Raw genomic sequence first — 68474 nt, 5'->3', positions numbered from 1 at the left:
ATTTGAATCTTTTTTCAAAATAAAGAGGGAAAAAAGGTAACACATGCTTATCACAGAACAATCGAGAAAAAATAGAAATGTGGAAAGAAGAAAAAAATACTCATGATTCCACCAACTAAAGATAGTCAATGTCGGGGTTGGCCCGGCCCGAGTGGTTAGGTTTGTGTTCTCCTCTTTGGTGGCCTGGGGTTTGCCGGTTCGGATCCTGGCCACGGACCTAGCACTGTTCATCAGGCCATGTTGAGGCGGTGTCCCACATAGCAGAACTAGAAGGACCTACAACTAGAATACACAACTATGTACTGGGGGGCATTGGGGAGAAGAAGAAAAAAACAAAAGATTGGCAACAGATCTTAGCTCAGGGCCAATCTTTAAGAAGATAGTCAATGTTGACATTTGAGTGTATTTCCTTTCAGCCTTTCATAGGCATTTTAAAGCCATATTTGATATTATTATATGTATGCACAGATACACATACAATTTAAGTTTAAATGACGTTTGAGTAACACATTGTTTCAATTTAGATGAGTAGTCAGGAAATAGAAATAATTTTAAACATTCAGAAGCTTTTCAAAGAACCTAAAAGCAGGTATTCTGGTGCATCGTCTAGCCATGGAGAGCCATTTTTCTATCACAGCACCTGAGGCATATGGCGCAGTGCTCAGAGCACAGGTAGCATGGTTAATCGCCTGAATTTGATTCTGGCTCAGACATTTACTAGCTCTGTCACCTCAGGAAAGTTTCTTAGTTTTCTGATTCTGCTTCTGCACCTGTAAAGTGGTGGTAATAATGGTTGTTGGGGGGATAAAATGAGTCATATATGTAAAGCCCTTAAAAAAATGACAGGCATGTAGTAAGTACTTAGTGCAAGTTGGCTATCACCATCATCTTCATCATCGCCATCATCATCGCTATTATTAGATCGAGGAACGAGATGGTAAGGATGACTCAGTGGGTAATTTTTGTTTCGTTTTGTTTTGGTTTTGATTCTTAAACCAAGGAGACCACCGTCTTCAAGCAATCACAACTCTTAGAAGTCATCTACGAATGGTGGATAATCTGAATCTCAAAGGCACAGGACCAGTTTATTTCTCCCTCTGCTGGTGCCATCACCCCAAAGGCAGCAATGACAAGAGAACACATCTTTTCTTTTTCTTTTCCACCTCTCTTCCCGCTCTCCTTACCAAGTCTTCCAAATCACTTGTCACTTGCCAGCTTTAAATTCTCCCTGAAACTCTCTCAGCCTCAGATGTCATCAGCTGACACTACCTCACAGAACCTTGGGTGTTATTTTCTATTCTGCCTGGAGTACAGATATTTCACCCCAGCACTTGTGGGCAGCATTTTCTCAAGGTAGCCTAAAAGAGCTGTCTCGCTGTAGAAAGAGGTCTTCTGTCTTTATCTCTGTTTTGTTTTGAAATTTGTAACTCCCTTCCCCATTGAAGATTATGGAAGAATAAGAGAAGACGAAAATTAATCTTACTGTATATCGTGGGAAATCTGCTTAAACATTTAAACTTTTCAAACCTTTGACCCAGGAATACCAATTTTGGGACTATACCCCAAGGAAATAACCCAAAAGGGAAAAAATGTAATTTGTACAAAGATGTTTATGCGTAGCTATTTATAAGAGTGAAGAATTGGAAATAATCCAAATGCCAAATAAGGGAATGGCTCAGCAAATCGTGGTATAGTGATGTAAGGAAACACCAGTGAACGATTTTAAAAGACAGGAAAGTAGCCTGTGCTGGCCCTAGGGAATATGTAGATTAAATGATTTTGAGTGAGAAGAAACACCAAATGGAAAGTTTACAACTATGTAAAACGTATGTTGCACAAAGAAGTTTGGAAGTGAATTTTGAGGAAAGGAAAATGTAGCTTCGAGTTGAGTTTGATACCTGTTCTGGAAAGTTGCCTGTGGATTATAGTATCTACTGCAGTACATTCAAAGGTCTGGCCATTTGGAGCCTAAAACAGCTATTTGAGCATACAAAGTAGACAGTTGTAAATCAACCAGTGGGTTTTTGTGTTAAAAAGTCTTCACAGTTATGTGCCAAGGCACGGGAAAATGGGATCTCTAGCATCAAAATTCTTTGCTCTAGAATCTAGAGACACCAAGGAGGGACCCGACAGCTGCAGAAAAGATATGCTGGGAAAAACCTGTTTGGAATCAGTCCGCTGTCTCCTGGCAGATCAACCATGGGCTCACCAAGAACCAGCGGAGTGCCAGGGACCTACTTTTTAAATGGGGAAAGAGGAGGAAATTCGATTTTAGAAGCCAGAATAAATCGAAGATGCCAAAGGAACATTTACAAAAAAGTAATGCTGACACTTCAATTACTATTACAGAGTCGGGCCTGCAGTAGACTTGCATTTCTTTTTTAAAAAACTAGGAACAAAAGAGTTCAGAACAGGAAACTGGACAGTCAGATCAAGAAACTTAAGGGGACGTTAAATCAAGGAATTATAAAAAACAGGAAGGAGGGGCTGGCCCCATGGCCGAGTGGTTAAGTTCGCGCGCTCCGCTGCAGGCGGCCCAGTGTTTCGTTGGTTCGAATCCTGGGCGTGGACATGGCACTGCTCATCGGACCACGCTGAGGCAGCGTCTCACATGCTGCAACTGGAGGGACCCACAACGAAGAATATACAACTATGTACCGGGGGGCTTTGGGGAGAAAAAGGAAAAAATTAAAAAAAAAAAAATTCTTAAAAAAAAAATAAAAAAAAAACAGGAAGGAGATGGATAGATATTTGTGTCAAGGTCAGGGGTATATGGGGGTATTTTTAAAATAATAATTCTTGGTTATCAGTTAATATTTAGCAACTAGAAAGTAAGGAAACATGTTCCCTGGAATGAACTATTATTAAAGTTTACACATCATTTAAAGTCAAATTTTCTAGTGAATTCTGACCCTACCATCATCGTCAGAGGCTGTTTGGCCTGGCACTGTTTTTTTTCCTTTCTCAGTCTTAATTTGGGCAGAAAGACACAATCAAATTAGGATTTTTCCCATAGGAAACAGAAATTAAAGCAGGAGTTTGTACCAATGGTACTGGACACTGAGTTTTGTAGCAATGAGACACCAAAGAAGTATGTCATCTCTTCTGCCTTCTTGGAAGAAGTCAAGTCCAAACTCAGTGGGATTCGGCACCAGTGTTATGTAGTGTGTCTTGACTACGTTCTTTATTTGTTCATCTAAGAGTGTGTTTTGTTTTACTCATTCCTCTCCCTGGTGATTTAACAACAATGTTAAGTACAGCCAGAGCCTTTTCGTGGAGGGCGGTTTGTCTACCAAGCTCTTACAATAGGTGGCTCCCTGCCAGACCCTGCCTCTCTTACCCTAACTCTTTGGCTAAAACTTTCCTTCTGTCTACACATTTTGTCCTGTGTTTAATGATGTCCACGCCTGTGGACACCTAGTAACACATTCAGCTTTTTGGGGTCTCTACAAAAGGCCTGGAGCCAAGAGTGGTTTTACTTACATACACCCGGAGGCAATGACTCCAGTTAACAAGCTGACCTCATTGGAGGGAAAGATTTTAGAATTTAGAGCATAAATCTCCCACTTTAGACAGAACTGAGGGGGGACTGCTGGCATACCTGAATGACCTGTTTCCACAGCAGTGCACTGATGCTGAGTTCAAAACATCTACTGGAGGAAAGTTCTTTCAGGGAAAGTGTGATTGAGTCTCTTCTTCTCCTTAGTTTATTACAGGGCTTCTCAATCCTGGCACTGTTAACATTTTGGGTAGGAGAATTCTTTGCTGTGGGGCTGTGCATTGTAAGATGGTTAGCAGCCTGCCTGGGCCCTACCCACTAGATACCAGCAGCATCCCCCCAGTATGACAACTAAAAATGTCTTCAGACATCACCAAATGTCACCTGGGAGGCAAAATTGTCCCCAGTTGAGAACCATTGGTTTATTAGATATTTTGTGTGGAAATAATGGTATTTGGGCAATAACGTGAGATTCTCCCCTATCTGTGAAGAGAATGGAACATCACAACTTCATCTTCTCTCCCCTCAGCTTCCTAGCAGGCTGAGCCTGAAATAAAACTTGAGGGAGAAACTGTTTCCATTCCCAACTCTTCCCAACCCCCGCCAAGCTCTTGTCTAACACTTCCTTATTCTTCCTCAAATTCAGTTCCCCCAATGACTCTTCCTCAAGGATTGAGCATTGTAGGGTTCCCGAAAGAAAACTTGTAAGTAATTGGAAATCTTGAACTCTTTCAGATGAAAGAGCCCAAAGTGAGCAAAATCCCCCCAGGTCTTTTATTTTTCTTCAAATGCGTTGAGTTCAGCCACCTCTCAACTTGAGGAATGAACTCACCAGTCTGACAGTTATTATGTTTGAGGTCATTTGTCCTTTGGAAGTTCTTAAAGCATATTGTGTAGTTGTGCAGAGCATCATAGGTAGAGAATGAGAAAGGGCGTGGGTCAGGAGATAACAGTTTGGCAGCCACTGTAACTAGTGAGCCTGCTGACGAAGCTGGGAGAGCCAGATCAGTGACTGGGGCTGCTGCATCAGCTTGTCCTCAATCAACTCTGATACCGGTCCGGGGCGAGGGCCTCACCCAACGCTCCTGAAGCAAAGGAGGAGGCTGTGGTGCAGAGTGTCCATGGTGGTTTCGTTGCAGTCTTTAGGGAGAGATGATGCCATTGTCATTCCATTGAAGTCATTGTATGGGGGGAAAATGGACTGTTAAGGAGGGCATTGACAGTCTAAAGACATGACCAAAATAAAGAAAACTGATTTATGCTACTTGGGCTATCAAATCAATTAAGCCAAATTTCATCTCTAAAAGGCTCACTTGAGCTCATCTCTAGGGTGGATCAAGTAGAGATCAGTGGCAGCATTGCCGATGGGCTGGGGTTGAAGAAGGAAATTAGAGTGAAAGATGGAGATAAAAAGATGGATTCTGATGACATGCCTCAGCCAAGGGGTCCAAAACGGTCCCCCATAGAGGAGAAGGAGTCAGATTTTCATTTTTTTGCCTCTGGAGAGAAAGAAATGCAGCTAATGAAGACTTGGAATCCCCAGCTCTGAGATGGAGTGGAATGAGAGGAGTCCTACCAGCTTTCAGCTGTTGGAATTGAGTTGAGTTGATCTGAAGGCGAAGACTGTGGAACGCACAGAGCAAAAGAAGAAAGCAAGAAGACGGCATAAAGGAAAGCATTGAAAATTTGCTGACTGGAAAACTACCCTCATGCTAAAAAAACCAAAAAAACCCATAAAATCACCAGGTTGTTTCTTGTTGTAGTTACACTTCTGCCCTGGAAAAATTTATGAAAGCCAAAGAAGAGAGGACCGCATAAAGTAATTGGGAACAGGCTACCTTGAACACAGTTGGTCTAGCTGTGGTTTTAATTTAGTTAACAAAACGTGGTTCTGGTTCAAATAAGTTGGCTCTACTGTTTACTTATGTCTTTCACTTCTGTTTCAACAGCTGCATGTTAACACAGCAGCCCGGGTGAATGCAGGAGGCAGGCTAAGGAGAGACTGCTCTCTGCTAAGACTCAGGCGGCCTGGGGCAGGTTATTGCCATGACTTAGAGGAGACATTTTACCTCTCTATGCCTTAATTTCTGTATCTGTGAAATGAAAACCTTTTTTGAATGGAATTAATAGTGAGCAACTTTTTTTTTAATAAAGGCAATTCAGGAAAAATAAACACATTTATAGACTTTTTTTCTTTTTTTCTAAGAAGCAGCAACCCAGAGGCCGCTTTTTAATCTTCCACTCTGAAATTAGTTTTTGGGCTTTGGGTTGCCCAGCACTGGATTAGACAATTGCTAGTTTCTCTTCCAGACTAATTAGGTTCTTGGTTTTCTAATCGAAATGACTTTTGTTGACTGCCTCTTCATACCATTTCTAGTCAATTCTTACCTTCACAACATCATTAGAAGGCTATTCGGCCAGCGTGTTTTCCATTCTCAAGAGGCTCTTGAAAAATTCTTGGATACTAATGATATTGTCCTATTTTATTTATACATATGGGCCTTAAAGTTATCTGTTCTAGTTCAGCAATTACTACAGAGAGAAATCAATAAATATCAATAATTCAGCAGATAAGGTAATGGTTTCCAGAAAACAAGTCATCAAATTTTGACAGGTTACAAACAGCCAGCCAATCGATTAGGGCTGGATCTTCAAGTATCCAGACATGTCTTCAAATGAAATGCTCTTGGAACACATACCGGAACAATAAAGCCATTGCCAACAAAAGTAGGAGGAGTCCACTGACATTTCATCAAATGATCCCCGTAAAATCTGATCGTCTGATCAGTCTTGCTTTAAACGCTTCCAAAGAAAGTTATGACACAGGGTATAATTCTAGGAAATCAAATGAGGTGGCAAAACCAAGACGCTATAAAATTTTTCCTTACTAAGCCTTTGGAGAAACAGTCTGGCAGTTCCTTAAAAGGTTAAACATAGAGTTATCATATGACCCAGCAATTCCACCCAAGAGAAATGAAATCATACATTCACACAAAAACTTGACACAAATGTTCATAGCAGTATTATTCATAATAGCCAAAAAGTAGAAACAGCCCAAATATCCATCAACTAATGAAGGGATAAACAGAATTTAGTATGTCCATACAATGGAATATTGTTTGGCCATAAAAAGAAATGAAGTGCTAACTAATACATGTTACAACACGGATGAGCCTCAAAACATCATAATAAGTGAAAGAAGCCAGACACAAAAGGTCACATATTGTATGATATCATTCATAGGAAATGTCTAGAACAGACAAATCTATGAGACAGAAAGTAGGTGAGTGTTTGCCTAGGGTTGGGTGGGTTGGGATGAACAGGAGGCGACTTATTTTTTTTTTTTTTCTCCCCAAAGCCACAGTACATAGCTGTTTATCCTAGTTGTAGGTCATTCTAGTTCTTCTATGTGGGACGCCACCACAGCATGGCCTGATGAGTGGTGTGTAGGTCTGCACTCAGGATCTGAATCAGCAAATCTGGGGCCACCAAAGTGGAGCACATGAACCCAACCACTTGGCCAGGGGTCTGGCCCCTATAGGTGACTTCTAATGGGTGTGGGATTTCTTTATGGAATGACAAAAAATGTTCTAAAATTGGTTTATGGTGATGGTTGTACAATTCTCTGAAAGTGCTAAAAACCATTACATTTATACTTTAAATGGGCGAATTGTATGCTATGTAAATTATATCTTAATAAAGCGGTTATAAAAAATTTTAAAAGCTATTATGAATTTTGCTAAAAAATGAAAACCCTGGGTCTTTAGTCTATCTCTGGTGCAGCAGCATGGGCCCAGGAGGCAGAAGTTGCACTTTCTTAACAGGTCTGTTTTCCTAGGACAATAATACAATTGTATAGTGTGTGTGTGTGTGTGTGTGTGTGTATCATCCTCAAGCCTACCTCCCCAAAACTCACAGACTGCTAGAACAATCTATCAAATTATGCTACAATATGACATGGACTTGGGTTTAAAAGTGTCATTGGTCATTAGAGTTACTTCTATCCTGAGGATTCACAAGTCATTTCCAAAGCAAACATACCACTGTAACTTGGGGGAGCAGATCAGTGATCAAAATGTTCTAATACATTGGCTATATGATGAAGTGAGCATGGGCTGACACTCTATCTGCTCAGCTTTACTCATCACAAATTCTAAGCCTTTAGGGCTGTCCATTTCTAGACTTTGCCCGTCCCAATGAAAGGTAGCACTCCTGTATTTGTGGAGTCTCTGATCTAAACAATCTTCCACGATGTCTCTTGATTTTCTACCCCTGTATATGGGTCTATACCAAAAGTTCTTTGTGGTAATTCTATCTTCTTGCTCTTTCTTGATTGTAGAAATAGTAAGTTACTTACTGTCTGACCCATATAGTCTGAACATGACTCAAAACTATGTCTGAAAGAAGGAAAAGAAAGAGCTAAAGTTGTAGACACTGCTGTCAAACTAACATGGTTATGCCTGTTCTAATAGTTATTTTCCAGAATTACCTTTGAAATATGGTATCTTCATATTTAGAAACTAATACTAGTTTACTGAGAGGATCAGCCTAAGGATTATAATGCCCACAAGAAATCAAATTCTTCTGGTCTGAATTAAGAGTCACATCTCGTATCTGAAGGACGGTTTGAAGTAGCCACCAGTCTTACTGGTTTCCCTGGGGTATGGGTGTGAGGGGGGTATGGGGTTGAGCATGGACTCTGGAGTTAGACTGCCTGGTTCTTAAACTGGCTTCACCATTCTAAGCAAGATACCTAACCCCTCTGTGCCTATTCATATGTAATGTGAGGAAAAATTATAGCACCCACCTCACAGAGATGGTGGGAGAATTAAGTTAGTTAATTGTGTAAATAAATAAAATACATAGTACAAAGCCTGGCATATAGTAAGCACTCAATAAATTTTGTCTGTTATTATGTGCCCTTATGAACCTCACCAACTGCCCGGGGCAGGGATACCATTTACCTTCTGCCAGAATCCTATTGCAAGGAACCTGGACTTGGTCCCTGAGAGCAAATAAATCATCAAGAGTGGGAGCAATGCCTAAGCAGTGGGGCACAAGTCAGACAGAACAAGGCCATTTCCATTCTCCCTCGGTGAGACCATTAGAGTCTCTGAGGGGCCTGACGGCCCCATGAAGAAATTAACTTCCCCTAAATATACACATTCCAAGGTTCTGAAGTGAGTAGATCTTACCCTCAGCAGACCAGGGTTATGCTGATGAGTCAAGGCCTTTAGAGGAGGGACTCCGCATCCGGGATGGAATAAATCATTCAGTGGAGAAACCTGCAATAGCTCCCTGGAGCACTCCTTGGTGCTGTGACTTGCCCTGTTCAGACTTTCTTTAACTATAACACAAAACCTTGCTGACACTGGGTTGCTGAATTCCACAGGCTGCCCAGTCTTGTTCTGCTGCTACTTCTTTCATTCCCTGATTGCTTAGTTTGGTAATGACCCTGCCTGTCTGCCCTCAAGTTGCAGTTTGATCCCATAGGGCAACGCATGCTGACCTGTGGTCTGGTAACTAATGCTCAGTCTTGGCCAACTCTGGATCTTTCTGGTTCTGTGCTGATATTGTGCCTGTGTTGATGTGCTCAGCTCTTCCTGTGGACACTTTATAAGATTCCCCGCCCCTGCTGAGACTCCTGGCCAACCCAAGATAAAGCACTTTCCTTCTCCAAGGGGAAATCATAGATACACAGAAACTAAATTATTTGTTTAGGGAAATAGAGAAAGAGCTAGAAATTTAGCTGAGCTAGAATTAGAAGCTTCACATCACATTGTGTCTAAAATATAGTAATCAACAAGACAATTCTTAAATAAGATGTTGTTTTAATAAAATAATGCATACATATATTTTTCTTTTCAAAGATGTTATGACCAGGATGGTTGGCGTGAATGACAATATGTGGTGAACTATATAATTAGTAACAAAAACAAGGACTCTCAAATAAATAGGCTTCAATATATTTCTTTTTTTTAGGATATATTCTGCAAATCAGCTGAGACTGAGGCAAGGAGGCGCTGGCTTTTCCTCCAAGAATGTGCTCTTGGTTGGCTTGGGATAGAGAAAGGAGTCATATTTACCCTCCGGGAATCAAAAGTAACATTGGAGTGACCGTCTGGAGAGAGGAATCCTTGCCTCTCCTTACCCTCTCCTTGCCTTTTTGCCCAAGATTTCAGAGCTTAACTGAAACATACAAAAGCACCACCACAGAGTCACCTTTAGGCATCTGAGGCTCCAGCAGGGTGGGTGTGGAGCCAGTGGAAAATTCTGGGGAAAGCCGAGCTGGGCTAATAAGGAGTAAGGTCTAATGCGATAAAGGGGAAGCAGACCGTGCCTGAATGTTCTGACCCAGCACAAATCTATGTCACTGGAGCCGTACAATGGCCATGGACATGTAATAGAAAAATACAAGAAGCAGAATTACCCGACTAACCACCCATTAGTTGTACTTTAAGTTGGTCCCCCACGATGGAGGGTCCCTTACCTAAAGATTCAAGTATAATCAAAGCCATTTAGATATTCTTTGACATAATTTGCTTGATATGCAAGATGCTAAAAAAATCCTCTTTAATCCATCCTTCTTTCCATATCAAATCCACAGCTCTTTTCTCCTTTTCTGGTTAAGGATGAGCAGGAGTAGAAAATTCTCAGTTGGGATCCCCAGCCTGGGCTTGTGAGCTGGCCCTGCCTGGACGTCTTGCTTTTGTATATCTGAAAGAACAACAAGTAAGTCTTCAGGAAAAATCCAGAACAACCCAACTTCTAACAGATGAGGCTTCCTCAAATAACCATGTTAGCTTTTCAAAAAATATCACCCAATATAATTAGACTTGCAAAGGAGGAAGGAGGTGGCCTGAGCTGACTCTAACACCTCTGGCCTCAAAATGGGCTTGCAGAAGACCCTAGCCGCCCTCAATCCTTGGCACAGTCGTTGACTTTAAGTACTGAAGACTCCATATCCCTCACGAAGACTTCTTGTCCGGCTGGCCCAGTACCCAGGTGAGGCAGTAGGGGATGAGACTGACAGATGCCAGGGGCACTGCCGCACTCTTGCAGAAGGACAGGACGTAGAAGATCAACTCGATTTGGGATGGGGGTTTCAAAGAGTCAAAGAGATGCAGGAGGACGAGGGAGGCCACCATGCAGCTGAGGCGGAACGGGAAGCACTTGCTAAGCTTGCCCTTGCAGCTCTCCCTGTACATGCTGGAGTTGAGAGCCAACCCCAGGCCAAAGAGGGTCCCCAGGTTCTTGAAGAGACTGGCGAAAGGCGTGGTGTCAATGTGAACCCATTCTGGCTGCTCACACCATCTCTTGGCTTTCTCTAGAGTCCACAGGAGGTCTACACCCAGCCCCTTTAGCAGCAGGTAAAATCCAATGGCAAAACTGAACAGGAAGAAGGTAATGAGAAAATATTTCTTGAGACTGGCATTGTAGATGCTCTGAATACGGCAGAAAGTTTCAGCAACAGCAATACCTAAGCGGAAGAAAGAACGACTGTGAGAAACAGGGAAGACTCTGGACCTTCAGCTAGAGGTGGGTTTGGAGCAATGGGTGACATGTTATCTGTCCTGCCATTGTAGCATTAAATCACAGACTCTAGATTAGAGGGTCACCTCGTTCATTCCCATATGGGACTCCAGCCTGTCCTCAACCATAGACTCTTTCAGATGGAAGAGTAATGTCATACACATGCTCCCACCATATGCCTGTCTCCTGTCAGGGGGTCCTCATGTCTCTAAGTGAATACCCTCAGCAGTGGAGAGCTCACCCCCACTCGTGCAGCCCATTTCATCTTTGAATGGATTGATTCTTCCTGTGCTAAGCTGACATCTGTCCCCTTCTAATGTCGTCTGTTGGTCTCAGTTCTTTCCACAGGAGTTAAGTTGTAAATCTAGAGCCTCTTTAACACATTTGAAGATAGTTATTTTCCTCTCGAACCTAAACATTCCCAGCTCTTTCATGCATCTTGGTTTCCAGGCTCTTCCTCAAGCATGGAACCCAGTACTAAATGCTGTTAGTTTGTGGTTGCCATGAAACCGTTATCTCCCTTGTTCTCAACACTCTTCTTGGAACGCTCCTGTGAGTATTCTGCTCTTACAGATCTCCAGGCGAAAAAATTCTACAATTTCTCTAAGGTCTTATATTTCAGTGCCTCCCACAAAGCCAAGAAATTCTTTCTTACCCTTAACCTGTCTTTCCTGCCCCTTATTAACTGGATCTAAGAAAACACAAGTATTCAAAACTCGGAACATGTGAAAAAGACCAACTGTGGTATCTATTAGGTTTGCAAATAAATTTAGTTAAAGAGTTTACCTAGGACATTGTTCATTTGTTATAAACTTGCTAGATTCCCTTAAAGCCAAACTAGGGGCTGCTTCCAATTGAAGATGAGTAAGAAATAAAGAATACAAAAAGCTCAGAGATTTCAAGCTAATTCAGTTGTATAGTGTTAATTTTGCAGCTTTCCTGGAACACATCTAATGGTGTAGACCTGGGCACTCCTATAGAAATTAACCATTGCAAATCACCTCCTCTTGACTTTCAACCCACTGAAATGCTAACAGCATTGACTGCACATAGAACATGGCTTGAATGCTGGGATTTTGTCCTGATGAGGGAGAAATGGGATAGGCGGGGGAGGGAGGGGCAGAGGGAGCCAGAGCAGCTGATACCTGACAAGACTCCAGCAACAACCTGATGGGGGAAATGAGCAGCAAGGTAGATTCGTGACAGACAGACGTTCAGCTGTACGGCCCAGAATCCCAACCACAAAATGATGTTCAAGCACCTGCAACGGAAGAGGTAGCCATAACAGAATACAGACACAGATCCTTCAGCAAAGAGAATAGCCCTGGCAGGAATGCTGGAGCCTGGCAAACTTAGGTGCCGTCAGTGGAATTTTTGTAAGTTGAAATCCCTACTCAGAAGCTCAAAGATGCCTGTGGCACGTGGAAAACCCTAGCATATGTGAATTTTAACCTCCTTATTTTATATGTTTGATAATTAAGGAGTTACACAGTGGCTGCCTACCCAGAATTTCCTGTAGTAGGAATGTCTTACGTTTCTCTGTTTATTTTAACCTGGACGGGGGGACTCTGTGGTCAGTACAGAAATGGGTTTTTATTTAAACCTTACCATGACCTCACTACCTGATCTCAAGAAGCCCCTTTACTGTGTTAGACCTTGTTTCCTTATCTGTAAAATTAGGCATTGAACTCATGGGTCCTTTTCAACTCTGACATTCTGTGACTCTAACGTTCACCCTCAGCAGAAATGCCACAACTCTTATCTGTACCAACCCAAGGTATGGGACGGGCTGGGGGAATGCAAGGAAGAGCAAGCGGTATGTCAGCTACAGAGAGACCACCTCCTGCCCACACCCCAGTGCTGAGTTCTTACCAAAATCTGTAGGTTGCCTTTTTCTTTCCCCGAAAGATAGAGAGGGCGGACGTGACCATCACATAGTATACACCTGCTGTACCCATGGCATGGCCAGAGGGACTCCCTAAAAGGCAGAAAAGAGATGAATGAATGGACTAAAGGTGAAAAGTCTTCAACTGGGAGACTGCTAGGGGGTGTCATTTATCCATCCATTCATCTATCCATCCATCCATCCATCTTATCATCCATCCATCTATCTTGCCATCCATCCATCCTGCCATCCATTCATTTATTCATTTAGTCATTTATTTAACAAATATCTACAGAGCTCCTACTAAATGCCTGGCACTGTGCTGGGCTCTGGGAGTACAGTGGTGAGCACAAAAACAGACAAGTGTGGTTCTTATGGTTATAGACAGTCTAGAGATTACACGAAAGATCAGCATGCTGGATGTATAACCGCAAACTGATCTGCTCTCCATTACCTGTCTTCCACTCTCTCCTTGCTCACTCTGCTTGGCCATGCTGGTCTCATTGCTCTCCTTTAAACATGCTCCCACCTCAGGGTCTTTGCATTGTTAATCTTTCTGGCCAGAAATCTCTTCCTCCAGAAATTTACTGGCTAATTCCTTGCCTCCTTCAAGTTTTTGCTCAAATCTCACCTTCTCAGTGAGTCCTACACTGACCACCAGATTTAACACTGCAACTAGTTCTCATTCCTGATCCCTCTACCTCTCAAGGTAGAGGGTCCTGAGATGCACCCCCCAGATCCCCTTCTGGACTGAAGGACTTATTTTCCTAGCTGTTGAGCGTGTGGTCACAGATGGCCCTCAGCTCTCCAGCATTGCCCTAAGTGGAAGAGAGCCACCTTGATGAGGGTTACCCTCTCCCTGGGGATGGCCTGCACCCAGTCACTGGTCTGTATTGGGGTGTAAGGGTCTGGTCCCCTTTGACCCAACTCAGGGCAAATCTATAGGGCCATCTCCACCTTCAGAGCTCCCCGTGGGGTCGGCTGAGACTGAATCACAGCCAGACTTCTCCTTCTGCCCAGTCAGCTTCTGTCCCTTCCCTCCACAAGCGTTGCTCCTGAGTGTAGCCACGTTGCATGCTAATCTCCATCTGAGTCTGCTTTCCAGGGAGCGCCATAGGTAAAGCCTTTTTTCTTCTCTTCTCTGTTCTTCTCCTCCTCTTCTTTCTTCTTGTGAATTATCATCTTCTAATATCCTGTATATTTTACTTTTGTATTATGATTTTTGTATATTGGACACACACACACCATTCAAATTTCAGCTCTGCAAGGGCAGGGATCTTCGTTCATTTTATTCACTGAGGTATTGCAAGTACCTAGAACAGTGTCTGGCACAGAGTAAGTGCTCAATAAATAACATCCGAATGAATGACTATGCTCTGAAGTGAACAAAGGGTTTGTGAGAACATATAACTATGGGCTGTGCTGAGTTTGGGAGTCAGGATAAGGTCCCTGAGGAAGGGATGCGAGCACCAAGACCTAAGGGTGAACCAAGGGATTGGATATCCCTATTACCTCCTGAAAACGGAATCTGTCATTCGATTGAGCCATACTTGTCTGGCTGTAACTAGTAAAATACAGGCTGGGGGTGGGAGTGGACGGTTAGCTCAGGAGGACACTTCTATTGGGCCAGGCCTTTGGGAAGGTGCTCAGGCCTCTACTGCTTTCCCTGCCCTGGACAAAGGGCCATAGCACAGTTGCTCTCAGGAGCCCTTTGCCCGTGAGGGTGTCTTTGCTTCTCTGGACTAGCAATCTCGGTTCTGGAAACATATGGCAGATTTCCAAAGTAGTAGTAATATGCTATTCAGAAAGGCCTTCTTGAAGCGAATTAAAATGCAGTTGTACCAAATTGAAGACCATGACAAAAACTCAGAGTGGCTCTCCTCATGTCCCCTCAAGGACAGCTTCATCCACAACGAATGTAGATAGGTGTCCACAATGTGCAAGGTCCACCCCGTTTCTGTCTCTGCAGGGGCTGGGACTCTCACCTGGGCCAGTCTCACAGGTGATCGGGAACTGCTTGATCAGTGGCACGGAGGTGTTTCTGTAGTAGTCAGTGTCCAGGACCCACCAGTACGGGCGCTGTCCGAAGAGAATCCTGTAGAAAAGTAGAACCGGTATCTGGAGTTACTGAGGGAACCCTTTTGCCAGAAGCTCATACCTTCAAGAAGAGAGAGTAGCTCGAGGAGAATATCCATGTGATGCTAAACAGAAAGCTGGTAGCACCAGTTGCCTCCAAGAAGGGGATCTGGGTGGCTGGGGGGAGGGGGGGCAGACTTTTTACGATAGAGCCTTTATAAAACTTTAGAATTTTTAATTATTTGAATTTCTTATTTACTCGAGGATGAATAACTAACCCAAGACCATATTGATGGCAGCTATGTGACTTTTTTTAAACCCCAAGACAAATTTGTCCCGGAAGGATGCGTGTGGAGCTACAGTTTGCAGCCTGGACTCACAGAGCTTCCCAGGTCCCTCTTCTCTTTCTTCAGGCCTCAGTGAGTCTTGCGTTTCCTCTGACACCGGAGAATGTGCCCCAGCCCCAAGGACAAGCGCCCCAGGAGACGTGGCCACTGTGTTGCCATCAGAATTGCTCTCTGTAAGGACATACATAACCTTAGGTGTTTGCTTTGTATCCTCTCTGCTTTGAAACAGGCTATCTCAGGCAAACCACTTCCTCTTTAAAAGTACTAGATAAGTTTTTCATTGTGGAAACAGGTGTCGAGGTCAAAGATCAGTCAGGATGCCTCCTTTTCCCTGTGGTGGTGGAATGGTGATTTCTCACCAAAATCTGGGACAGCCACTAGCTCTGTCCTCTGCCAACTCAGAAAATCCATGATGCTTTAATTGAGATCAGCTGTTTGGAATAACTTTTTATTTATTAATTTTTTTTTGAAGATTGGCCCTGAGGTAATGTCTGTTGCCAATCTTCTTCTTTTTTTTTCCCCCCAAAGCCCCAGCACACAGTCGTATATCCTAGTTACAGGTCATTCTGGTTCCTCTGTGTGGGACGCTGCTAGCACGGCTTGATGAACAGTGTGTAGGTCCATGCCCAGGATCCGAACAGGCAAACCCCAGGCCACCAAAATGGGGCACGTGAACTTCACCACTTGGCCACAGGGATGGCCCCTATTTTTTAATTTTTTTAGGGTCGTGCTGTTGAATAGGGACATTACAGACAAAACTCAGATTTTTCAACAGAAGTTTCAGAATGCCATCAATATGCCTTGGGCTTCTGAGCCCAATAACAACTTTTTTCCTACTCTAAAGAACTTTTATTGTCTACGGCCAAAGAATATTAGAACTGGAAAAGATCTTAAGAATCGCTTCTGTGTGAGAAGATGGATGTTAGATGAACCTATTCTAGTAATCATTTCATAATATATATTGTGCTATATGCCTTAAACTTATACAGTGATGTATGTCAATTATTTATAAATAAAGCTGGAAAAAAAAGAGTCACCTGACAGTAGACACAGATAGTTTTAGGGATGATAAAGGTCTTAGAGGGCAACTGGTCCAACTTCTTCATTTTCTAGATAGGAAATAGAAGCCAAACCAGTAATGTGCTAGAGTCAGCTGGTACTGGCTAATAACTGTAAAATATTCAGGATTTTTGCAAGCTGGACCCACTGGTGGCTTGAAAGTGGCCATAAGGGGAATATATACACAGTAGAAATGGGCAAACACTAACGCTGGATATAACATAGTTCTTAAGAGCCTTGCCTCTGAAGCCAGCCTGCCTGGGCTGAAATCCTGTCTCTGACATTTACTACCCGTGTTGGTCTAGTCACTTAACCCAGTGCCTCCGTCTCTTCACCTGTAATATAGTGGTAACCACCCCACAGAAAAGCACTTAGCACATGGCCTGGCACATATTAAATGTTCAATAAGTGTTAACTACGATTATTATTAAGGTCCCAGAGATAACCTAAGTTTACAGATTATAAAACAGAAACTCAGAGAGTTGCTGTGACTTGCCCAGGACACAGAGCTGGTAGGTAGCTGAATAAGGCTGGATCCCAGTTCTCTGGGTTATTCCTCACTACTCCACACAGCTGGTTTTTAAATTATCATTGTGTTTCCTTTTTTCATAAATCATCTTTCTTTCATACGTCTATCTTCATGTTGCCTATCCTGCTTCAGTCATAAAACTATGTTTATTTCCTTATAGTCTGTAATTCAGAGTTTTCAGTGTCCAGCTGGCCTTCCATCCATATGAAATAGCCTTTCCTGTATTTTCAACTCACTGACAGGGTTTCCTCTGTCTTCCCTCTTTCTTTAGATGATCCAAAGTCAGGAGGAGAGTAAACTGTGGCTTCCTGAATAGTATGGAGAAGGCAACTTCTGATGGACAGATAATTCCAGAGAGAATGCCAGCCTCTTCCCTTGCCGACCTCCTCTGTCTGGCTCCTACTCACCACTTAAAGACAAGGTTGAGCCAGTCTCCAATCACAGCTACCCAGAGGAGCTTGATGCCCACAGCTTCTCGAAGATGGAACCAGATGGGGAAGAGGACGTAGAAGGCATTCCTGAGGTCAGCAATCACGGACACCAAGATGAACCAATCCTGGCAGTCCTGGTAATTCACCTGGAGGTAGCGAGTTGACTGGATCCCAAAGTCATGGAGAATGTTCATTCCTTCCTCCATCCTCACTCTCTGGCCCTTCGGGAAGGCTTCAGCTGAGCTCTTGTAGTTATATCAGACGTGGTGGTGATTGCTCTGCTATCAGCCTGTGCCTTGCCTCTGTTTTATACACCCTGGATCAAGTCTGCAGGTCAACCCAACCCTGATCTTTGGACTCAAAAACCACTTTTGTCTAAAATTTATTGATCAAAGGTGCATCATCAGTAGGTTGATGCAAACATGTTCAGGGTGATTTACGTAAAATAGAAAAACAGGCACACAGGAACGGCCTGATCGGCAATGTGCTCGGCAGGGCCAATTATTAACCTTGGCATGCGGCTTGACAGGGCAAGGGGCTGCCCTCTGGCTCCGAAACTGGGCCAGAGACCCAGGACAGAGTCTAGATCCAGCGTGGTTCTTGCAAAGATGCCTGGTTTCCCAAGTCTGCACTGCGCTTTATTTTAGTACAAAGAAAAGCCCCGATGCTCTAGCTATTCAAGTTTGAAGTCACTAATTTTAAAATACAGTGAGTTCCATTGTACTGGGAACTGCCACCTTGCCGGGCCTTTCTTAACTGCCTTAGGGTCTAGGAAATGCTTCTGGTTTGGGAGATCAAACCCTCTTCCCAATATTGGCTCCATATCTCTTAGGGCCAGAAAATAATCATCTCTGAATGCACTGATTAAATTCATTTAATGCTCTTAAAGTTAGGACATGTGGGGTTTTAACACATAAGTTTAAGCGTTAGAATGAATGTATGTTCATGCAAAAACAATATGATGAATATGTGGTTCTAATAAAAACACCAGCAAACTGGTGACTAGGGACTCTGGAAAGGGCTTCTGTATTTGGAGCTTTCTTTCATTTGTACACACACACACACACACACACACACACACACAAATAATCACCAGGAAGTCAATATAATTTTACTATAGCCATGGATGTAGACAAGGAATAAGTAAAAGTAACCAATGCCAGGTTATGAGAAACGATGCTGCCTGCTCACCTGCACGAGCAGAAATCATCCTGCAGCAGTGCAGAGACCAAACCCACACACACTTGGGTTACGTGGAACTCTGAGGGGATCAGGGGGTGAATCAGGTGACGAACTGATACATTTTCAAGGATAAGAGCTAGTGGCAATAAAGCTTTTGAAAACCCGCTTGCATTTCCCATCAGCAAGTCCATATTGCCTTGTGAGGGGTAGATTGAGGACAGGGAAAAGAAACCCAGAGCTGAGTCTGTAGCAAAGGTTGACAACATTCCATGCTGGGAATGATTAAAACATCTTCCAGGAGGTATGGTCTGGAGTCTCACCCCCACCCCCCAGGGCTCTCACCCAGCTCAAGTGGACTCCAACTGCCCTTGACCACATTGTCTCTGCTGGTCCAAGCAACTCTGTCTTGCCACCTCCAGACTGAGGAGCAGGTAATGGTGGTGGTGGTGGCTGCGGGTGGGCTGCAAATGAAGCATGTACTTGGCAGTGTTGTCATGGTGGGGGGGGGGGGGGGGTGTTCCGCAATGCTAGGACTGCTAGGCCATGGGTTGTGGACCCCACCAGAAGAGATGGCTCTTTTTTTCCCTCTACCCTCTTCCTTGAAAGTATTGAGTAACTATTGCCGTGATCCTGGGGGCTGGAATTTCTATGCGTCTCCACAGGGCTGCTAGGAGCCAGAGTCTCTGGGTCGAGCGGGGTTCCATCATGTGTGCAGCGTATGGAGAGCCCCATCTTCTCAGCGAGAATGCTTGTGTTGATAAGGAGTCGTGATGGAGCTGATATTCAATTCTGGGCACACAGGGCAGTGGGAGAGGCCCTCTGGCAGGCTGCCTGCCAGGCAGGGGGATCCTCTTGGTCAGAGCAATTTTGTATGTCATGAGACTTCTTGCTAGTCTCCACCTTTCTACCTTCCAGCCCTTTCCTGCTGCCTCCAGCAAATTTTTATTATGTGCGGAAAGAGGAAGGCCCCAAAGGACCTGAGCCTGCTAGAAAGCTGACTAAAGAGAGAAATTGTGGTGTTCTCAAATCCTCAGAGGACTTGTGCGTATTTGAAGTGAATATTGTGGACGAAGCATTTGAGCGCCTGGAGATTTTGGAGAGAATTCCCTCATTTACAGAACTATCTCCAGAGAGGGGATTCCCTCACCTCCCTCCAACTGCTGTCTTTTTCCCTGTCAAGAAGTTCTCCAGTTTAATTTGACAAACATTTCCTGAGCAGGACACCACGCCCAGTTCTCTGAGGAATTCAAAGTTAAACCTAGCTGTCCTCCTGAACCTTGACACTCTAGTGGCAGGGAGGCCAGACATTTACTAACTAACTATGTCAACTGGGGGATCCTTTGAGCAAAATTGAACCCATTTGTACAAATATAAGTGAGCTCCCTATTATTTTGCCCTCAGTGGAGGTGACTCAAGCCTTCTTAATGCTCTCTGGGGAAACGATCAGCTGAGGCTGGGAAGCAACAAAGATGGAAAATTATACGGGCCCCTCTTCGACAGGTACACTAGCCAGGCACTCCTAAGGCACTTTCTCCACAAACAGAAATTCAGAGCTTTGAGGATCTTGGTCTGGGAAGTACAGGAAGGAAAGGTGCCAGAAAGTAGGCTGGTCTGCCGTTAAATGAGGGCAGCTGGTTCCAGTGTCCTGGCACCTTCGTCTCCCAGAGCACATTTGACTCATTCACTCAAACAAGTTCATTTGCTGACAGGAAAGCAAAGAGCAAGGAGCCATAATTCACCACATACCTCATCCAAAAATTCCATTTATTACCAAAAAGAAATTCTGACTTTCCCTGCGGCCAACTCCTCTATTCTGGCTCGGGCTCTGGGTTCTGTTGAGAGAGGAGCTGCCTTTACTTTGCCCAGCTGTTATCACTAGGATGGGTCTTTTCTGCACATGGTAGTCAGGATGCGAACCCCAGCTTCGATCCGATGCTTTGTCTAAGCAGCAGGGTAGATTTCTCTGGAGGATTACAGCTCAAACTGAAAGATATACGGTTTTTAATTTTTTTCTTTATTTCTTTTCAGGTGCTTTTTTTCCTACCAAGTGATCAGTAGAGGAGGCATTTAGGGGTAGACAGTAGAAACTGGCTGGATCAACTGCTGTCACATTTTAAGTGAGTGATCCAGTTGATTTTTTTACAAAAACATGTTAAGACAAACAGGTGGAGGGAGGATTAATCATTGATAGCCAGTGAAAATGGCTGACTTATCTCCAGGGTGGTGAGAAAGTTCAGCTTCAGGACCTTGAACTGTGCATCCACTGACCAGGTGAGGGGAGCGTGCTGCACGTCTCAGGATGGGCTGGACATTTTGTTCACAGAAAAATATCAGAGGGCATTTGCTTCTCTGTAAACGGTTAAGAACTCCCCGCTCATTACCTTCTTCCTGCCACGCCAGGAGGCAAATCAATCAAATGAATCCGGGAGCCTTTGTGGGCAGCACAGACTGACCATCCTCTTCCTCTTCTTTTTCTGCCTTAACCCCTGTCCCCAAAGAAGCTGTTGTCCCCTCCAGAGACGCCTGTTTCTGCAAATGGTTAACGAGCTCTCTCTTGACCAGATGGTAAACGCTTCTCCCACCCTCCCATCAACGCTTTGGCAGGGCCAAACCGCTCTAGTAGCTAGGAAACATTCTTGCTGTCAGATTTGATCCATCCTGCCAGGAGTTAAATTTTGTTAACGGTGCACAGGAGAGGCAGAGGCACCACCAAATAGTGGGGGGGACTATTGGGAAAAAGCTCATTTCCCCTTCATCCTGGTCTGTACTCCAGAGGCAAAAAGGGGCTGTCTGAGGAGAGGTGGAAAGTGTGAGTCGAGCTAAGGATTCAGCCCCAACTGCCATCCCTCCCAGCTTCAACTCATGGACTCTTTGGAAGAATTGGGACCAACTGAAGAAGGAGGGGAGGGAACTAAGTCATCAACGGCTCAGCCATAGCTCAACCTGGTGGGGAGTGGAGTGAGGTGGGGACACGGGTGGGGGGGCGGGTAGGAAGTGGGTGTGGAGGAGGAAAGAGCATCTTGGTTTTCCTCAGAAGCCTCTCCAAAACACCCTCAAGCCTCCAGCAGGCAGCCCAGGAGACTCCCCCCTCCCCACTGCCATGGCTAGGATTTAAAAGGAAAAACAAAAGATTAAATAGGAAGATCAAAGAGCTGTGTGACCTTGGCCAAGTCACTGGAGTGCTCTGGGTTTTACTTTTGTTAATGGCAAAATAAGACTTGGTGACCCTCATCCTCCTTTCAGTTTTAGCATTCTCTGAGTCTTTGGTGCTCCTTTGAAAGTAGCTCCAAGGAGGTGGGGTCTGACTGTTGATTCCCTGACAGAAGTACAGTAAATGATTCATCATTGCCAGAAGGAAAAGATAAATGTGCTCGTATTTTTTTAATCAAAACATTTTCAAAAGTAATATATTCACCTAGTTAAAAAAATTCAAAGAATTTGGAAGAGTATTCCGTGAAGCCAATTCTTCCTGCCATCTGAGGGTACCTTCCAAACACCGGTGCTGCCAGAACCCAGCGCAACCTGAGGTGCCCTGGGAGTCAGAGAGGCCCCCACAGTCCTCGAGTGGAAGTCAGCTCCCTAGGTTGAGCCTGGCACCCAGGCAAGACCCAGATTGGGGGAGGGGGTCATCTCTTACACCCTCTTCTCTTCCTCCTTGTTTTTTTCTCCCTCAGCTCTGCCCTGTAATTCTTTAATCAACTCTTTCTTAAATAGCTGCGGAATTTTCATCCCAACCAAAACACCCATGCTGTGCAGTCGGTTATTAGTCCTTCCCTCTTCTGGAGCCCAGCTAGGGGACATAACTAGGAAATTAGTAGTCTTGGACCCTCTTAACCCAAACCTTACCCCCTCTGAGAGTTCCCAAATGAGGACTGTGATGCAGAGAAAGAGGATGAAGTGAGGCCTGGAATTATGAAAACAAACAGTGGGATTTGCACTCCCCCACCGCCTCACTGGCCTGGAGAGGGCAAAGGAACTATTCTGAGCTATGAAAACACAACAGACCTCTGCTAGGAAGTAAACAGCCGTCTGTCCCGCCAACGCCTGTCTCCCTGGACATGAGTCGTGACAATGTCTGATCACCAGCCAGGGGGTGGGAGAGAGAGGGAGAAGGCAAGGAGAGTCTAGCATGCCTCTCTCTTTTAGCATGGAAAGGAAAGGCGGTGTTTGCTTTATTTTTAAGATTTTAAACATTTTCTTCACTTTAGTAGGTTTGAAATGGAAGGAAGGCAGCACTAGGGTCACGTAAGTCCAGGAGATCTCTCCAACTCTGAATTCCAGAAAGCAGGATACCTGTCGCCCCCTCCTCCATCCTCTGCAACTTCAGCCTCCTCTGCTTTACTGGGAAGTCGTGGTGACCTTCTCACTGTCAAATCTGCTGGTTGGCCTTTTCTCATCCTTCTTCTTCCTTGATCTTTGGCCACATCTGACACTTTTGACAGACAACTGCTTTGAAACACCCCCCCTTGCTGTGTTCAATGTCGCTAACTGTCTTCTCCTTTCTCCTCTTCCTCCTCCCGCAGTGATGGGTCCGTGATGGCGGACCCCGCTTGAACACCACCTGGACGTCCCGTATGTTTCTCAAATTCCTTCCACACCTGTTCTTCCTCTAGATTTCCCTGCTTTGTAAATGCATCTCCTCCCTCTCTGCCATCCTAGAGGCACTGAGCCTGGCAACCTTCGCGTCATCCTTGACGCCTCCTCACGCGCCATTTGCAGTCATTCATCAGGTTCTGAGCATGTATTTTCTACTCTTGTGGCCTCTCCTCAATCCCTCTGCCTAGGCCTGCTAGTCCTTTCATTATTTAGTGACCTCCTACTCCCCTTTTGGCTCCCCTGCCCAAACCAGCCTACAGACTACTGTCAAAGGAGGCTTCTTACAACACAGTTCTTTTCACTTGTCATCTGAAAAATACCCAGGCTCCCCATTGCCTACAGAATGAAGTTCAAATTCAAGCTCATCCACAATTGGACCCCAGGTTATCTTTCCAGCCTTATGTCTTGCAGTCCCCTTCGTGGACCTCTTACTCCAGATATATATTAGATGGGTTTGCATTTCCCAGACATGACTTGTTTTTTCTAAATTTGCTTTTCTCTCCACTTGGAATATCATTTTCTCCATCTCCACATGTCCAGATTCTAACCATATTCAAGGCCAAGCTAATATAGTCTTCCCCACCCACTGAAGCCCAGCCCTTGTCAGCTGTAAAGAATCACTTTAACCTGAACTCTTCTAGAACTTAACTGTTCCTTTCTTGGAGCACTTGGCATGTTCCAGCGTTGCATTACAGTTGTTTTACACGTATGTCTTAACCTTTTTTCTGCTATCCTGAGCCTGAGGGCCAAGAAAACATCCCTTCCTGCCTCCAGAAATGAGCTCTGCTTGCATGTCTGGTGCCCAGTGTGGTTTGTATAGCTGTGATGGTCCCTCCCATCCCTGACACACATCCCTTTGCATTGTTTGCCTCTCTTCCCATCAAGATGTGAAATTTATGTCTCCATCCTTCGAATCTGAGCTTGATCTTGTGCCTTGGCCAATGGGACATTAGCAAATATGATGCAAGAAGAGGCTTGAAAAGCATTTGTTCTCTAGGGCTCGTCCTCTTTAGGCTACAGTCAGAACCCTGGACCACAAAGGGGAGAAGTCCAGACCAACCTGCTGGAGACACGTTGCTGTAACACGTGACCTGACAGCCAGACCCACCTGCTGGACACGTGAGTGAGGCCATCTTAGACCATCCAGCCCCAGTCCATCTGCCAGATACCTGCAGCCATGTGAGTGACCCAGGTGACTCCAGCAGAAGAACTGCCCAACTGAGCCCAGCCCAGATGGCCATCCTACAGAATAAGGAGTAAATAAAATGGTTTTAGGCCACCAAGCTATAGGGTGATTTACTATGTAGTAACTGAAACACCTGGTAGATGCTGGTTAATAAAATATTAAATACTGGCTATCATTCTTTGAGCATTTACAAAGTGCCAAGAACTAGTTTTGGAAAATTACATGGATTAACTCATTTAATCCTCATAAAAGTCCTGAGGTAGATTTTATTACTGTCCCCATTTTACAGGAGAAGAAAGTGAGGCACAGAGAAGTTAAATAACTTTCCCAAGGTTATACTTGCCAAACCTCAGCAACTTGGCTCGAGAAGCCACACTATAAACCATTTTACCACGTTGCAGAATGACGAAAACATTCATTCATTGATTTGCTGCCTCAGAAACACCCTTGCCCACATACATGCCCAACTGTATAGCATTTTGGGGTCCAACACCCAGCCTATGCTTCTAACCCCCCACACCATGCCCCCTAGGTCTACCCCAGGCTCTGGGCCCCTCCTGTGTGTTTCAGGGCAAGCCCAGTGTGGGGAACTGACTTACAGACCTGCCAATGTCCACCTCCTCAGAAACCTCACTGTCCCTTCTCCTCTTTCCTGCAAGCTTTGCTGAGGGGCTGGTTCCAGTGGTGCAGGTCTCGCCTGGAAAGCAAGTGCTTGGCTCAGCATATCATTGTTGCCCTTTGACCTCGTGTCTTGTTTTGACCTGTGCTTCCAGGGTGATTTTTCACTCAGGATCTTTGGGCTTCCTTAGATCTTCCTTTTTGAGGTAGTCAAAGGAGAAACTGGGTATGAAATGGCTTTTTACAAGACAAGGAACTCCTTGAATGTAACAAGCACTATTGTTTGTTCAGATTTCAATGAAAATATATCTAAGCAGCCAAAAGGGCATGACATCATACTGGGCCCCAGGCTACCAAGGCCAACAGGACATGGTTCTTGCCCTAGGGAGCTCAGGCTCTCTGATGAGGAGTGAAGGGAGGACACATGTAGATAAGAACTGAGTTCAGCTCATGAACCTCCCTTGTGGAGTTCTGTCCAAAGTGCTAAGGGAGTGGGGAGAACAATGCAACTAGTTTTGCTTGGGGTGGGGCGATATCTGAGTCGGGTTTTAGAGGATGAATAAAGTGTCACCAGATGAAGAAGGGAGGAAGGAACCAGGGGAAGGAAGAAGGAGAGCTCATGGGCAGAGGCATGGGTCGGTGGGAACAGCCTGTTTGGGGAAGGGCACATTGTCTGGGCATCTGGAGTGCAGGACAGCACAGTGGGGGTGGGGGGTGCTGAAACCAGTTTGTGAACCACCTAATACGGCCTGCAGAGAGTGGGTAGCTTTGAAGATTTTAGGGGGCAGTTAGACAAGGAAAAACTATAGAGTGGGTAGGGAAGGAAGGTGGGCATTCACTTACAGACAGTCTCTGCTCAGAAAGTTAGACATGAAGTCTAGGGCAAGGCTGGTGCGCGTTGTGTCTGGAGTCTGATGACGCCTCCCAGGATACCGCACAATGGTTTCTTGGTGAATTCACCACAGTCCAAGGGAGGGGCCTAAATCAGAATTCATTAACTCACCAAGGGGGATGGGATCATATTTCAGGGAAGATTGAAATTTATGAGAGTAACCCCTGCAGGCTAATCTTCATTTACAGTAACTGTCAAAGCAAAAGCAATTATTGTCAGGACACCAATTAGTTCATTTACACAAGAGCTGTAACAGACTTGCCCATTTTCTTCCCATGACCAATGTGCGGACTGATGAATCAGAATCAGCAGTTGCTCATGAGATAGGTTTGCTGGGCCTGGCGCCTCCATCCACATGCCTAATGTGCCTCCAGGGCTGATGTGTCCTGGCCTTGGGCCTGGTCCTCTGCTCCAGACATGGTCGGATTGTCACTGCCAGGGCAGGCTCTGCAATGCTTCTTTGCTGTGCCTTCTGACGGACACGTTCTTTGCGTATGTTACACTCTGGTCAGGGTCCTCTGGCAAGCTTGGAACCAAACTACTGCTCCAGGGTTTTCTCAACCTTGGCTACATATTAGAATCAGCTGGGGGAAATTTAGAAACTGCTAATGTCTGAGCCTCGCTATCATAGATTGTGATTTTACTGGTCTGAGGTGCAGCCCGGGTATGTGGAGTTTTACCAGCTCCTCAGGGATTTCTTTTTTCTTTAATTTATTTAACTTGTTTTAAAGATTGGCATCTGAGCTAAGAACTGTTGCCTATCTTTTTTTTTTTTTCTGCTTTTTCTCCCCAAATCCCCCCAGTACATAGTTGTATATTTTTATTTTAGTTGTGGGTGCTTCTAGTTGCGGCATGTGGGACGCCGCCTCAGCATAGCCTGACGAGGGGTGCCGAGTCTGCACCCAGGATCCGAACCAATGGAACCAATGGGCCGCCAAAGCGGAGTGCACGAACTTAACCACTCGGCCACGGGGCCGGCCCCTCCTCAGGGCTATCAACGTACAGCCAAGGTTGAGGGCCTTTGCTTTGAGGCAACTGTGCATATTTCAGCTCTGGTCCACTGAGTGTCGATTGTGCTCTTAGAGGGTCACTTACCATGGATCAGGTGCCAAGTGCTTTTCAAGCATTACCTTGTTTAATTATTTAACCAGGCCTGTCAGGCAGTGAAGAGCAGCGGTACAGGGGAAGGCAGTCATGTAGAAGAAGCCATGAACGCATCAAGACTTGGGTTCGATCCAGCCCCACTGCTTACCAGCCAACTTGGGGCAAGTTACCCAATCCCTCTGAATCTTAGTTTCCTCACTTGTGAAATGGGAATAATAACATCTGCTTCTCAAGGTTGTTGTGAGGAATATATGAGGCAATAGACGGGAATCAGCTAGCCCAGAGTAGTCTCCACCATACTGGCTCCATTTCAATGGGAGACGTGGGAGAGACTGAGGCATCACGTTCCTTGAGGGTCCTCAAGAAAGGAGGAGTCCCCCGTCAGCCTGGCCCAGAGACATAAGGTCAATGAGTATGAGAAACATGCGGTGGGAAGATGTCTGAGATCCAAGCCCCACCGAGAAGGCTACAGTCTTTTATTTCCCTTCACAGGCTCCAGATGTGGGGAGGAGCAATGTTACAGAAGCTGCAGACATCCACCCGGAGCCTGCATGGAGCAAACACAGCCAACCATCGACCATAGGCCAAGTGTCAGACTGGGGACACCAGGCAGGTGCCACTAAGAGGCCAGGCCAGAGAGCTCACACCGATACTGTGTATATGTGCATGTGGTGTTTGAGGTCCTTTCAGTGGGGTGTATAGGTCCAAGGGTCCCCTAGGGCCCACAGTCCCAAAGTTCCCTGCCCCTTCCAGAACTTTGCTACTCTGACCCTTTGGATCTCTCTGGGCTGCAGTCCTCAGGGTCTGGTTGCTTCTTTCCTGTGGCTGGAAGGATATATTCCCAGGATAGCCTTCTGACAGGGCTGCCTTAACTCTTTTCCTGAGAGTTCCCTGTGCACCATTCCCTTGGGTGGCTCGAGCTGTGCCCTCTGACACCAGTGGGGAGCCCCATCACATGCTCATTGCTCAGCAGGTGAGCCGCAACAGCAGAGCCCCCAACACAGACTTCAGCCCGGGAGACAGGTCCCCTCTCCCCATCCCTGCAAGTGGAGAAGCAGAGGTGGAACAGCCCAGAGAAGCATCCTTGGCTCTCCCACAGTGTTTGTTTTGGGGGCAAGATGACAGCATTTACACCCATCGTGGTCCAAATTTCTTTGAACAAGAAAACACAAGGAAATCAAAACATGATATTTATCTGGGCTGAGAGGGTAAAGAGACACAAATTCACTGAGCCTTAAAACAAAATGGAAAGAAATCAGCTCTGCCTTAACCCCTTCCCCATCTGGGCACTTTCCACCATATCCTGCTGATATTCTGGAATCAAGAATTTGGCTCCCACGGCCTTTAGTCTTGGTATGAAGGTCCCTTTGCCAGAACTTAGTTCCTTTCCAGCTCACCTGGTTGAGACTGGGGGTAAGAGCAGTTCACAAGGGAACCACAGGACTTACGCAGTGTCTGAGCCCCGGGTCTGCCATTTCTCTCTGGTCAAGCTAAGCTGGACCCAAATCTCTGTGCCCTGAACTCCTCTCCTGCCAGGCCTGCCCAGTCAGGGCCCTCCCCTAGGCCTCTGTTGGTGGCCTGGGCTTCCCACTGAGGACAAATCCCCCTCTCTTTCTGACTTTGGAGCCCCCTCTTCCAGAAAAGACGCTGACAGAAGTGGGAAAGCCACAGAAGCAGAAGTGTAGACCCTGCCTATCAGATGGGTTTCCCTGGCCTGGAGGCTCCTGAGGCAGCTTGGTCTTTAAGCCCTACCTCCTCCCCACCTTATGCTGGCCCCGCACTCCTTTCTGGAAAATATGCCAGTTCTTCTTTATGCCCGTCCAAAGTCCACACCTCAGGAAGGGCAGCAAGGATTTGAAGCCTTGGAGGCCAATGCCCACCAGGAGGCCCTTGGCTCATACACGTGCCCACCCCTGATGGAGCAGCTCCTGACGTGGTTCCCGTAGCTCCTAAGGCTTTTTGGTCCCTACCCTTGATGACATTCTGATCACCCATGCTGGCTGCTGCAGAGTAATGGAGGCCACTGTCACCCATGGCCGTGAGAACAGATGACTCTTCAACGTTTCCCCTACAAACTCCCCTGACCTGCTGCTGTCACTTGACCATCCCACCCCCTCTCAAAAGCGTACTCCACACGGTCTATTCTATGTAAATGGCGAGAACTCGGAGGGAGATTATTTGGCAGTGCACACAGATGACAAGATGTCAGCAGGAACGTTTTTGTTCTCATAGTGAAAGGTAGAGAGACAAGATGAAGAAATCTGTCCAGAGACATATGTCTCCCATAAGGACACAACCAGGGATTGTCCCTCTCGCCAACAAGACAGCCCCCTGCATGTCCAAGGCTTCCCCAGCCCGGGGACAGAGGAGGACACCAGAATTGAGCGATGTGGGGGCATGGATTACAGGACCTGAGGTAGAAGGGACATCCCCCCAGGACCTCAGAGGGAAATGCCAGGGAGTAGAAGCTGAAGTAGCAAGAGGAGGGGAAGGAGGAGGAGGAAGGAGAAGGAATGTGCCAGGGTGAGAAATGAGAAATGAAGACAGAGAAGCAGCTTCCCAAGATCGGGGCACAGGCCTGGTGGGGACCTGCCTGGGGCTTGAGAGAACAGCTGGTCTTTAGAGGCCTCATCTTCGTATTCAAGACCCGGGGCAGAGGAGGAGCGGGGACCCTAAGAAAGCTTCTGAATGGACTTAATACGACTGAACTGTACACTTAAAAAATGGTCAAATTGTAAATTTTGTTATGTGTGTTTTATCACAATAAACAAGAGCAAGAAAAGAAATGGTGCAGTCACTTTGGAAAACAGTCTGGCGGTTCCTCAAAAGGTTAAACATAGAGTTACCGTATGACCCAGCAATTCCACTCATGGGTATACTCCCAAGAGAAATGAAAACCTGCGTCCATACAAAAACTTGTACGCGAATGTTCAGAGCAGCATAATCCTTAATAACCAAAAAGTGGAAACAACCTAAATGTCCATCAGCTGATGAATGGATAAACAAGTGTGGTCCATCCGTGCTGTGGAATGTTGTTTGTCCATAAAGGAATGAAGTACTGATTCATGCTACAACATGGGTGTCCCTCAAAAACATTATGCCTGGGCTAGCCCCAGTGGCCCAGTGGTTAAATTTGGCATGCTCCACTTCAGTGGCCCAGGTTTGGTTCCTGGGCGCAGACGTACACCTCTTGTTGGTGGCCATTCTGTGTCAGCGACTCACATACAGAAAGAGGAAGATTGGCACCAGATGTTAGTTCAGGGAAAATCTTCTTCAGCAAAACAACAACAAAGAAAACATTATGCCAAATGAAAGAAGACAATCACAAAAGACCACATATTGCATGAATCTATTTATATGAAAAGTCCAGAATATAAGCAAAGTGTACAGAGCAAGATTAGTGATTGCCTAGAGCTGGGAAGGGGTTGGAAGGAAATAGGGAGTGACTGCTAACAGGCACAGGGTTTCTCTTTGGGGTGATGAAAATGTTCTGGACTTAGTGGTGATGGTTGTGCAACTTTGTGAAATACTAAAAATGACTGAATTGTTCATGTTAAAAGGGTAAATGTAATGATATATGAATTATGCCTTATTCAAAGAATAAGATGAAAAAAACAGGAGTTTTCTGAGAAAAGCTTGGCCATCACTCCAGAGCCCTGGCTGGCCGATCCTCTCCTCTCTGGGATGGGAACGCAGCAGGTCTGGGGCCAACAAAGCTCAGTCCTCCCTGTATCAGGCATCGCAGCTCAGGATCCTTCCTCCAGGGAGGTGGATGCAAGGAAGGGCAATGGGAGGGGAGAGAGAGGACCTTGGGGGAGGGAGTGGAGAGGACCTCAAGGATGTGAGGAAGAAGAGGGCACCAGGCTGCCCAACCCAGTGCCCACTGCCCCCTCTCCTCACACACCCTGGCCCTGGGGCCCCTGGCCACATTCCCCATCCCGGGGACCACCTAGTTGCGAGAGAAGCCCCCATGGGAGAAGGCAGGGAGGTTGGGGACACAGGCAGCAGCCTCGGGGAGGCAAGCTAGGGGGTTGACCTCACAGGCTCCAGCATCCTGGTCCCCCCGGAAGTAGACGGCATCAGCAGAATCGAACGAGGGGTCCTGGTCAAAGAAGTTATAGGGTCGAAGGAAGAAGCCCACACCGTTCCCCACGGTCACCGTGTTGGGAACGTCCTCTGCATGTGGGATGTGCAGGAAACCAGCCGTCACCCAGGCCACCAAGTCCTAGCAGGGGAGAAGAAAGAGGATCATGAGGCCTGGCTTTGCTAAGGACACGCCTGCCTCCCATGGTAGCCTTGTGTGTAAGGATTTAGATCATTAGCCCAGGAAAAATGTGAAATCATAAAGCTTTCTTTCTCAGTGGATTCTAAAGACTCTCAAGGAATCCGGCTTGGGAGAGAGTGAAGTGGCTCACCCTTGTTCCCCCTGCTTCTCTCTCTCACCCCCACCTCCTCCCTCTCAACTGACCCGCCCTGCCACGGTCTCATTGTTGATGAAGTCAGTGAAGTCCACAGTGGGTGTCCAAGGGTCATTCAAATTGTAGATGCTGGTGCTGCTGGGCTCCCCCTCCTTCCGCTGGGTCACAGCCAGCTGGTACCTAAAGGAGATTTGGATTAGACCCACAGGTCATCAACCTGTCCTGCTGCCTGAAGCTGCACTGAAGAGGGAACACAATAAGCACAAAGGTCTCAGAGAATCAAGCCTCTTTAATTATTCTCTGTCCGCTTCCCATTCTCGCTCTCTGTTTCAGAGTTCCCACATTTGTTCAATATCCTGTATCTCAAACATCAACTGGCCCATTGTTCAGATTTCAAGTGGGAAGGTTGTTCATGCATTCATCCAGATCGGAGCCTGGGCCCTGGGTGCACATGCACGGACATGGCCCGATTGCCATCTTAAGTCAATTTCAGTATCTTATACGCCTGAAGTTTAGGGAATACTCCTCAGATCTGCGTTCCTCTCTTACTCTTTGTTTTTTCCTCCAACGTTTATTGTGAACATTTTAAACAGAGAAACGTTGAAGGAATCTTATAGTGAACACCCATACACTCACAATGTACATACTACTTTTAACATTTTATTATATTTGATTAGCACATATCTCTCCATTCATCCATCCATCCAATAGGCTTCGTTTGGAGCGGCCTAAGATTGTGGCTGCAGGAATATATGTGTGTATATGAGAGTGTGTGCATGAGTTTGTGTGCATGCAGCCTCCCTGGAGGGTGGAGCTTGGGTTCCCAGCAACACGGGGCCCTTCTTAGTCTACCTCCCCCACCTCTCTGTGACATCCCACCACTCACCTGCCCCAGCTGAAGGCTCTCTCCGTGGAGCTGTTCCGGGGCAGTGGCTCCCCAGCAAAGCTGAGCATCTGGATACGATAGCCCCTTGGGTGACCCCACTTGTTGCTATGGTTGCTGGCCAGGTACAGGTAGCGAGGGTGGGTGCCTCCCAGGGGGAAGGCGGCCTGCTCCTCTGTCTCCAGCAGCTTCCGGGTCACTCGCAGTCTCTGTATCTGGTGCTCAGGGCTCCAGGGTACTGAGGTTAGGTCAAAGGCCATGTCCTCAGCCCAGACCCAGTTCTCCAGTCCTGCCAGGGTGAGGTAGACATGGGTGGGGAGAAAGGTTGGAGGTCAGGCATTCATGCAGCTGCCCTGGCCCCTCTGGACTCTGCCCCCATCTGGCTTCAGACTGGGGGCCAAAGAGGAACCCAGAACTGAATGTGTCCCCTGCGTCCCTCCCCTCTCCCCAAGATATTCCCAACCCAGAGGTTTGGAGAAGGTCTTTCTCCCTGACGTGATCTCTGATAATAATCCCAGAGGACTTGTGACTAGGCCTCCACTGACCTCCTTCTGAGGGGCTGCAAGGGAGTGTGGTCCACCTGAGGTCGGAGCAGCCTAGCAGGCCAGGTACAGAGTTGGGTTCTTTCTGACCTGAGGAGGGATCCGCACCTCATATCTAAGCCCTGTGGCATCACCAGAACTGCCTTATCATGAAAATAATAACAGCCATAGCCCACGTTTACTGAACCTGAAGGAGCTCTGTCAGGCAGCGTGCTGAGAGCCTTGCCTACATCGATGCTTTACTTGTGCAATAACCTTAAGAGGGAGGGACTACAGTTGTCCCAACTTTACAGATGGGACAACTGAGGCTTAGAGAATTTAAATAACATGGCCTGGTTTGTCGCCAGGGGCACATGGTCAGTATCATGGCAGTGCTGGGGACCCAGGTTTTAGTTCGGCTCTGCACTGTCCACACATCAGCACACAGAAGAGACTAACATAGAGTGACCCCACACAGGGACAGCGGACATGCAGGCCAGAGGGAAGGAAATGTTCTGTATCTGCATTGTCCAATACGTTAGCCGCTAGCCCCAGGCCCAGTGCTGCTGGAACTTGGAGGTGTTTCCTGTAATTTGGGACTTGGCAAGGAATTAAGAGCAGGGCCAAAGGCACAGTCTGTTCCCTGAAGCTTTGGGGTTTCGAACGATTTTATTAGCATCTAACTAGGTCCTGTAATAGGAGTCAACTTAAGTGATCTGAGACCAAAGAGCAATAAATCAAAACATGCCAGAAGCTCCCTTCATACCTTCAAGGACGAGAGGAGAGCAGAGACTAAGGAAACCCTCAGTTTTGTTTTGTGGATTCACTGCACCTAGTCCGTATCCCAGGGTTTCTACCCATAGGTGATAATTAACGAGAGTTCTTTCTGGTCCATCCACACAATGAGCTCCTTAGATAACAACAACAATAGCTGTTGCTTCTCACTATGTGTCAGACACCGTTCCAAGTGCTTTAAGAGTTGTCACCACTTAGATACAGAGATACAGAGCGATGTGTGCATCAGTTAGAATACATAGATGTATTTTCTAGCTAAGTCCAGTGAGAGAACCTAGAAGCAATGACATCCCAGTAATAATGAGCACACTTGGTACCTAGATCTTGGCTTCTAAATGCTATTCTCCAGTAAAAGGTACCAGAGCTCCTCGGAGTAGTGATTGATTCTAGAGCTGGAGCAGGGAAAATACAAGATGAAATTGGAACATCTTGTGGTGCCAGAAAGCAAAGTGTCCAAAAAAGGATGGAGTCATGTCAAGGACACAAGAACCAACCTGAAGGATCTCCCAATAGTCAAAACTGGAGCAATTTAAGGAACAAAATAAATGACAATATTGGTTATAACCTTTAGAATAAAATAAATATCCACAAATTCATACAGTTGTCAATAAATAATCACATGTACAAATAAATGATAAAAGAGGGATAACTCTTCCTTATGGAGAATTCCAACTAATAAATGTATAAAGAATAAGGAAAAAAATTTAATGACCAGTAGGGAAACACTGCAGTAATAAACGTTGCAGGAAAAATCCAATAGATGCTAAAATTAGTGGACAAGAATTGAGAAGAAAAGAAAAAGGATATTTGCATAGCATCAGAGTAATTTCCCCAAGACATTTATTAATTGCAGTGGAAAAATATTAACTTTTGCCATGGAGAAAGCCAGAAGACACTACCTTAACCAAGTGCTTGAGGTCAGCTTCACTGGTAATAAGACATATTGATACCATATACCATTTGATACGATGCACTAAGAAGGATATAAAGTCATTTCTGTGGTTTTCTTGCTCCCCCTCCCCCAAAAAAGCACAGTCTCAATCTAATCATGAGAAAATATCAGAGAAACTCAAACTGAGAGACATTCTTCAAAATGATTGACCAATATCTTCTAAAGTGTCAGGTCATAAAAGACAAGGAAAGCTGAAGGAACTGTCACAGATTGGAGGAGACTAAGGAGATAGAACATCTAAATGCAATGTGGGATCCTGAATCAGATCCCGGAGCAGGAAAAGAAAAGTGGTGTAAGACCTAATGAAATTCTAAATGAGGCCTGTACTTTAGTTAATAATATTAATTTCCTGGTTTTGATCGTCGTCTACATAAGATGTTAACATTGGGGTAGCTGGGTGAAGGGTATATGGGAATTCCGTACAATGTTTGCAACTTTTCTGTAAGTCTAAAGCTACTTCAAAAGAAAAAGTGTTTTAAAGTAATCGTCATTGGTCCTCACAACAGTCGTATGAGGAGTGCACTGTTACGCCATTTTTACACTTGGATAAACTGAGGTGCAGGCAGGTTAAGCATAAAAATGTTTCTATCACAATATTTTTCCAGGAGCTCTCCATGTGCTCTCCACTTCTCTATCAGAATGAAAGCCTCTTGAGAGCAGGGATGTTGGGTTTTTTTGATAAATTACATTAGTGCAGTGCTTGGCACAAATATGCATTCCATAAATATTTGTTGCTTGTATGAGTGATGTGTTGTTATGTGAAAAAACAGAAGCGGCAAAACATATGTACATTACAACTGAATTTGGAAATTAAAAAATCTAAATACGTATATCAGTATATCATATTTATACATAGTATACAATATAATAAATTCTGTACCTGCAGATGCAATATTTTAAAATACAGAAGAATTTTTTTTTTTTTTAGGGAGAGAAGAATAACCAATCACGAAGGGTGAAAATCTCTGAGAAATCCTATGACTTTCATATTTACTTCATATACTTTTACATTTTTAGTATTTCAGTGACAATCTTTAAACCTAGGCATGGAGACTTCAGCGCCCTCTTCTGGAATCCCTGCCCCCCCCCCCCCAGGATAGCTTACCTCCTGCATCCAGATCCACCTTGAAATGGGCGCTGTGGGTGTGGATGGTGCCCAGCGTGTGCTCTCCAACCTGGTTCCCGTACCTTCGGGCAGCACCAAAGAGGAATGCTGAGCTGATGTAGCCCGTGGCGTGGAATTTGACTTCTATGGCCCCATTGGGGTGGAAAACCATATCCCACACATAATCGTAGTTGAGCATGGTAGACACAGATCTGACAACCAGCACTGTCTCTGCAAGTCCCCCAAAATAGTGGGAGTGGATATCTGAGTGGTGTCGCCTCAGGGGGAGGCCCTGATTCTGTTCAAACACACAAAAGGCGTCATGTATTGTCTTGGGGTCTTGGGACTCCAAAAGGAAGTGCCAATCCATGTAGGTGGCCAGGTAGGGGCAGTCCACCCCACGGGTCAGGGGTGAAGAGAAGCGCCCCAAGCCAAAGCCACCATCTATGTACCGGCTTCGCAGAGAAGAAGGAGAATTGCCACCATAGACAGCCAAGGCCTCCTGGAGGCTAAGTTCATAGGCTATTCTCTCCCCTTGGAAGCGGATGTCAAAGATCCTTGGGCCACTGAAAGCTCCCAGGCCAAAGGAGAAAGTCCACAATGAAGAGGCCACTTGGTTCCCCTGGACACTGAAGCGGGGACCCTCGGGATGGACTTGCAGAGGGGGAGCCGGACCCGGGGGCACCTGGGACTTCAGGGACCAGGACCCACCTGTGCCATTGTCTGGGACCAGCACCACATTCACCAGGCCAGCCTCAAACTGGTCCTCCAGCTGGGCCAGACTCTCATAGTAGCGGCCTTGAAAGAACACCTTCCGGATGGTCCAGTGGGCAGGGTCCAGAGCCTTGTGGTCTACCAGCAGCTCCAACCCTACAGGGTGCAGGAAAAACCCAGCTCCTGAGATGTTGTAGTAGAGGCCAAACCAGGTGGCCCGGTCTCCTGATTGCAAACCACGAGGAGCTGTGTTCATCGTCACCAGGTTCCGTTCTTGGTGTTTGTAGAAGCAACAGTGGTGGAGGAGACCAGCAGCCTTGGGCAGCTCTCTGTCAAAGATCATCTGGTCTATGTCCAGGTACTCTCGGATCAGCACGGGGCGTCGGTAATAGGGCAGGGGGCCCCCATGATGCTCCACAGTCACATCCCGCATGTAGGAGGGCTGGGGCAGTGGTCCCACCACCAGCTCGCTCACATTGGGCTGGGGTTGTCCGCCAAAGAAGACGATGGCCAGTGCCTCTCGGGCAGGCGGGGGACTTCCCCTGTCCAGGTGGGCCAGGGCTGCAGCCTTGGGGGGTAGCTGCAGCTCTACTGAGAAGACGCAGTTGTCTGAGGGGCGGGCCTGGGCAGCATCCACCAGGCCAGGCCCCAGCTGCTGGGTCAGAAAGCTCATCACAGCCGTCAGCTCCTCTCGGCTCAGGTCTGCAAACAGCTGGCTCTGGCCAGGGTGTGTCCAGGGCTGGGCACTGGGACGTATGGAGGGGCAGAGGGGAGGCTGGCCAGGTTTACATTCCCTCTCAACTCCTTCCTCACTCCCAGCTCCACCTTCACCCACGCCTACCATGAGAACACTACACAGGGACAAAATAATGAAGACAGTCATAGCTATAGCTCCTGGGCCGCTGTCAGGATCTTGAATCATAATGCAGATTGGGAGATAGACAGAAAGACAGACAGACAGGACTAGGGTGCAGGATGCCTCTTTCAGTCTCTGGAGGTTCCTGGTCTCTGGGTGGTACTACTGGGCAAGAGGCATGATGGGTATGTTGAAGACAGGCAGCCAAGGGCAAAGGTTGGATGGGCAGAGGGGTGGCAGAGGTGGAGCTGGAGGGGGCCAGGGGTCAGGCCAGGCTAGGGAGGTGGGGCTGAGGTAGGGACCTGGACTTTAAATGGCCCACGTAAGCCTCTGTCCTCCTGTTCCAAATCAAACACTCAGGGTCAAAGTTGGGGAACTAGTGGGGGGAGGGGTGCGTTTTGGTGGTAACACAGCTGGAGAGAGGCAAGAGGAAGAAGTGACAAGGGCAGAAAAGGACTGTCCTTGGGCTCTTCCTCCACCCTCCAGATGGAACCTTTTTCCTGGCTACAAGGCCGCAAGTGAAACTCACCTGCCCACACCACTTCAGCCAAATTCCCTCTTCTCTTCCTCTAGTTTGGGACACCCTCCAGCCTCTGATGAGTCACTCTCTCCTGCTCCCCCCAGCACCCCCCGTCAACTGGAACCCTACTGGCAGCCAAGGGAGGCCTCCTGAGAGTAATGCTAATAGCACAAAGCACCTGAGAGGAGCTGGGGGGCTGACAGGCTGAGCTAGGTCAGCATTATGGAGGCCCTGAGCCCCTAAATCACTGGAGGGGAGTGAGTGGGGTGTGGAGCCAGCCAGTTGGAGGGAGTGCGGGAGAGTATAACAGAGACCCCCTTGTCTCTCCCTTGAGTAGGACTGATGGGTCAGGGGGCCTGGAAAACTGGCTGTGGAATTAACCTAGCAGCTGCCAACCTTCAGCTTCAGGAAGCCCTCCTCCAAAATGTTGCGGAGGCAGAGAGCGAAGCCGGCTCTATTCTCTGCCAGGTGACATGCAGGAGGCCACCATCATCGGAGCAGCCAGGTCCTGAGGGGAACTAGGAGAGACTGAGTGTTCTGGAGAAGGGACATGCTTCCCTTGGGGGCCTGGGAGGGAATCCTTTCCCACCTGGACATGCCCAGGAAGATGTCCCCAGGAAGAGATGGCAGACCAACCGTGCAGACAGAAAGCATTCACCTGGCAGAGAATGGGAAGGACGTTCCAGCCAAAGGGAGTAGAAGGTGCAAAGGTACAGGAACTTGAGTCAGCCTCGGCACAGGCAAGGAGGGGCCAAAGGCCAGCGTCTTTGGTGTGAGGTGGGGATGGGAAAGAGGGCAGGCAGAGGAAGTAAGGTCAGGAAGCCTTGTGGGGACATGTTGTAAGCAAGGTAATAATTGCAGGAAGACAGTGAGACATCTCAAAACCTGGGAGAGGGGCTGGCCCCGTGGCCGAGCGGTTAAGTTCGCGCGCTCCGCTGCAGGCGGCCCAGTGTTTCGTTGGTTCGAATCCTGGGCGCAGACATGGCACTGCTCATCAGACCACGCTGAGGCAGCGTCCCTCATGCCACAACTAGAAGGACCCACAACGAAGAATATACAACTATGTACCAGGGGGCTTTGGGGAGAAAAAGGAAAAAAAAAAAAAAAAAAACCTGGGAGAGTTAAACCAGAAAATCAATGCAGAAAAGCCAGATTATCCGGGTATGTTTATACAACCAGCTGTATTTTGAAATGGAAACTTGGCAGGTTTCCCTTTCCCTTGTTCTTCTTTTTTTTTTTAAGATTTTATTTTTTCTTTTTCTCCCCAAAGCCCTCCAGTACATAGTTGTATATTTTAGTTGTGGGTCCTTCTAGTTGTGGCATGTGGGACGCCTCCTCAGCCGGCCTGACCAGTGGTGCCATGTCAGCGCCCAGGATTTGAACCGGCGAGACCCTGGGCCGCCTAAGACGAGTGTGTGAACTTAACCACAGGGCCACAGGGCAGGCCCCTCCCTTGTTCTTTAAAGCTTTAGAAGGAGTAGTGGGGCTCATTCCCAGGTGGTGATAAGGCAGGACCCCCTTCCCCCAGGATGGAATTTAAACATACTAACCCCTTCTCCAGGGAGGCAAGCCCTCCCTGTCCTCAAGGAAACTGGCAACGGGTTGGATTTTTTTGTTTTTTGTTTTTGGCTGATCTGGTTTTCATGTTCTGTAGAAGCTTTTCATGGAAAACAGTATTTTAAATATTTTTAATTTAAAAAAAGTTTTGAAAACACTTTGGTGAAGAAACACAAAACGTTTGGTGGACAACCTAGAAAACATAAAGGCTGCACTGTGACAGATACGCTTCCCTCTGATCCCTCAGTTCCTCTCTGCAGAGACAACCACTTTCACTAGTGTCTCATGGGTCATCAAGCCCTACCATGGGGACAGAAAAAAAGGAGAGAATGGGGCTTTTGCACTAGGAGAAAGTGGCTGTGGGTCAACCCGCGCGGCAGGCCCTCCTCCCACCACCCGCTTGGCCAGGCTGGTCTCCGGGCAGCAGAAAGTGAGCATAGTGGCAATGACTGCTGTCAACTGAAGACTAGCCGATTGTCTCCCAAAGTCCCAGACTATAGAGTCTTACCTAACCCTACAGGTGAGCACCCACAGCAAGCATGCCCATAACTGAATTTCCCGCCAACCGGGTGAGTGAGGGCACAAAACCAGTTATCTGATATAGAGAAATAAAGAACCGTGACATTTAATACCTACCCTCGAGTGTTGGGGAATACAATTCACGGCCAGTATTTTCATGAGCTGAGCAGCGACATGGAAGCGAGAGACTGCAGAGCTTCTTGCAGTCAAGGCAAAAAATAGAACTACTATAGCTCAGGTAGGAAGGGGCCACTGGCAAGGGGCCGTATGACCTTTAGAATAAGGGGGAACAGAATCTAATGTCAAGACCCAGCCTTGGCCACAAGGCAACCGTGCCAGCCTGGGAACTTGAGTCTGAGCCCTTCGGTCTTGGCTCCCAGCTAAGAACACATCGTTAAGATGGCTAATGTTTTTTGTTTTTTAAAGATTTTTTTATTTTTCCCTTTTCTCCCAAAGCCCCCTGGTACATAGTCGTGTATTTTTAGTTGTGGGTCCTTCTAGTTGTGGCATGTGGGACACCGCCTCAGCATGGCTTGATGAGTGGTGCCATGTCCATGCTCAGGATTCAAACTGGCGAAACCCTGGGCTGCTGAAGCAGAGCGTGTGAACTTAACCACCCGGCCACGGGGCCGGCCCCATGCTAATGTTTTTTGTCCTGACCAGTGTTACCAAGCAGAGGTCAAGAATGTTCACTCCGGTGGGGTATCGCCAGGCTCTCATATGGGGAGGTGGGTAATGATCCAGGCAGAACCCTTTGCCTTGGCTGGTGCGGGAACCTGATATAAAAAGGTGCCACCCCGATCACCTTCTCTTCACCTTCTCTAAGTGTCTTGCTGTCCCATTGTTCCCTCCGATATTGCTTCATCCCAGTCTTCACAGTCATGTCAAATCCCTAAAAACTTGTTGAAAATGTGTCCCTTTTGAAGAATTACTCAGAAGACATGACCACACATCCTACTTCCCCCCAAGTCTTATTTTTCTTTGAATAAATTTGGCCCCAGCCTCTGTGAACCTGATGAGGATGAGTTTATCCCTGGAAGCCAGAGTCCACCCCAAGGCTGCAGGCTGTGGACTGGGCCCCAGAACATGGGGCCTCAGCAGAGTTGCCCCAGAGGTCCTGTGCAGTCAGCTGGACCGCCCCGTACACCCGGCTCAGGTTCCACAAAGCTCTGCATTCTAGGGAGACAGGTCTGGGTGCAGCGTGGAGCAGGGCATACCTGTGGGGCAGAATAGAGGTAAGGAGACCAGGTAGGAGGCAAAGGGCCAGGATGAGGCCACTGACCTCAAGGATAGAGAGGAAGGGATAAGTCTGAGAGATGTTTAAGGACAGAGTTGACAGGATTGGATGTGGGTGGGTGAGGCAGGGCATGATGTCTTAGATGACATAAAGGTTTCCCACTGGGTGACTGTGTGCATGGTGGGGCCTTTCACCAGAAGGAGGACATAAATGAAGAGCAGCAAGTTTAAGGGGGAATCCTTCATGGGAAGCCCCAGTGTTGATGCCTCGGAAAAGGGTAAGGGGCTCTACGGGCCTAGTGTGCAGGGGGGATGTTCTAGGCTAGGAATACAGATTTGGGCCAACAAGAAATATTACCAGTTAAAATAAGAGAGGCTTAGATCACCCAGAAAACACTTCTGGAGAGAGGAGAGCCAACGACAGAGTCCTGGAAAGTGCCAAAGTTTGGGGCTAAGTGGGCTGGTGGGTGGAGCAGAGGTAAAGAAGCCAGCATAGAAGACTGAGAAGCAGCAAATATGCATGCATGAGGAGGGGTCAGAATGTGGGGAAGTCAAGACAGGAGATGGTTTTAAGAAGAGGGTAGTCAGTGTGGTCAAATGCCACTGAGGGGTCCAGAAAGTAGGCGGCCGGAAAGGCCTGTTGATTTTGCATTTAGAAGTCACTGTAACCTTTGTCAGAGCAGTATCTGTGGCCGGTGGGTCAGCAGAGGGAGAGCAGTGGGTCCAGGAGGGACTAGGGGAGGGCAGGGAGCACACCCAGCAGGGGTGGAACACTCCTTGCAGGAAGACGTCTGGGAAGGCACAGGCTGAGAGAAGACCCCTGCCCAGGAGAGGCAGGGTCCCTGGAGAGTCTTAGCAAGATGAGAGTCAAGAGGAAAGAGCCACTCAAGAGAGAGAGAGGAAAATACAGAGAGGGGAGTGGATAAATGAAAGAGAACCTTCTGGGAGGGGCCGGTAGGGGTGGGGTTCCCCTTAAACAGGTAAAGAGGTACTGGAATTAATGGGCCCATCCTCACTGCCAAACCCAGTCAAAGAAACTTTCAGGAGGGCCCTAGACATTTTTTTTTTTAAATGAGTTTAGCTTTTTTCAAGCCCGCTATGCACTATATAAAGTTTGCAAGGATGATCTGACCAACTATCGCACAACCGCACTAACTACAAAGGAGACTGATTGTTGGGTAGGATTTTACTTTAATCAGCAACTGACTTTCCCAAGTGATGTGTTAAGTGTTCGTTAAATATAATGCTCTTCTTTCAGGAGGTTGTGGGCTGCACAGAGGACAAAGACCAGAGTCAGCGGCCAGGGATCCTTCTTCATTTCCCAGTAACCTCAGCAGAGGGTGGGAGGAGGGAAGGAGGCATCCAGATGTGGGGTTCCGATCGGGGCTGTCTGCAAACAGGGCCTCCTCAGGCCAGATTTCCCACAGGAGTCATCCCCCCCTACCACCACCATGCCTTCTGGCCACCATCATTTCTTACCTCTGACCCATCTCCCTGTGGCCAGGCCTTCCATCAACTCTATTCTTTGTATCTGAAACAGAGGGAATGTCCTCAAAGGCAAGTCTGACCCTGTCACTCCCTTGCTTAAAATCCTTCCACGGCTCCCCATTTTTCTTAGGGTAACCATAGCTTGCAAGGACCTGCCTCATCTGTCCCCTGCTTGCCCCTCCAGGCTCTCTTCACAGCCCCTATGCCTGTCAATGAACTTGAGTACTCGAATGGTCACCTCCTGGCCTTTGAACATGCTGTTCCCTCTGCCTGGAACATTCTCTCCTCTCTTCCTTCTCCCCCAGCCAACTTCTATTCCTCTGCCAGGACAGTTTAGACATCACATCCCTCAAGAAGCTTTCCCAATCCCTGAATCTGGGTTAGAAGCCCCTGCTATTGTCCTCCTTCCACCTCCCTTCTAACAGTTCTTGCCTGCTTCTCTCGTCCCTGGAGGCAGAAATTGTGTCCCTTATTTACTAACGTATCCTAGTGCCTCACACATTGCCTGGCACTTGAAGGTACTCCATAAATCTTTGTTGACTGCATGAAGAAATCCTTCTCTTGCACTCGGAGGTGGAGCCCTCCTCAAGGGCTGAGGGGAGAGCAGAGGCAAGGGAGCACATGTGGTGCTCCTCACAGCGGGTTCCCACGTCTACATTCCTGGAAAAGTCCTCTGACCTAAGCTTCAGGGGTCCCCTTGTCCAGCAACTCTTAGAGCAGTGGGCTCAAGTCGTAAAGATCTTAGCCTTGGGGGCACCAGTTTTCAGAACCTGATATCCTCAGTCCCTAGGTCACTATTCACTCCTATCACTTGACCATAAGTCTGAGGCCAGCACTCCAGCCGGCCTCCGTGGTCTAAGGAAGAGGTTGGGTTGGGGTAGGGGGCTGGTGGTCCACCTTGCAGCCCTTCAGGTCCCACCTGGGCTGGATTCTCAGGATCTACAGTGTCACTCAGGCCTGAGGCAGGCGGTGTCATTCCTACGCTGAGACGCAGAGAGACACAACCACAGTCACACACTCACACTCTTGAAACGAAGGAGTTAAAATTTCCCTGGATTAGGATGAAATTGTGCTCGTACCCACAAGGGTCATATGGCAAACAAAGTAAGCAAAGTTTCTGAGCTTGTTTTGCAGAAGAACAGGAAGCCCGTTGATAAGAAAGCAGCTTGCTGACAGCCCCACTCTTGACCAAGCATCACGCACAAGCATTAAGAAGCTAAAATGACCGCTTGTAAACTTTAGACGTCACAGACTAAAAATCCACTGCATGCAACACATAGAACCCCTGCCCCCCCCAAATCGCACAAGGGACCCATGAAGAAATATGAAAGATAGTCGCGCCTGCAGAGAGGACTCTTACAACTTCAGCCCCAAGGCTACAAGCTCCCCTCCCCTACCTAAAACCCCAAATAAAAACCGTTGCTTGCAGCTTTTCAGGGATTTTGGGATTACAGCGTTGGTTGCCTCTTCTCCTTGCTCAGTGCTTTGTAATAAAATTTCTACTTTCTTCCACTGCACGTGGTGTCAGCGATTGGCTTGTGTGCAGCAGGTGAGTGAAGCCACTTGGGGTTCGGTAACACTCTTCAGTCTGGGGATGGGTTTCAAGGTAATGAGCTTCAAGTTGGTAAGACGGGGTGGGGAGAGGAGGGATACCAGCATTCCTTTATTCCGTCCCCCTGCCCCCAGCACTGACCATTGTGCAACTGACCCTAAGAAGGAGCCATAAGCAGGTGGAAACAGAAGGATATGTATGTAATGGAGAAGTTAAATTACTCAGGTCAGAGAAAGAGGAAGTCTAAAGTCAGTATCAGAGCCACAACTGGCCACGACATCCCTTTTCCTCCTTTCTCAGTCTTCAGTCTCTCCTTGTGCTCAGTCTCCTTCTGTCCTCTGTCACCCTTGCTTCCACCCTAGGCCATTTGATAAATTAATCCAGCCATCATTGGTCCTCTCTTACTGAAGTCGTTCTCTCTGTTCTTTGGAAACTAGTTTCTCTCCAGTTCACTGACTTGTCCGCATCCACTGTTCCATTGACCCAAAAGTGAATTTGGGCTTGGGGCAGCACAGAAGGTAGTAGAAGCTTCCGTGATGCCTGTGCTCCCTGGATGTGACCTTGCTCTGATCAGAAGCTCAGCAGCATCCAAAATCTGTTTGCTGCACTTTACCTCCTGACCTGGGCTTCCAGCAGGCAGATGTCACCCCTCCCCCATTGCTTCTCATTGTCCCTTCTTCTAAGAGAGACAGAGGGGGAGCATGAGCAAGAGAGAGCCAGAGAGGGAGACTGACTGAGGCTTAATGTTTCCTCGGAGATATACAGCTGGCAATCTGCATCCACAAGTTCTGCATCTGAGGATTCGACCAACTGTGGTTCAAAAGGCCCACGATGGTTGCATCTGTACTGGACATGTACAGACTTTTTTTCCTAGTCATTGTTCCCTAAACAATACAGTATAACTATTTACACAGCGTTTATATTGTATTAGGTATTATAAGTAATCTAGAGATGATTTAAAGTATAGGGAGGACCTGTGTAGGTTATATGCAAATACTATGCCACTTTATATAAGGGGCTAGAGCATTGGTGAGGGTCCTGGAACCATTCCCCTGCAGATGCCAAGGGACCACTGTACAAGCAAGAGAAGGCAAAGGAGTTACCAGAGGCCACATCCATTTCTCTGGGTCTCAAACTCGAGGAAATTTAGTCCCTGGGCCCATCCCTTGACTCGCTTTACCTTCCCTCTACCCCCAGCCCTTCCTAAAGACATGTTAGTAAAAAAAAAAGTCAGGTCCTGTTTGGGTCCATTTATTATTTACTTTGAATAGGTAATACAGTCATATAGTTCAAAATGTACAAAAGGGTATATACAGCGCTAAGCTCCCCCCAATCCCCAACCTCCCGATTCCCCCTGGCAGAGGAACCAGAGTTACCCGTTTCTTCTGAATATGCATATATAAGCAAGTATCTATTTATATTCTCCTCCTTCCTAAAACACAAATGGGAAGTATACCCTATACACTTCTGTGCCCTGCCTTTTTCACTGGAAGATTATTCCCTATTAGTATATAAGGAGATATAACTATTTTTACAGCTATATAGTATTGCACTGTAAGGCTGTGTCAGAACTTATTTAAACAGTCCTCTAGGGAAGAATGTTTCTTTTGTTTCCAAACTCTTGGTGTTTGCATACTCCCCCCTAATCCAGAACCCTGTCCCAGGGACGCCTGGGTGGGAGGCCCCGCCCTCCAGAGGTCCTGGCTTATCTACATGCCCACACGTGATTGGACAGCCCCTGGCCCACCACTGGAGTTCCTGTGTCTTCCTGCTTCTCACCCTTGGTGCCCACCCAGCCTCCTATGTTGGCTGCTGCTGAGTATAGGCGTGGCTGGTCACATACAGCCCTGACAAAGTGACCATTCCTTATTATCATTGTACCCACAAATCCACCTAAAATGCTAACTTGAGCTGCTGCGGTATCTGTGACCTTCCTCCACCAGAGAACACAAGGCAGACTATACAAATGGGCAGAGAGAGCACACCCTGCCCCACACTTGGGTGCGGGCAACTCCCACTCCACATATGTGACAGACACAGGGGGACAGACAGGGATTTTCCTCTCAAACCAGATATCCCTTACATTTTGAGACTTCCAAACGCCTAGGGCCAGGAGAGGAGACTGAAGTTGAGAAATGAGGACTAGGAGAGCGTGGGGCAGAGGAACATCCTCTCAGGGCTGGGAGAAAATCCCAGGACAGAAGAACAGGTAGGAAGAGGAGTAAGAGGTGGTAGGCAAGAAGAAGGAAGAGGGAGAGGAGGAGGACTTGGATGAGAGGGAATGTGGGCCAAGAAGCCCCTTCACTCATCTGTGGATGTGTAGGCTTGAAAGGAATGCTGCCCTGGGACCTCTAGGGGACTATCCCCATTGCGGAGCCCCCATCCTCACCTCCCAAGAGAGGGACTGGGGAGGCCCAGGAGAGACCTGGAGGTGGCCTAAAAAGATTTGGGAAAGCCAGAAAACACCAAAAACAAAAAGCAGGGAGTTTTTTGGGGACAAGCTTGGCCATCACTTCAGTCTCCTGGCTGGCCATTCTCCTCTATGCGATGGGCACCCAGCAGGTCTGGGATCAGCAAAGCTAAGTCCCCCCTGTGTCAAGAATCTCAGGCTCAGAATGTTCCCAGCAGAGAAGGGAATCCAAGGGAGGGAGATGGGAGAGAGAGGACCTTGGGAGAAGGTGAGGAGGGGGATGTGATGAAGGAGAAGAGGGCACCAGGGTACCTGACCCAGTGCCCACTGCTCCCCTTCCCCACACACCCTGGCCCTGGGGCCCCGGCCACATTCCCCATCCTGGGGACCACCTAGTTGTGAGAAAAGCCCCCATGGGAGAAGGCAGGGAGGTTGGGGACACAGGCAGCAGCCTCGGGGAGGCAAGCTAGGGGGTTGACCTCACAGGCTCCAGCATCCTGGTCCCCCCGGAAGTAGACGGCATCAGCAGAATCGAACGAGGGGTCCTGGTCAAAGAAGTTATAGGGTCGAAGGAAGAAGCCCACACCGTTCCCCACGGTCACCGTGTTGGGAACGTCCTCTGCATGTGGGATGTGCAGGAAACCAGCCGTCACCCAGGCCACCAAGTCCTAGCAGGGGAGAAGAAAGAGGATCATGAGGCCTGGCTTTGCTAAGGACATGCCTGCCTCCCACAGTGGCCTTGTGTGTAAGGATTCGCCTTGCCAGCCCATCTTCCCTCAAAAAGATCTTAAGTCTTTTTTTTTTTTTTTTAAAGAGTTTATTTTTCCTTTTTCTCCCCAAAGACCCCTGGTACATAGTTGTATATTTTAGTTGTGGGTCCTTCTAGTTGTGGCATGTGCGACGCTGCCTCAGTGTGGCCTGACGAGCGGTGCCATGTCCGCGCCCAGGATCTGAACCAGCAAAACCCTGGGCTGCTGAAGCAGAGCGTGTGAACTTAACCACTCAGCCACGGGGCTGGCCACAGGATCTTAAGTCTTTAAACATTTTTTTCCTACTGGTACAGAAGTCAAAGCATAAATAGTCAATTTCATATTGGGAGCAACACCTGCCTCCCTATCTGGAGCCTGCGTCTTCCATCTCTGACATGTCCCATCACACCACCATCAACCTACCCACCCTTGGAGGGATGATGACACCCGCAGGCTACTTCAGCTCCTCTCCCCCTAACTCTTGGAGAGTTCCCAAACTATAGCTGAAGGAAGGAGGACGGAGGAGGGAAGATCAGGGTTCTGGAGGCAGAAAAGTCCAACATTCAGAAATTAATCTTTTAGTGGTCAAGCCAGGAATGGGAGAAGCTTCAAATACAAGAGATGTGGTCTTCCTTGATGACTTACAGCCCTCTTTGAGTCCTCGAGCTCAAAAAGGACTCAGTTCACAAATCTGAGACTTAGAGGGCTGTAGGTTCTTGAGGATAGGCCAGCCTCAGCCAGAGTCTGCATATGAACTCCTAGCTTGGGAAGATTCTCTCAAGAGGTAATGATCAGATCCACAAAAGTATAGAAGGCAGGAGTCAGCTCCACCCCTGAGGAGAACAGAAGGTTTTCAGGGATCCCCAAGAGAAGGTGAGGCTCATGTAAGCAGGCTAATTGTCCATCAATAGATGAATGGATAAAGATGTGGTTTATATATATATATATAATGGGAATACTACTCAGCCATAAAAAATAATAGAATCTTGCCATTTGCGATAACACGGATGGACCTAGAGGGTATATTAAGCTAAACAAAATAAGTCAGACAGAGAAAGACAAATACCATATGACTTCACTTATATGAGGAATCTAAAAAACGAAAGAAAGAAAGAAAGAAAACAAAACAGAAACAGACTCATAGATACAGAGAACAAACTGGTGGTTGCCAGAGGGGAGGGGTATGGGGGGTGAAATAGGTGAAAGGGATTAAGGGGTACAAACTTCCAGTTATAAAATAAATAAGTCACGGGGATGTAATATACGGCATAGGGAATAGTCAATAATATTATGATACTTTGTATGGTGACAGATGGTCACTAGACTTATCGTGCTGACCATTTTGTAATGTATACAAATGTCTCATCACTGTGTTGCACACCTGAAGCTAACATAATATTGTATGTCAACTATACTTCAATTAAAAAAGAAAAGAGAAGGTAAGGCTCATCTTTGTGCCTCCCCCTCCCTCCCTCGGCCCTCCCATGGTTAGCTGACCTTTCCAGCAATGGTCTCATTGTTGATGAAGTCAGTAAAATCCACAGTGGGGGTCCAAGGATCGTTCTGATTAAAGATGCTGGTACTTCTGGGCTCTTCCTCCTTCCGCTGGGTCACAGCCAGCTGGTACCTAGGGAGGCACTGGTTAGCTCTCCGTGGTCACTAACTCTGTCCTACTGCCTGATTATGATGGAAGGGAGCTGATTGCAGGGACTTCAGCTTTCCTGTCTCATTCACACAGTGACTCTGATGTCACCACAGTGGGTCACCCAACACCTTTCCAGGTCCTCCTGTTCATCTCCCTGCCATTTCCTGGCACTGCCCCTCCCCCATCCTAAAGAGAAAAGAATTCTCAGCCCTGTGCTTTAGTACTCCATGGGGACCACGTGCCCACTGTGTACCTTTTGATAGCGAGGAAATCTTTCTGGAGTCTTACCTCATCTCACAGACTGTTTGAACTGAGTTCCCGGTTGGCCCTCTCAATGTTCCCTTCTCACTCTCATCTCCCCGAGCCTTTCTCTGACACCCTGCCACTCACCTGCCCCAGCTGAAGGCTCTCTCCATGGAGCTGTTCCGGGGCAGCGGCTCCCCAGCAAAGCTGAGCATCTGGATACGATAGCCCCTTGGGTGACCCCACTTGTTGCTATGGTTGCTGGCCAGGTACAGGTAGCGAGGGTGGGTGCCTCCCAGGGGGAAGGCGGCCTGCTCCTCTGTCTCCAGCAGCTTCCGGCTCACCCGCATCCTCTGTATCTGGTGCTCAGGGCTCCAGGGTACTGAGGTTAGGTCAAAGGCCATGTCCTCAGCCCAGACCCAGTTCTCCAGTCCTGCCAGGATGGGGTGGATGTGGGTGAGGGGAAGGGTGGGAGGGCAGGCTGGTCATGCAGCGACCCTGCCCCCACCTGACTTCAGAGTGGAGGCCAAAGGAAGCCCAGAATTGAGTGTGCCCCCTGTTTCACTCCCCTCTCTCCAAAACACTCCCAATCTTCCAGACACAGCTGTTGACCTGCAAAATATTTCTTCAAGGATTTCATTCATTCATCCTTTCATACTCATTAGCAGGGAGGCCTATTCTTGGCTCTGAAGACACACAGATGAATGAAACATTGTCCTTCCCCTCCTGCTCTCACAGAGGACACAGAAGGCAAAGCCCTGACTGGCATGCAATGTGAGAGGACCACATTCAAGGGTCCAGGTTATAGGAACACATGTGCAGGTGGGAAAAGGAGGCCTTCCTGGGCAGCTTTTCAGCCTCACCTTACAGGATGTCACCAGTAGAGATGACACGGCAGGGCATTCTAGGCAGGGGCAAAACCTGAGAAAAAGCCAAGCAGCCTCACTGCAACATGTGATGTGTGTGTCCAGGGACAGGAAGGGTGGAGTGTGGCTAAAGCAGTCCTCAGGGAAGAATCTGAAAGTTTGTGGGAGCTGTACTCTAACGGGAAGGGCCTTGTAGGCTCTTCTGCCTATGGCATCCTCTAGGTGATGGGGAAAGTGGGAGCTGCATGAGGGAGCAGGCTGGCCTGGCTGGTAGGTCTCTCTGGGTACAGCACGGACCCTCGTTCTGAAAGGAAGCAGAGTGGAAGCAGCAGAGTGAGAACTGGCACTAACCAGGAGTGGCAAGGGGGTTGAGGTATTTCAGAGGCAGAACAGAAAAAATCCAGTGATCAACTCAATGTGGGGAAGGAAAGTGAAGAGACAAAGACTCCAAGACATCATGTAGCCTTGGCTCTTTCTGTGACCACCAACTCCAGGAACTATCCAGAATGTTCCACAGTATCCATTCTACCCCTCTCACTTAAGTGTATTGTGCCCAGAGAGAGGTGGAAAATCAGGGAGGAGGAGGGTCCATCTCCCCAGGAAATGTACAGCCCGGGGTGCTCCAGTGACTGGCTGCATGCCAGGGACTCACAGAATGCAATGGGATCCTCCCAAACACCAGCACCACAAGCCAGACGCAGAGAGATGAGCAGAAAGACAAATGGCTGCCTCCTTTCTGTGGGGCCCATATAAGTGCAAGGGAGGGAAGAGGGCAAAGGGGACCATGTTAGCCCCAATCCTGATCCTGCCTCCTCACTGAGCTTTGCCATTTCCCAAGATCTTCTGACGACTCACACGGAGGGAGGGTGGTAGCTGTGCACCCAGCCAACGAGCTAACATCCAAATAAAATTCAGCAGCCAACTCTCTCCCATCCAGCAAAGGAGGAAGCATGAAACTCCAAAACCACAGACTCATGCACAAATCTTCCTTTTCTGGATGACCTCCATAAAGACCAAAGCAAATTGAGATAACTCTTGAGCCCCCTCTTCTGGAATCCCTGCCCCCCCAGGATGGCTTACCTCCTACATCCAGATCCACCTTGAAATGGGCGCTGTGGGTGTGGATGGTGCCCAGCGTGTGCTCTCCAACCTGGTTCCCGTACCTTCGGGCAGCACCAAAGAGGAATGCTGAGCTGATGTAGCCCGTGGCGTGGAATTTGACTTCTATGGCCCCACTGGAGTGGAACACCATATCCCACACATAATCATAGTTGAGCAAGGTAGACACAGATCTGACAACCAGCACTGTCTCTACAAGGCCCCCAAAATAGTGGGAGCTGAAATCTGAGTGGTGTCGCCTCAGGGGGAGGCCCTGATTCTGTTCAAACACACAAAAGGCGTCATGTATTGTCTTGGGGTCTTGGGACTCCAAAAGGAAGTGCCAGTCCATGTAGGTAGCCAGGTAGGGGCAGTCCACCCCACGGGTCAGGGGAGTGGAGAACTTGCCCATGCCATAGCTGCCATCCATATAGCGGGTCAGCATTGATGCTGGCGAATTTCCACCATAGACGGCCGAGGCCTCCTGGAGGCTAATCTCATAAGCTAGTCGTTCTCCCCGAAAACGGATGTCAAAGATCCTTGGGCCGCTGTAAGCTCCCAGGCCAAAGGAGAAAGTCCACAATGAGGAGACCACTCGGTTCCCCTGGACACTGAAGCGGGGACCCTCGGGATGGACTTGCAGAGGGGGAGCCGGACCCGGGGGCACCTGGGACTTCAGGGACCAGGACCCACCTGTGCCATTGTCTGGGACCAGCACCACATTCACCAGGCCAGCCTCAAACTGGTCCTCCAGCTGGGCCAGACTCTCATAGTAGCGGCCTTGAAAGAACACCTTCCGGATGGTCCAGTGGGCAGGGTCCAGAGCCTTGTGGTCTACCAGCAGCTCCAACCCTACAGGGTGCAGGTAAAACCCAGCTCCTGAGATGTTGTAGTAGAGGCCAAACCAGGTGGCCCGGTCTCCTGATTGCAGACCACTCGGGGCTGTGGGCATCGTCGCCAGGTTCCGTTCTTGGTGTTTGTAGAAGCAACAGTGGTGGAGGAGACCAGCAGCCTTGGGCAGCTCTCTGTCAAAGATCATCTGGTCTATGTCCAGGTACTCTCGGATCGACATGGGGCGTCGGTAATAGGGCAGGGGGCCCCCATGACGCTCCACAGTCACATCCCGCATGTAGGAGGGCTGGGGCAGTGGTCCCACCACCAGCTCACTCACATTGGGCTGGGGTTGTCCGCCAAAGAAGACGATGGCCAGTGCCTCTCGGGCAGGCGGGGGACTTCCCCTGTCCAGGTGGGCCAGGGCTGCAGCCTTGGGGGGTAGCTGCAGCTCTACTGAGAAGACGCAGTTGTCTGAGGGGCGGGCCTGGGCAGCATCCACCAGGCCAGGCCCCAGCTGCTGGGTCAGAAAGCTCATCACGGCCGTCAACTCCTCTCGGCTCAGGTCTGCAAACAGCTGGCTCTGGCCAGGGTGTGTCCAGGGCTGGGCACTGGGAGATATAGAGGGGCAGTGGGGAGGTGGGCTGACTTCACCCCCATCTCTTCCCCTGCCAGCTAGCAAGACACACACCAAAGCAAAGATGGTGATGACAGCCAGAGCAAGGAGCACCAGGGTGGTCTTCTGGTTCATTGTCCTGCGAGCAGAGGGACAGAAGATTGAGCCAGAGTTGAGACTTGTATTCTCAGGCCAGCAGAAGAGGGTCTCTCTTGGTTCCTATATTGGGGGATCTTGGATGCTGGCTGAGGTTCCCAGTCTTCAGACGCATAGGAGACTGAGAGTGGGAAGAACAGAGAAGGCTGGGGAGAGGGGTGGGGCGGGCCAGAGTTGGGGGGCGGGTCTGAAGCAGGGCAGCAGCGATTTCCACAGACCTTACATGGCTTTGTCCTCCAGGCTCCAAATCAGACTCTGCTCTCTGGGTCAGGTTTGGAGCTGGAGAGAGCTGGAGTAAGAGGAGGGGGGGGGGGGGGGGGGAGAGAGGGCGGCAGTTTTCAAGATAATACAGCTGGCTAGCCTGAGCACGGAAATGCACCACCAGCCAGGAGCCGAGTTTGTGCAAAGCAGCCCCTCATCTCCCTCAGCCCGCTTCTTGCCCAGCCCCCATGTGCTCAGGGACAGATGTTCCCTTTCCTGTAACTTGCAACTATTATTTTCCTTCCAAGGAAATCCCCACCCCCAGCCCTTCAGCTTCCCAAACAGCATTTCTTGGCCTAGTCTGTCCCCCTTGCCTTCTCTCTCCCATTTCTAATTTCCTTGGCCAGAGTCCCTAATATTCTCTGGGAGATTCTAGATCCTTCAAGTCAAATAGAAGAAATTCAAATAAAAATCTTGTAATATTTTTATTATAAATTGCATATACCATCTATTTTTACAAAATCCTATCTATTCTTCCATTTCGATGCACATGCATAAAGAAATGTCTGGTATAATGTCCACTAAATGTGAACACTAGTTATTAATTTTTTTTTTTTTTTTTTTTGCTAAGATTCACCCTGAGCTAACATCTGTTGCCAATCTTCTTCTTTCTGCTTGGAGAAGATTGTCCCTGAGTTACCATCTGTGCCAATCTTCCTCTATTTTGTATGTGGGTTGCCACCACAGCCTGGTTGCTGACGAGTGGTGTAGGTCCCCATCTGGGAACTGAACCTGGGCTGCTGAAGCAGAGCAAGCTGAACGTTAACGGTCAGCCCCGACACTGGCCATTTCTAAGTGGTAGGTGTGTGGTGGTGTTGCTTGAATACTTTAATATCATTTGTATAAATTCATCATTTTAAAAAATGAACTGGAAATAAGAATTAACCAAAAGGATATATGGGGGTTTATTGTGGGAGGAGGCTGTTTCCTAAGAAACATTAAGAGGCTGAGAGTCAGGGGAGCAAGAAGTGGGAACAGAGAGAGGAAGGTACATATGTCTCAGCACCCCAACTCTGTGTCCTACCACATCCTCAGGACTAAAAGTCTTGGTAAGAGAAAGGGGGCAGGTCCGGGACACAGGCTGCCAGGTGAGGGATGCAGGCCACAGGGTTGACACTGCAGAGCCCAGCATCCTGGCCCTTCTCAAAGTAGATGCTGCCAGGGGAGAAGATGGAGGGATCTTCATCAAAGAAGTTATAGGGCCGGAGCAAGAAGCCAACTCTGTTCCCCACAGTCACTGTGTTGGGGACATCCTCAGCGTGGGGGATGTGCAGGAAGCTGGCCGTAACCCAAGCCACCAGGTCCTGCAGGAAGAGGGAGAAGCTGGAGGACTCTGGAGGTGACACCCAGAGAACCACCCCTCAGCCACAATTCCCAATCTCCAGGCTCGGCCCTGCTTCCACCTCCGCCCAGCCCCAGGCCCACAAAACAGGTGTGGTGATCCATGTGAGAAGCTGTAGGGTAGTCCATGTCCCAGGGCTAATCGCACTCCAGGAGGGATGACCCATGTTGGTCATCAGAGAACTCTTTGGTCTCTGAATCTGAGACACGGAAACCTACCATTCCCTCCAACCTACAGCCAGGGGCTGGGCAGCCAAGATGCCAGGCACAGAGGAGCTCCTCTCCTCTGCCCCTAGGGCTACCAACCTCTCCTAAGAGAGTCTCATTGTTGATGAAGTCAGCAAAGGCCATAGTGGGGGTCCAGATGTCATTCTGGTAATAGATGCTGCTGCTCTGTGACTCCTCCTCCTTCCTCCGGGTCACCACGAGCTGGTATCTGACCAGGAACGTTGTAGGAAGGTGGTGTCAGAAAACGTCAAGGGCCTTTACCAGTCCAGAAGTCCTCTGGATCAGATTCTGTGTGAGACTATTTCCCATTCCCATTATCTACTTGGATCTGAGAGGAGGGACAGGGGTGAATGGTAAGCCAGGGGTAGTGAGTTGGGGTCTCCCAGAGCTGGGAAGGGGAAGGGGACCAGTCCTTCCCTACCACCCAGTGCCCAGGGCCCTCCTCACCTCCCCCAGCTGAGGGCCCTTTCCATGTCGCTCTCCAGGGGCATGTGTATGCCGAGGGGGCTGTGGATCTGGATTCGATACCCGCGCTGGTGACCCCAGGCATTAGTCTGGTTGCTAGCCAGGTAAAGGTAGCGGGGAAGGGGGCTTTGCAAGGAAAACGCTGTCAGGTCCTCCCTTCCCAGGACCTGCCGAGTCAGCTGTGGGCGCTGCAGTTGGTGCTCCGGACTCCAAGGGGCTGCCACAGGTTTAAACACCACGTCTTCCGCTACCACCCAGTTTTTCAGCCCTGCCAGGGTGAGGGGAAGGAGAGGAGTTCCATACCAGGTGAGACAGGTCTCTCATCTTCCCCAGGATGCCCACTGCACTGCCCTAACAAAGGGCAGCAGAGCTCACCAGACAGCACTCTGTGCTGGAGGCAGAAGGCCTGGATTCGAGCGCTAGCCCACCTTCTTTGCACCTGCCCTGTCCAATATGGTTACTGTCAGTCACAAGTGGCTATTTCCATTTAAGTTAAAAATTCAGTTCCTCAGTCACACTAGCCACATTTCAAGTGCTCAATAGCCACATGTGGCTAGTGGCTAATGTATTGGACAATGAAGATATAGAACATTTCCAACACTGCAAATAGTTCTATTAGCACTGGCCTGCCCAACAGACCCTGGACCAATTCTTAGCTCCACTGATTCTCACTTTCTGAATCTCTGCACTGGGCATAATAAAAGCTGTTCTATGGGAGTTCTGTAAATGGAAAAGCACATGCAGGTGGCTGGTAACATTCTTGTAACTACGAAAGGGATAACATTTGTCCTGGAGAAGCTGGCTGGGAAAACCCAATCCCCTTCCATGGTGCCCTGCACACTCCTCCCAGCTCTGAGACTTGCTTTCTCAACAAGGTGGGGACCACTTTCCATCTTTTTCAGAAGTGAGTAGTTTCTATCTTTAAGCTGTCTGGGAGCTCCCTGGAACCCTACTGCATTCATAACCTGCACTCAGCACCCCACTCAGCACTGGCTCATACACCCTTTCTTTCTGTAGGTTCGGATTGTTAGTTCCTTTAAACATGACATACAGAAGGGCTCTACCGGAGTCAGTGCCTCTGCCAGTTATTGTCCTCTGGCCCACAGCACCAGCCTGTGCTGCACACTCTAAGGATCCAATAAATGTTTTTTATTGTACTTCCCAACAAGGCTCTTTAATGCCAAAAATGCTGAAGAGAAACTTCCAATCAGAAAACAGTCATATCCCAAATATGTCAAAGAATCATCCTAGTTAATAAGCTCATTTCAATCATGCATTTTCTTAGTTCTCCTTCCCCTCTATACCTGCACCCCGCGCCCCCCCCACCACCAGTACACATACACACACACACACCATGTGTTTATACTCGAAGATAAGAAAATGTTTTGCAAGAAATAAGCTTAGATGCAGTGCATTATACTTGGGCAGTCACTTCCTGTCCCATCTTCCCCCACCCTCCTTAGTCTCCCTAACTGTAAAATAGAGAGTGTCTAGTGGATTTCTAATTTTCTTTCTGGGTCTAACAGTCTGTGATTTGATAAGTTAGTCATTTTCTGTCCTTGACAAAAATCTGTCAGGAGCAGCAAGTCCTCTTTGTGCTCTGAGCCCTACTTGAGAAATCCCTTTCGACACTTGGAGTAAGCCTACTGTGTGCCTGCCATGTCACCAGAGAGCCCATTATGATGACACGTGCTGTCAGGAATGGATGGCCCACCCCAGGAGGATGGGGCCACCATCCTGTATCCCCAGTTGTCTGAAATCCTGTGGCGCAACCCCCAGATAGTAACCCCCTGGACCACCTCTACTCTGAAACCTCTTTAGACATACTGCTTCCTACCTCTGCTAAGGTCCCTGCTTTGCCCACCTCCCTTGACTCTCAGAACTAGTTAGGAAGAACTCAGACAGCCCCAACTCCAGCCCCCCATGCAGCTTCAGATAAGGCAAATTCATCACCCACGGAGTCACTCAAGGCTAAGGCAGCAAGGCACAGCCATTACATTTCAACTAATTTCACAATTGCAGCAAGTCAGAGGGGCTGGGTGATGGGAGCTGGGCGGGGGAGCTCTCTCTACCTTTTACCAGATACCCAGTAAGCCTAGTATTTCAGGCTGATAGCAACTAAACACACTCAAATCAGTCCCTGATCTGATGCCACAATAAATTGTGGTCTGGAACGCCACCCTCCTGCCTCTTCCGGCTTGATTTGGGGGTCTCCCTTCCCTCTGCACCATCCCAACTCTCAATCCTCATCCCACAAGAACTCACCTGCCACATCCAGGTCCAGCTTGAAGTGGAAGGCATGCGTGTGCACTGCCCCCAGCACTCGTTCTCCCACACGGTTCCCAAAGAGGAGGCTTTCCTCTCCCCCACTCAGGAAAGCTGTATTGACGTAGCCCGTGGCATGGACCCGCCCTTCAAGCGCCCCATTTGGGTGCAATACAAAGTCCCAAATGTAGTCATAATTGCCTACAGATGACACAGACCTCACTACAAGGGCCGAGCCAGCCAAACCACCATAGAAATGACTCTCTATGTGATTGTGGTGCCTTCGAAGGGGGAGTCCCTGGGCCTCCTCAAATACACACACAGCCCCCGGGAGCAGCTGGACTGCCCCTTTGCCCACTAATACGTGGATGTCCACCATTGTAGATTGATAGGGGCAGTCCACTCCACGCACCAAGCCCCGGCTGTGACTGCCAAGTCCATAGCTGCTATCCAAATATCGGGTCAACATTGTCTTGGGTGAATCGGCACCATAGACAGATACACACTCCTGGACACTGACTTCATAGGCCACCCGCTCACCCTTGAACCGAATATCAAAAATCCTCATGCCACTGAACACCCCATGGCCAAAGGTAAATGCCCAGAGAGAGGATACCACCAGGTTCCCTTGTACTCTGTATTGGGAGCCTTGGGGTGAGAAGTGAAGAGGGGGAAGAGGACCTGGGGAGATCCGGGATCTCAGGGATGAAGCCCCATTTGGCAGGGGTAGAGGAACTCTAACCACTTCCAGCCGGCCAGCCTTAAACTCCCATTCCAACTGGCTCAAGTCTGCATAGTAGCGCCCAAGGTAGAAGACCTGCTGGACAGCCCAGTGGGCAGGGTCCAGGGCCCTGTGGTCCAGTAGTAGCTCCAGCCCCACTGGGTGAAGGAAAATCCCAACACCTGAGATGTTATGGTGGAGGGCTATCCAGGTAGCACGGTCCCCTGAGCGTAAGCCCCTAGGGGTGGCGTGCAAAAATGCCAAAGTGGAGCCATTGTAGTTGAAGACAGAAGCCAGGAAGACTGGTGCCTTGGGTAGCTCCACCTCTTTCAAATGTTTCTCCATCTGGGCAAACTCAGTTCCCAGCAAGGGACGTCGGTGATAGGGCAGGGAGCCCCCATGACGCTCTACTGTTACATCCCGCATGTAGGAGGGACGTGGGAGCGGTCCCACCACCAGCTCACTCACATTGGGCTGGGGTTGTCCGCCAAAGAAGACGATGGCCAGTGCCTCTCGGGCAGGCGGGGGACTCCCCCTGTCCAGGTGGGCCAGGGCTGCAGCCTTGGGGGGTAGCTGCAGCTCCACTGAGAAGACGCAGTTGTCCGAGGGGCGGGCCTGGGCAGCATCCACCAGGCCAGGCCCCAGCTGCTGGGTCAGAAAGCTCATCACAGCCATCAGCTCCTCTCGGCTCAGGTCTGCAAACAGCTGGCTCTGGCCAGGGTGTGTCCAGGACTGGGCACTGTGGGATACAGAGGGGCAGCGAGGAGGCTGGCTGGAGGCACCTTGGCTGGTCAGCAAGACATAGGTCAGGGCAAAGATGGTAATGAGGGACAGCGCCAGGAACACGAGGACTACCTTGAGATTCATGGTGAATGCTGAGCTGAAATGAGAGTCCTACCAGCTTCCCCTTCCACATCAAATCATGGTTTATATTCAGTAGGATGGACAGGAATGGAGAAAACTCCACCCTGTGGGCTGGACAGGAAATTTCTGACCTTGATTTATATAATTCTGCTCCAATTTTCTGTTCTGTGGTTTGGCTCAAGGCGCTACTTCCATGTGCATAGCCTCCCCTGCCACTGAACACCTGCCAGCACAGTTAATCCCACTACTGATTTCCATCATTTAGACCAGATTAGGGGGCATTTGGATTAATGCTAACCTCTACCTTCCACCCAAAATGCGTCTGAGGAAGAGTGCAAATCTCAGATGCCCAATCAAGTCCTGTGTGCTACATGCAGAAATCATAACTGTCCATTTTCCTACCTCCTGGCAGGCACCACCTCCTAATGTTTCCAGGATCCACTGCCCAGTTCAGCAATATGCACTGTGTTTTGCCAGTTGCCTAAGGCCAAGCCCTTGATTTGTGGTCTCAGGCCTCTTCTACATAGTCAGTGAGAAAGAAGGAGTGGTGAGGACCTGGACTTAGCAATCAGATTTATATACCAATCCCAGGTCCCTAAGCTGGGTGACCACAGGGGAGTTACTTATCATGAGCCTCAGTGCCTTTACCTATAAAGAAGGGATAAAACTACACTATAGATTTCATGAAGATTAAATGTGATCATGCACACAAAGTGCTTAACAGAACCTGATACAGGCTAGGCATTCAAAAATCCTTAGCTACTGGTACTGCCCTGTGAAACAGAATAGAGCAGATGTTCCTCCATTGTTCAATCTTAATCTTAAATCTCTTTTTGCAGAGACAATGAGGGGATCATTGGAAACCAGAGGCGACTTTGCAAGGTGGAAGTTGAAGAAACTTTATTTCAGAGGGAGCTAGGGTCCTAGACAGCCCCCAAGTCATTTGAAAACCAAAACCAGGGGTCCCTGGTATATCCTCAAGAAATTTAAGACATTATTCAGAGGGAAGAATTAGTATAAGGTAAAGAAAACGACAGGGTAGGGTGTGCCTTGAACCAGGTGATTCCCCATACACGGAACTAGAGCAGCCTCTACTGGCAGTTCATGGGTATCACTGGAGGTAGGGTAGGAAGGAACTGGGATCTTGTGAGGGTAGGGACAGAAGGCAGCTTAGGTCTGGGAACAGCTAACTTTCACATAATTCAGACCGAACACAAATGAAGGACCCACCCTTGCCTCTTGGTAGGCAGAAGCCTGAGTCTTTCCATTATTCCAGAGAAAAGAGGCAGCTCAAAGGGTATAAAAACACCCAACAGGGTGGCTGGAGGTGTATGTGGAGGTGGGTGTCCCAATGTGCACGCACATGAGTATGGGAATGTCCCTAGCCACCAGAGCATCGCATCAGGGTCTGTGGCTTTAGAAAGAGATCAAAGTACCTGTATTTTTAATAATTTCTTGACATGGTAAAAGAATTTTACATTACGATCCAAGGGTGGTAGGGTGAGAAGAAGGGGCAGTGGGAACAATCCAACAAACAAAAAGGGAAACTGAGAAACATGTGGCAGGAGGAGGGAAGGGTTTTAGCTGGAAGGGATCTGGAGGATGGGTAGGGGGGGCACTCCCCAACTAAAATGCAATTGGTTTGTTACTGAGTACTATTCATGGGAAGACAGCATCCTCACTCCTTCTCTATAGAATATTGGGAGTCAAAATGATGCATCCAGGTGGAAATATGATTGGGGGTTGGAAGACAGAGACAGGGGAAGAATAAAAGTCAGAAACAGACACTGAGAGTCACCGGCAGGCTGACTGTAGATATCAACTCTTCAGTAGCGGTAGAATAAAAAAGTGGGGGTTGATGAGGATTAATACAAAAGCTTTCACAAGTGACATTTCTGGAAGATTCAAGAGATATGAGGCAACTCTTCTATGGTTTGACTTGCCCAGCAGCTTTCCACATACACAAAATGTGTACATGCATGTGTGTGCATACACACATGTATACACACAAGAGACTGCCTTCCCTGGAAGCACAATACTATAAATAAGAGAAATATTTTTCCCAAAGGGAAAGCCCAACAGGAAAAGCAGCATCTGGCCCTCACAGCTGCACACACGCCCATCCCAATTTACAACTGGCCTGGGAAGAGGCAACCAGGAGTCAGAGGACTGGCCTTTGCAATAACGCCCAAAGAGACTTGAATCACAGAGGATGGGGCCTTCCCCAATCCCTCTGCTTCTCATCTGTCGGTTCTCCTCCAACTCACCAACCTCTGGACACCAAGAGGCTGGAATATCAGGAGACGGCGGGGGCACAGTGGTTGAAGACTAAGACAACTATCACCCTCTGAATGGTGTGTATGAGACAGGATTCGTGAGGGGAGGCGGGGGTCAGGCAAAGAAGTAGGAAGGCGTGTTCGTGTGAGTCTGTATGTGTGTGTATATCACGCACATATATGTATGTGAAAATCCTAGTTGTAAAAACATCTAAAGAAGCTAGGGACTTGGCTGAAGGTCTAAGATGTTTCTTGTCATGATCAGGTTCAAGGTGGGATGTGTGCAGATGGGAAATCCTAAGTCATCACCAGGGCAACTGTGGCAAGGAGGATCCAACATCCCATAGCGGAAAGAGACACTAACTTTATGTCGGGAAGAGAGGCGCTGGTACCTCCAATCCCAGTTCCTAAAAAACACCTAGCATTTTCCTTCCAGTTCCCTCAGCTTCTAACCAACTAATCTTCAAAAGGAAGAAAACACAAAGCCCAAGACACAGGGTGAGGGTGGCGGGGGAGAGAATACAAGTATTCTTGTGCTAACATCCTGTGCACACAAACCTGGAGTTCTCCAGAAATTAGGACAGGTCGGGTGTGGGTTATTAGGAAAAGAAATAGAAGAGTTCCTGAGGCCTGAAAAAAGAGGTAAACACGTCACAGAACTACATGAGAGTTTCATTAGACTCTAACTAAAAACAGAGAGAGGTGTGATTACTATTTCCAGCCAGTTTCCCCATCACGATAGTCATGTAACAAACCAAGGCAATGTCGGTCTTGAGCCAGACTCACAGAGTCCCCTGGCCCTGGCCCTGGCCTCAGTACAGTGTCTCAGCATTGCTGCTCCGGGGCCGTTTGATCTTCTCGATATTTTTCAGGATCATGTCATGTAGAGTGACCTGGGAGAAGAGGATTCATGGAATCACACCTCTGTTCTACCCCCAGTCCACGAAGAAAACCAGACCCCTCCAAATCCTCAAGCAACCATTCACATAATCCCAATCTCACACAGGGAACTTGAATTCAAAGTGGCTCCCCCGCCTCTCTTATCCTCCAAACCAGGTTTAAGAGGGTATTTCCAATGCCCTGAGTGTCTAATAGCAACTAACACATATTGAGCAATTACCATACCAAGAATTGCCTGGGGTCCTTTAATGTGGTATCTCGCTTGTTTTTAAAAACCATTTTTGTGCAGTAGATACTTGACTATAAATATCATTTCAGAGATGTAGAAACTGAGGTGTGAGGTTAAACAACTTGCCCAAGGCCACACATTACAGGTAGAGTTGGCTCTGTGCCTGAGTCTGTCTGATGCGCATCTTCACCCCTATACTATACTACATTCCCTCCCATTCAGGTAGAGAGAAAGGAGATACCCAGCTAGACACCCTCAATGATCTCATAGTTCTTAACACTCAGCTGATGAGCAGAATTTGCTCTACTCATTATACCTTCATCCCCTATCTTGGCCCCTAGAGAGTGGCAAGAAAATTATCACTAGAACTAAGAGAAGCCAGGGCACTGTGGGCAGGGACCAAGGTTACTTACATATTGATTCCTTAGCTCGGATATGATGAGTCGAAGGCTGATATATTCTTTCTCATCAATCTCTGTCACGGTGCGGCGATAGTCCTCCTGAAAGGAGGGGCAGAGAAAACGCTAGTTTGCGAGGCCTGACTGTCCACAGACAGCATTTTCCCACTAACAGTCACTCCTCCCTATTCTACCATTTCCACCCTCAGGCCACAAAACCCTTACTTACCACATGGGGATATTTAGCTATTTTAGAAACCAATTTGGCTCTTGTAATATAATATCTGGAAGGAGAGAGAAGAGCAGGAAGCTGCAGGAGACTCTGGATGACAGTACTTACCAGCCCCCATTTCCTGGGCCAAGCCCAAGTAGCCCTACCTAGAAATCTGGTCCAGATAAGATGCAGCTTCACTCTCAACGGTTCTTAGTTCTGCAACTGTCTCCTCCTGAAAAAATCAAGTGAGTCAAAAGTCACTTTCATGTTACCTTACAGCAGACTAAAGAGAAAAGGAAACAGCCAAAGCAGGGGAGATGAGATTACCTCCCAAGCCTTCCCCTCCAGTTTATAATGCAAGCATGTTACCTGAATGGACACCCCAAAGTTGTTCCCATCTTCTATCCTAGGAATCAGAAGCTGTACCCACATTTTGACCTAAAGGGTAAGGGGACCAAAACATATATATGAGGATGTTGGCCTTTCCTGCTGAAGCCACGAAGTATACAATTCAGGTTGCTGGGGTCAGATGCCAGGAACACAGAAGCCAAGATACTTAGCCTGCCAGTTCCCACATCACCTCCATGCCTCCAGCCCCCCACCCATCATTTTTCAAGTTCAAGCCAGGCTATTTGGGGTCAGCCCATAGGTCACTAGCCCGTGCCTCACCGTGTTGCATTTCTCGATCAGCAGCCGGATCTCAGGTTTCACTTTCTCAATAATGTCTACGAGCTGCTGGTTGCTTTTAAGCATCCCATTGGGCATCACAAACACCTTGGTTCCTGGCAGAGACGCAAGGAAGTTCAAATGACTGGGGTGGAGGGCAAGACATAGCATGCCCCACCTTTCTCTCTTCTTTCCCATGAGATATGACCTCTGCCTTTTTTTTTCTTTTTATCACATCTCTATCTACAAACCATGACACCACCAACAGATTTAAAAAGAGAGAATGTACACATTAACAAATGAGTGTCTAAGGTGTGCCAAAAGACTGGAAAATAAGGAAATTAAAATATGCTCTAGAGACTTAGTATACCAATTATTACTGAAGAGGAAAAAATAACAAGGAATTGGAATTTCTGTGAAAGATCTGCAATGGGTAGCCACCTCCAATCTCTCTCCCTTGGTAGTCCACACTAAGTCAAACCCTTCCTGTTTATTGGAAAATTAGGTTTAGAGAGCTAAATGACAGCCATGTTAGGAGAACTTGGGAATGCTAAGACTGGGAAATAAAATCAGATCCTGCTTCCTGGCCAGAAGAATACCAGATCCATCCTGCTTCTCAGGGCTGTAAACTAGGGAATGGGGGTGGCTCTTACCTTGGAAGGCCTCTTCACATTCATCCAACCTTCGCTTCTTGTAAGTGGGCTAAGGATACAGAAAGACAGCCTCAACACCCACATCCCCATCACAAGTTACCCTTCAAGCAAGTTTCATCCCTTCCTTAACCCCATAGGTGGTCTTATTAATTGATGCACATTTTACTAAACACATTCAAGGTTTCAAGAAAAGGTTCTTTCTACAAAGCAACTTACACTCTGGTAGGAAGACCAACCTTTCAAGAAATATAACACATTAAGCATATAGGGGAGAGGAGTGGATACTATAAACAATAGCAAAAATGAATCTTTTTTTTTTTTGAGGAAGATTAGCCCTGAGCTAACATCTGCCACCAAATCCTCCTCTTTTTGCTGAGGAAGATTGGCCGTGAGCTAACATCTGTGCCCATCTTCCTCTACTTTATATGTGGGACGTCTGCCACAGCATGGCTTGACAAGCAATGCACAGGTCCACATCCAGGATCTGAATGGTGAACCCTGGGCCGCTGAAGCAGAAAGTGCGAACTTAACTGCTGCACCACCAGGCTGGCCCCAAAAATTGAACCATTCAATGCAGGGTGAGGATAATTAAGGGACTATGTACAAATCTGCTGGTTCCACAAAGAAGCACAATATTCAGTTAACGAATGTATTTAGCACCTGCTATGTACCAGGAACAATGTTAGGTACTGGGGATACTAAGATGATTAAGACAGTTTCTGCTTTCCACAATTGCAAGTTCTACCTATGAGACAGTAATACAGACAAAGCACAATTTGGTGTCATCGGTGTTATAATAGAACATGGACGTACGACTGATAAGGATTAGGTGCTAAGGATACACGGCAAAGACAGAGACTGCAGTTATAGAGCAAGAACTATTCACCCCATAGGAAGACTCAAGACATTGAAACAGGTAAGAAAAGTCTTACTTAGAGCCATGGGGACAGACCAGATAACCTGAGGGAACCTGTAGCTATTAGTCCTAATTAAAACTCACTCTAACATGGAGTAGCATTAGCATATTCACCTCATGTTATAAATGAAAGTCAGGGTCTAAAGGGGATGTTACTGGAGTCATAAGGTCTGTAAGAGTCCTCATTCCAGGTTCAAACCCCACTGCCCGCTCTGTACCTGCTCAGACTGACCAGGAAATAGAGGACAGATAACCTATTGCTTTAGAACACAAAGATAAATATAGGACACTTACACCGTCCAGTCCATCGTGGCTATTGGTGAGAAGAATGGGGTCAGGGACTGGGAGATTCATGTCTGAGTGGATCTGAGTTAGGTCATGGATGTTTAGGATTGGTTCCTGAAAGAGAGACACCCACCCCCAAAACAACATTAGTTTTTTCAAGATGAACAAAGAAATATTTCACTTGAAGGGCAAAAAATGAGAGTGCCTTACAGTCCAAAAAAAAAAATAGAATCAACACATGATTTGTCCCATTTGACAGAAATATTAGGGGCAAAAAAATTGGTGAATTTGAGGAAAAGAAAAGGAGTCTCTCACCTTCAAAAAACTATCAAGTTCTAACAACTTCTTTGGGAAAAAATTTGCCACCAAGTCTTCTGCCTGAAGATGAGAGAAAATACAGCTAAATTAATAATTGTGGGAAGGCCCCTCTCTGATATCTCTTCTTTGGGAAACTCCCAACTATTAACCAATACTCATTTTTCTATTTATTCACTCACCTCACTTGTGATCCGCTCCCTGAAAGAATCAACCTAAAATTAACAAAGACAGCAATTCAGTAAAAGCAAGTCAGTACCTGGCAACAGAGGTAAGGACAGGATGGGGAAACCCAAATCCAGCTGTCTTTCTCTCACCTTGTAATTGCAATGGGAAGCTGAAAGGCCCCCAGACTGCAAATACTTTATTTTTTTGACGATCCATTTCTCCATCTCAGGAGAGGGAACCGGGGCTTGAAGGCAGCACCCACCTGTCTTCCCTCCCTCTTTCCCTCCCTCCCTCCCTCCCTGTGTCTGAAGCTGTCTGAATTTGAGAGCAGACAAAAGACAGGTAGATATGAGAGATGTGAGCTCACAAACGTGCCAACCCCCATCCAGACCTGGCCTATGATAGGAGGCAGGCCTGACGCCAAGGGCAGGGGCAGCGGCAGCGTCCGGAGGCGGGGACGTTGCTAGGCTGGGGGACTTCCAGCTGTCACTGGTCTAAAGCACTGAGTCCACCACGTGTTCGCGGAGGTCTCCCTGGGGCTCTCGACCACCAGACGGGATACAGAAGACCATCCCATGTTATCCTCTATCACCGATGGCGTCTCCGGGAGTGGGGGGCTGGGCTGAGCAGAGCGGAAGCTCGGAGCTGGTGTCCCCAGGGAGACAAAGACCCCATGGGGAGTGGGGAACCGGTCAGACTGCTCCAGGATCGAAGCGAGGGGTAAGGAGGCCCGGACCGGTGCCGCTACCTTGAGCTTCACTTCCTGATCCACCTTCAGCAACGAGGCCATGGCCGGGCCGGGCCGTGTCCGTTCCGATGGAGACCGGAGGCGCTGTGGGCTCCGGGGACAGGGTCAGAGGGACGGGAGGAATCTCAGCTGCTCTCGGGACGCGGCCGCCCTCGCTGGCTCACTCAATGCTGTCTCGCTCCCTCCCTCCGTGCCGGCCGCCCGCCCGCTGCCTGCTCGCTCTCTCGCTAGCCCTCCCGGCTTTCGCCGCTCACGCCGGAAGTTACGTCACAGCCAATCGCCGGGACTCCGGCAAGAATGCGCACGTGCCCTGCGCAGCCGCGCTGAGGTTCGGCTCCCGGACGGGCCGGGCCAGGCTCCCATCTCCCGGGGTCTATCTGCGGTAGGCGTGAGGTAAAAGGGAGGACGGCGGAAGGTGGTTTTCTGAGAACTGAGCTTTAAAGAGACTCAGGCACTCTCCTTCACCGAGGGGGCCGGAGCCGCAGCCGCCTTGACAGGACCGACGGCGCCGTCGCGCCCCAATGACGTCGGCCCGAGGAAGCCGGCGGGCCTGGCGCTGACTTCATGGGGTCTAGTCTGCGATTCCCGCTGTCTCCTCCTGTTGGCCAAAGCTCTAGTGTTAGGCTAGAGCCCAACAGAAGACGGCAAGTTCTGTTGTACCAGGCTTCCCCACCTTTCTCCGCCACTTATTCTCATACACTTCCAGATCTCGGAGATCGACTGCCTGATAGGCAACCCAAATCTCCTGACTTCTAGGACAATGCTGTATCCCTTTTCCTAATGGAATGCAGAGACCGTCTCTCTTCACTCACCCATTCACTGGGTCTGTCTCTTAACATTGGTTATTTCGCTTAATATAATGGACCAGGACTGTCCCAGAGCCTGGAACTATAATGTGAGTCACTCATGTAAGTTAAAACCTCCTAGTAGCCACTTTAAAAAGTAAAACAGGTGAAATTAGTTTTAATCATATTTTACCTAGTTTATCCAAATATTCTCATTTCAACATGTAATCAATATGAAACATTAATAAGGTCTTGTATATTCTTTTTTCATACCAAGTCTTCGAAATCTGGTATGAATTTTACACTTACTGCACATCTCAATTCACAGGCATTACATTTGTAGTACCCAAAAGCCACATGTGGCTAGTGGCTCCTGCATGGAACAGCACAGCTCTAGGAAACAAAAGGTAAAATAGACTCAAGTTCTCTGGTCTCACGGGGCTTAATACTGGGGAAAGACATCAGAAAGTAAACTGACAACATAATTGCAAAATTTGATAAATTTTAGGAAACAAATAACTGATGTAGGGAGTACTAGGAGTCTATTTTAGGTAGAATGGCCAAGGAAGTCCTCTCAGATGAAGTGACAATTAAACTGAGATCTAAAGGATGTAAAGGGATTCACTTGGGAAGAGTGAGGGAAAGAGCCTTCAAACGTATGGGTGCAGCACAGGCAGGTGCCCTGGGGAGTGAAAGAGGCTGTCCTGTTGAAGAAATTGAAAAACTAGTTAGTGAGCTAGGGGTGGAGGTGGGAGTGGGGTGGGGAGGGTTGTTAGGAAACAGCTTGAATTAAGTACAGAGGCACATCATCTGATTTACATTTTGGGGTGACTCTTGCTGTTAAACACTTATCCTGGGCAGGTCTCTGTGCTAAGTGCAAGGGAGATGGTGGGAATAGGTGGTTAAATGAAGTGCGACTGACCATGGTCTTTGGATCAGAGAGACCTGGCTTCAAATCCCACCTCAGCTCCTTACTGTAATATCTTGGGAAAACCACTGAAATTCTGAGTCTCAATTCCCTCATCTGTAAAATGGAATTTTAATTATTATTAGTAAATAAATAATATAGAATTCTGTAGAGTTGTGAATATTGGAAATCATATATATGT

At 47.9% G+C, this 68474-nt stretch overlaps 5 protein-coding genes and 1 long non-coding RNA gene across 8 annotated transcripts; 1 reads left to right on the top strand and 5 right to left on the bottom strand.

The window, feature by feature from the left end:
* Window positions 1-9313: 9313 nt before the first annotated feature.
* Window positions 9314-17644, bottom strand: G6PC1 (glucose-6-phosphatase catalytic subunit 1). 2 transcript variants are annotated; one of them, XM_046674645.1, is made up of 5 exons: window positions 17336-17644; window positions 14903-15012; window positions 12905-13010; window positions 12178-12293; window positions 9314-10979 (listed from the first exon to the last, which is right to left on the bottom strand). In XM_046674645.1, the coding sequence occupies exons 1-5, from the start codon at window positions 17563-17565 to the stop codon at window positions 10468-10470; spliced, it is 1074 nt and encodes a 357-aa protein (XP_046530601.1). In that variant the 5' UTR covers window positions 17566-17644; the 3' UTR covers window positions 9314-10467. The 2 variants fall into 2 exon arrangements, with proteins under 2 accessions (XP_046530601.1, XP_046530602.1); XM_046674646.1 differs by having other exon boundaries at window positions 17506-17619.
* Window positions 17645-18860: 1216 nt separating this feature from the next.
* Window positions 18861-29709, top strand: LOC124246490 (uncharacterized). Its single transcript, XR_006890508.1, has 3 exons — window positions 18861-18972; window positions 19457-24316; window positions 27430-29709. It is a non-coding gene; the product is annotated as an uncharacterized LOC124246490 (long non-coding RNA).
* Window positions 29710-30264: 555 nt separating this feature from the next.
* LOC124247500 (membrane primary amine oxidase-like) lies at window positions 30265-37782 on the bottom strand. Its single transcript, XM_046676851.1, has 4 exons — window positions 35612-37782; window positions 32242-32527; window positions 31406-31535; window positions 30265-31162 (listed from the first exon to the last, which is right to left on the bottom strand). The coding sequence occupies exons 1-4, from the start codon at window positions 37245-37247 to the stop codon at window positions 30887-30889; spliced, it is 2328 nt and encodes a 775-aa protein (XP_046532807.1). The 5' UTR covers window positions 37248-37782; the 3' UTR covers window positions 30265-30886.
* A 7506-nt stretch (window positions 37783-45288) lies between these two features.
* AOC3 (amine oxidase copper containing 3) lies at window positions 45289-52843 on the bottom strand. Its single transcript, XM_046676852.1, has 4 exons — window positions 51047-52843; window positions 49248-49533; window positions 48710-48839; window positions 45289-47131 (listed from the first exon to the last, which is right to left on the bottom strand). Exons 1-4 carry the CDS (start codon window positions 52644-52646, stop codon window positions 46856-46858), a joined length of 2292 nt encoding a protein of 763 aa, XP_046532808.1. The 5' UTR covers window positions 52647-52843; the 3' UTR covers window positions 45289-46855.
* A 966-nt stretch (window positions 52844-53809) lies between these two features.
* On the bottom strand, window positions 53810-59562 carry AOC2 (amine oxidase copper containing 2). 2 transcript variants are annotated; one of them, XM_046676853.1, is made up of 4 exons: window positions 57228-59562; window positions 54945-55230; window positions 54576-54705; window positions 53810-54232 (listed from the first exon to the last, which is right to left on the bottom strand). In XM_046676853.1, the coding sequence occupies exons 1-4, from the start codon at window positions 58813-58815 to the stop codon at window positions 53966-53968; spliced, it is 2271 nt and encodes a 756-aa protein (XP_046532809.1). In that variant the 5' UTR covers window positions 58816-59562; the 3' UTR covers window positions 53810-53965. The 2 variants fall into 2 exon arrangements, 1 of the variants encoding a protein (XP_046532809.1); XR_006890752.1 differs by having other exon boundaries at window positions 54216-54232; window positions 54576-54825.
* Window positions 59563-60239: 677 nt separating this feature from the next.
* PSME3 (proteasome activator subunit 3) lies at window positions 60240-66844 on the bottom strand. The gene is made up of 11 exons (XM_046676855.1): window positions 66581-66844; window positions 65847-65879; window positions 65665-65727; window positions 65359-65463; window positions 64149-64197; window positions 63499-63611; window positions 63199-63267; window positions 62994-63061; window positions 62845-62899; window positions 62631-62717; window positions 60240-61981 (listed from the first exon to the last, which is right to left on the bottom strand). Exons 1-11 carry the CDS (start codon window positions 66620-66622, stop codon window positions 61901-61903), a joined length of 765 nt encoding a protein of 254 aa, XP_046532811.1. The 5' UTR covers window positions 66623-66844; the 3' UTR covers window positions 60240-61900.
* Between the last annotated feature and the right edge of the window lie 1630 nt (window positions 66845-68474).

Source organism: Equus quagga, chromosome 11, assembly GCF_021613505.1.
Source record: "Equus quagga isolate Etosha38 chromosome 11, UCLA_HA_Equagga_1.0, whole genome shotgun sequence".
Lineage (NCBI taxonomy): Eukaryota > Metazoa > Chordata > Mammalia > Perissodactyla > Equidae > Equus > Equus quagga.
The sequence above is the reverse complement of the archived record's forward strand: the minus strand, read 5'-3'. Positions and strand labels throughout refer to the sequence as shown.

What these genes read in the sequence shown, in the direction of transcription:
- G6PC1 (XM_046674645.1), bottom strand. Translation starts at nt 17,565, where the DNA reads ATGGAGGAAGGAATGAACATTCTCCATGACTTTGGGATCCAGTCAACT. An exon ending in AAGGCAACCTACAGATTTTG is followed by an intron (nt 12,294 to 12,904) that starts GTAAGAACTCAG and finishes CTTCCGTTGCAG; the next exon opens with GTGCTTGAACATCATTTTGT. An exon ending in TGTTGCTGGAGTCTTGTCAG is followed by an intron (nt 10,980 to 12,177) that starts GTATCAGCTGCT and finishes TCTTCCGCTTAG; the next exon opens with GTATTGCTGTTGCTGAAACT.
- AOC3 (XM_046676852.1), bottom strand. Translation starts at nt 52,646, where the DNA reads ATGAACCAGAAGACCACCCTGGTGCTCCTTGCTCTGGCTGTCATCACC. An exon ending in GGTGGATCTGGATGTAGGAG is followed by an intron (nt 49,534 to 51,046) that starts GTAAGCCATCCT and finishes CCATCCTGGCAG; the next exon opens with GACTGGAGAACTGGGTCTGG. An exon ending in AGAGCCTTCAGCTGGGGCAG is followed by an intron (nt 48,840 to 49,247) that starts GTGAGTGGCAGG and finishes GTGCCTCCCTAG; the next exon opens with GTACCAGCTGGCTGTGACCC.
- PSME3 (XM_046676855.1), bottom strand. Translation starts at nt 66,622, where the DNA reads ATGGCCTCGTTGCTGAAGGTGGATCAGGAAGTGAAGCTCAAG. An exon ending in ATGTGAAGAGGCCTTCCAAG is followed by an intron (nt 63,612 to 64,148) that starts GTAAGAGCCACC and finishes CGTCTCTGCCAG; the next exon opens with GAACCAAGGTGTTTGTGATG. An exon ending in TATCTGGACCAGATTTCTAG is followed by an intron (nt 62,900 to 62,993) that starts GTAGGGCTACTT and finishes CTCTCCTTCCAG; the next exon opens with ATATTATATTACAAGAGCCA.
- AOC2 (XM_046676853.1), bottom strand. Translation starts at nt 58,815, where the DNA reads ATGAATCTCAAGGTAGTCCTCGTGTTCCTGGCGCTGTCCCTCATTACC. An exon ending in GCTGGACCTGGATGTGGCAG is followed by an intron (nt 55,231 to 57,227) that starts GTGAGTTCTTGT and finishes TCACCCTGGCAG; the next exon opens with GGCTGAAAAACTGGGTGGTA. An exon ending in AGGGCCCTCAGCTGGGGGAG is followed by an intron (nt 54,706 to 54,944) that starts GTGAGGAGGGCC and finishes GTTCCTGGTCAG; the next exon opens with ATACCAGCTCGTGGTGACCC.
- LOC124247500 (XM_046676851.1), bottom strand. Translation starts at nt 37,247, where the DNA reads ATGATTCAAGATCCTGACAGCGGCCCAGGAGCTATAGCTATGACTGTC. An exon ending in GGTGGATCTGGATGCAGGAG is followed by an intron (nt 32,528 to 35,611) that starts GTAAGCTATCCT and finishes TCACCCTGGCAG; the next exon opens with GACTGGAGAACTGGGTCTGG. An exon ending in ATGAGACCGTGGCAGGGCGG is followed by an intron (nt 31,163 to 31,405) that starts GTCAGTTGAGAG and finishes CTCCCCTGCTAG; the next exon opens with GACTTGGTGGCCTGGGTGAC.